Source organism: Castor canadensis, chromosome 8, assembly GCF_047511655.1.
Source record: "Castor canadensis chromosome 8, mCasCan1.hap1v2, whole genome shotgun sequence".
Lineage (NCBI taxonomy): Eukaryota > Metazoa > Chordata > Mammalia > Rodentia > Castoridae > Castor > Castor canadensis.
The window spans coordinates 74,571,386-74,643,474 of record NC_133393.1 but is presented as its reverse complement, the minus strand read 5'-3'; the positions used below and the strand labels follow the sequence as shown (position 1 = coordinate 74,643,474).

The 72,089-nt window shown below is 38.3% G+C and overlaps 1 pseudogene; it reads left to right on the top strand.

The window, feature by feature from the left end:
• The first annotated feature begins 17,281 nt into the window (after positions 1 to 17,281).
• Positions 17,282 to 51,409, top strand: LOC109675429 (regulator of nonsense transcripts 1-like; annotated as a pseudogene).
• Positions 51,410 to 72,089: the final 20,680 nt, after the last annotated feature.

The following is a 72,089-nucleotide window of genomic DNA, read 5'->3' as shown; positions in this document are numbered from 1 at the left end:
CAGTACAAGATGATCCCCACTTTGGAGTCCCTGTATGTGTCAGGGATTACCAGAGAATCGTTATGAAAATCTAAGGCATTTCCAATGTTAAAAATGCTGATTGCATTGCTGTATCCAAGACACACAACTGTCATCTTGTCTCCAAAGGAGGTGAAGGCCACAAGTATTCTTCAGCCCAGAAGTGTGGGGCCATCTGAGCACCATACCTATATGCTGCACCTTAAAAAGCACAGATTGATTTTCCACCTCTATTTTTCTTGGACAACTAATCTATGGATTATCTGCATCTTTTCTTTCTCCTAATTCATGTAGATCTTAGTTCCATGCCCTTAATAAGTTGTAAAATCAAATCTGGTACAATAAATCATAGAATATAAAATGATATTTATTTTTATTTTCCCTGGATAATTAACATTTTATTTTATAGAAAAATTTCAAATATCTCATAGATTAGTTAATGCAAACTCTAAACTCCAAGTCACTTCTGACTACAATAGACTTTTCTGAGTTATTTTTTCACAATTCTTATGGTTTCTCATCTTTCTCCTTAAATTTTTTTGGGTGGGGGGATGTGTTGATTAAACCCAGGACCTGCAAATGGTCTTCAGAGGTTATACCAGTGAACTTGATCCCCAGTCAGGATATCATATTATGATGCAAAATTAGGACATTCCAAACAAAACAAGATTCAAGCATCAGGACTTTCCAAATAAAACACCTAAATGAGTTACCTCAACAGAGCAGAATATTCAACAGAAAAAGAACAAAGTAACCAACAGCAACATCAACCATTCATGAAGTTCATTGCACATCTCAATTGATAGGAATTGCCAAGTACCAAGAAGAGTGTCATACTCCAGCAATCCAGATGTGCATGTTTTTCATTGAGTATATATTGTTGTGTACTGGGCACTGGTCATTTTATATCCTAAATACTTCTAGAAATGTTTGCTTAATTCAGGCCTGCATCACTTTCTATTACACTGATTCCTTCCACTAAATCATTTTATTTCAGTTACTCTTTTGTCCTTCTATCAACCTTCCCCTGACATCTAGACTCAACTATCTCCATTGCCTATGTCAACATGAACCACTGTCAAAACATAAATGTCTAAGCATTTACAACTATGTGTAAACATTTATAATGTGTCTTCATCCCAATAAAGATTAACTGCACAACAATCAGTTAAATGATACTCCCCTCCATTCCAGGAGCGAGGGGGTACACATATAAAGAAAAAATGCCCAGTTGCAGTGGTAGAGATGCAGTACAAGCATCAATAAAGTACTAAGGTAGCCCCAAAAAAGTCAGACTTGCTCATCTAGGAAAAGAAACCTATCATTAAGGAAAATTTCACATAGTAGACTGGGTCTTAAAAGAAGAAAATTACCAGAATAATGGATTTTATTTTATCATACTGGAGTTTGAACTCAGGGCCTCACCAGAATAATAATAAAAAAAAGTATTTCATATATAAGAAACCGGGTATTCACAGAAAAAGGTGTCAAAAGCAGCAATGATTTTGGAGAAGAAAATATGAACCCAGATGGTTAAAAGTTACTATTTTGAGATGCAGAATAGTGTGCAGTATGAATTTGTTCATTCCTATACAACTTCAAAGTTTTGTTTTAAATTGATAGTTCATTTATGTCAAGTGGATGAATAGGAGATGAATATTTGACATGTTTGTATATCTTCAACCTACTGGTGTGCAGAGTCTGTTCAAGTGATATATTAGAGATTTGCTTTTTGGGTTTTTTGGGTTTTTTTATTCATTTATTCACATGTTCATACATTGTTTGGGTCATTTCTCCCCCCCTGCCCCCTTACCCTACCCTCTTCCCCCTTACCCTCTCAGTTCCAAGCAGGTCCTGTTCTGCCTTTATCAAGTGATATATTAGAGATTTGGATAATTAGAAGAATTTCCTAAATGGGTCAGTAGAAATATTCAGCTGAAGACTAAGACTAATTGAAATGCTTAGTTCAGAAGATAAATAGGAAATTTTCATTACTGATTTTATTTTATAAAAAAGTCTCTATTTAAAGAAAGATTATCTGTTTATCTAAGTGTTGTTAGTAGTTTCTTTTAATAAGATACGGATTTCTCAGTAGAACAAGACTTAGAAGTAACAGCAGAGGAAAGGCAAGAAAGGCACCCATTAGTACACTAAATATTTAAATTTTAATCTCATTTAATATTATCTTATTTTGTCAGGTAATGAAGAAGAAACCAAATGAAATTAGTGTTCAGACTAACCTAATGCATCAATAATTTAAAATTATTTTAACTCAATATGAAACTTGGGACATTCTTAGAATATTTGGTAGCTTATAATTAATATTATACTTTGATTTGTGTCCAAAAATATTTCTGATTATTGTCCGTGCATGGTAAAAAGTTAAGATGAAATTTGAGGTTTATGACTAAGCACTGAACCTATCAGATGATTGCTTATGCTGTAGTGATAGTTCAGAAAAGCAATAAGCAGCAAACACTTCACAGTCACCAGAACTTCCTCATATGAAGAACACAGTGTATGCTAGGATAGAGAATATTGTGGGGGTTCCAGATAAGATGGGGTGGGAGTGTGAGTTGAGTTCTGCAGTCAGAGAAGGCTGACATTTAATCAGCCAACTAAAGGATGAGAAGGACACAGCCAAGTGAATATCGAGGACCAGGGCATGCTCTATAAAGGACAGTGCATCCTTTTGCTCATCATTTTACCCTTAAAATCATGGGATGGTCAGGAAGCAGGAGGATATCTTTATAATTATAATACATAGAAAAGAAAATGTGCACATAAGTGCCTGCACATTTCAGGCACCTTATAATAAATGCCCTTATGCTTCTCTTCTTATTAGAGCTTTCTCTTCTTTCTATATGTAGAAATAGTTATCCACTATATGTAGTAATTGCATGGTATTATTTAAACCCAACATAAAGAAAATTTTCTGTACTACTTTTTCATTAATTTTTCCAATTAAAATTTAACCCAAAATATTTAGGTTTATAAGCCCTTGTGTATTTAAATGCAAGAGCTTCTAAAATGTTCTGTCTATACTTATCATGGCATACCACTATGAAGTCTTTCATCATGACGCATATCTTCTTTTGACACTAAAGCAGTTTATGTCTTTGATCATATTCAAGATTTTTAATGCTGAATTAATGTTATATTAACTAATAATGTTACATATGAAAAATTTTTAAATATGTATTTGTTTAAATGTCCTTTAGATTTTCTGGAGAATACATGGCACATTCATGTATTCTGCAGCTAATTCTTTGATTCAATCTGCCCACCAGCTGTGATCTGTTCTTGACTATGATTCCACAGGATGTCCATGGCTGGTTTACATGGTCAATAGCTGCATGTTATTAAAAGTTAGACTTCATCTAGCGAGTGTATGTGACAGCCTTTATTCAAATGTTTCAGCGTGCAATAAATATTCCTCTTATTTTCAAGTCAAATTGTTTCTAAAATAGGAAATTCAGATATCTCATTAGAAAGCGATCAGGAGAACTTTGCTGACTCATTGCTTTTACTAATGTTAACAGATTATCTCTGAGCACATTCCAAAGAAGAGTGTTGCCCACTCCTCAGGGTCTGCAGCTCACAGAGGAAAACATGTAGCAAAAGGACTTGTGAAAATAAGAATCGCATTTTATTTTAAAAAGACTTATATGTCTTTAAAATAGACTTGTATTTTCTAATATCCTAAAATTTCCTACAAAATATATAGTAATGGAAAACAGAAGTTAAAGTTAGCTTGTCTGTGTGATCAGGTTTCAGCTGCAGCTGAATTGAGTGTCACTAACTGAGTACCATTATGAGCGGCAATCAATGTATTCTAACACCTGAAGAATGTTAAGCTCGAAGAAGATGAAGGAAAAGGGGGAATGAGGAATAAGAAAGGAAGAGATTACAGTGAGTAAATGAAGGAACTGAGGTTTCTGTTTATAGTGCAGAGTAGAAAAAGAAAGACATTGATTTGAAAAGGGAGGCACGCTATGACGATTGAGGGAAGAATAAAAAGTGGACTCCTATGTCCACATCCTGTCATACAAGTAGAACAACATATTCTCACATTTCTTCCTCACTGTTGGGAAGGAATTAAGGACCCCAGCACATTGTTCATTCAGAGCTATGTTTTATTTACCATAGATAAGTATAAAAATATGTGGTCAATCATACTGATATATAATTTCATGTGACATAAAGTGTGGCTGCTTTGCAGCATGGTATCCTATAGGCCAAATTAAAGAATTGTAGAGAAGAAATAAACATTGTTTATGTAGAGACCAGAAAGTCCCAGGCCAGATCAAAAGCCCAGTAGAAAATTTCTGACTTTTATGCTGCTTCAACTTGGGTGATGGGAGCTTGGGATGGTGGCATATGCCTGTAATCTCAGCTACATAGTAGTTGGAAATCAAGAGGATACTAGTTCCAGGCCATCATGAACAAAAACTTACAGAGATCCTATTTCAACATATAAGCCAGTAGTGGTAACTCATGAATGTCATTCTAGTTATGTGGGAGGAATAAGTAGGAGAATTACAGTACTAGGTAGCAGGCAAAAGCAGGAGACCCTATTTAAAAGTAACTAAAGCAAAAAGTGACTATGAGTTGTTTCAAATCGTAGAATATCTTTCTAGCAAGGACAAGACATTGAGTTCAAATTCCAGTACAACTAAAATACCTGGGTGATGCTAGAACTATGGACTAGTTTCCAAAGCCAGAAGTTAAGGTCAAGGAATTTGGAAGTGGACTCTGTATTGAACAGAAATTCTAAAACTTTGATGAACCACACATGAGGACCATGTTCAAATACATAGCATGATGTAGAATCTCTGAGATTCTGCATGACTAGTGAATTCTAAGGTCATGCAGATGCTGCTGGTCTTCCAGCCACACTCTGAGTAGCAAGAGATATATACAAAGACCCACCAGAGAGCAGTTCAAGGCAGAACAAGATTGGCATAAAGCATAATGTTTGCTTCTATTACTGAGCATGTTCCTATCTGGGGAGAAAAGAGCAAAGAGATGGAGAAGTAGAAATGATAATAAAATACTAATTCTATGTGGTTCTAAAACTCTGAGATTCTACCGCTATGTAAAGAGTAAGTGCCCAGAGCAATCATATAGGCATGGAATGTGCCTATCAAAATGACATCAAGATGACAGTTTCTAGGGATAATTTTGAAAAGAATAGGGCTTTTCTAGGACAGAGGGAGAAGGAAAGAAAGAAATTAGCAAGGTAAATTTTGAACTCATGAAGAAGAAACTAGAGAACTCATTTCAGATGGTTTCAGTAGATTTGTAGTGAAACCAAAGACTAGATGATTTCTTCTGCATTGATGATTGTAGTCAGGAGGGAGTACTAGAATGGGTATTAAGTGTAGACAGGTATTTCACCACTTCATACTTCTCAGGCATTGAAGATGTTCATTGTTTTGGTATTAGCTGTTCAGATGAGATTAATTGGAATAGAAAGCCATTGTGTTGATTTAAGGATAGTTAAGTTTTAATAAGATAGTTGTTTCATAAATGTACTTTGAGCGCTAATGTGATATACCAAACCAATGTAATTTTGCAAACAAAACACATTATTTGAGTATCCAAGTTTTTACTTACAATAAAAATTGCACTGATTTGGAATGTAGCACAGGCTGGGCACAAGCTACTTGGGAGGCAGAGATCTGGGGTGATTGGGGTTTGTTGCCACCCCAGGCAAAAATTAGCAAGATTTCACCTCAAATAATAAATTGGATGTGGTGTAGCAGGTGTGTAATCCCTGTTGCACAGGAGGCGTAGGTAGGAGGATTGTGGTTCTAGGCAAGGTCTAAGCAAAAGTGTGAGACCTTATCCAAAAAATAACGACAGCTAAGACAGCTAGGAGCATGTCTAAGTGGTAGGGCACTTACCATGCAAGTGTAAGTTCCAGAGTTCAAATTCCCAGGACCACCAAAACAGGGAACAAAGTAAGTGGTTTAATGCAATAGGTATCAGAAAATGCAGAATGTTTTTTGTGTTGATAATGATATTTCAATAGCAAAAGCTTGCTGCACATTATTTCATAGATATGGTTCATGTATCTTCTCACATTTGTGGACTAGGAACATTTAAGATGGCTAAATCAGAGAAAGAATGAAATGTACATGTACCAGTAACCCACATGGGTATTCCAAAGGGAAAATGCTTTACAAAGAAATGCATTGTACATTTCTCTGAACTGTTTTTTTTTTTAGCCATGTCTACTTTGTTTTTTTTTGTTGTTGTTGTTGTTGTTTTATTCATATGTGCATACAAGGCTTGGGTCATTTCTCCCCCCTGCCCCCACCCCCTCCATTACCACCCACTCCACCCCCTCCCTCTTCCCCCTACCCCTTCAATACCCAGCAGAAACTATTTTGCCCTTATTTATAATTTTGTTGTAGAGAGAGTATAAGCCATAATAGGAAGGAACAAGGGTTTTGGATAGCTATACAGGGAGTTGACTCACATTAATTTCCTGTGCATGTGTGTTACCTTCTAGGTTAATTCTTTTTCATCTAACCTTTTCTCTAGTTCCTGGTCTCCTTTTCCTATTGGCCTCAGTTGCTTTTAAGGTATCTGCTTTAGTTTCTCTGCATTAAGGGTAACAAATGCTAACTAATTTTTTAGGTGTCTTACCTATCCTCACCCCTCCCTTGTATGCTAAAGCTTTTATCATGTGCTCAAAGTCCAATCCCCTTGTTGTGTTTGCCCTTGATCTAATGTCCACAGATGAGGGAGAACATACAATTTTTGGTCTTTTGGGCCAGGCTAACCTCACTCAGAATGATGTTCTCCAATTCCATCCATTTACCAGCGAATGATAACATTTCGTTCTTCTTCATGGCTGCATAAAATTCCATTGTGTGTAGATACCACATTTTCTTAATCCATTTGTCAGTGGTGGGGCATCTTGGCTGTTTCCATAACTTGGCTATTGTGAATAGTGCTGCAATAAACATGGGTGTGCAGGTGCCTCTGGAGTAACCTGTGTCACAGTCTTTTGGGTGTATGCCCAAGAGTGGTACTGCTGGATCACATGGTAGATCAATGTCCAGATTTTTAAGTAGCCTCCAAATTTTTTTCCAGAGTGGTTGTACTAGTTTACATTCCCAACAAAAGTGTAAGAAGGTTCCTTTTTCCCCGCATCATCGCCAACACCTGTTGTTCGTGGTGTTGCTAATGATGGCTATTCTAACAGGGGTGAGGTGGAATCTTAGTGTGGTTTTAATTTGCATTTCCTTTATTGCTAGAGATGGTGAGCATTTTTTCATGTGTTTTTTGGCCATTTGAATTTCTTCTTTTGAGAACGTTCTGTTTAGTTCACTTGCCCATTTCTTTATCGGTTCATTAGATTTGGGAGAATTTAGTTTTTTAAGTTCCCTATATATTCTGGTTATCAGTCCTTTCTCTGATGTATAGCTGGCAAATATTTTCTCCCACTCTGTGGGTGTTCTCTTCAGTTTAGACACCATTTCTTTTGTTGAGCAGAAGCTTTTTAGTTTTATGAAGTCCCATTTATCTATGCTATCTCTTAGTTGCTGTGCTGCTGGGGTTCCATTGAGAAAGTTCTTACCTATACCTACTAACTCCAGAGTATTTCCTACTCTTTCTTGTATCAACTTAAGAGTTTGGGGTCTGATATTAAGATCCTTGATCCATTTTGAGTTAATCTTGGTATAGGGTGATATACATGGATCTAGTTTCAGTTTTTTGCAGACTGCTAACCAGTTTTCCCAGCAGTTTTTGTTGAAGAGGCTGCTAGTTCTCCATCATATATTTTTAGCTCCTTTGTCAAAGATAAGTTGCTCATAGTTGTGTGGCTTTATATCTGGATCCTCTATTCTGTTCCACTGGTCTTCATGTCTGTTTTTGTGCCAGTACCATGCTGTTTTTATTGTTATTGCTTTGTAATATAGTTTGAAGTCAGGTATTGTGATACCTCCTGCATTGTTCTTTTGACTGAGTATTGCCTTGGCTATTCGTGGCCTCTTGTGTTTCCATATAAATTTAACAGTAGATTTTTCAATCTCTTTAATGAATGTCATTGGAATTTTGATGGGAATTGCATTAAACATGTAGATTACTTTGGGGAGTATCGACATTTTTACTATGTTGATTCTACCAATCCATGAGCATGGGAGATCTCTCCACTTTCTATAGTCTTCCTCAATCTCTTTCTTCAGAAGTGTATAGTTTTCCTTGTAGAGGTCTTTCACATCTTTTGTTAGGTTTAGACCTAGGTATTTGATTTTGTTTGAGGCTATTGTAAATGGAATTGTTTTCATACATTCTTTTTCCATTTGCTCATTGTTAGTGTATAGAAATGCTAATGATTTTTCTATGTTGATTTTATATCCTGCTACCTTGCTATAGCTATTGATGATGTCTAGAAGCTTCTGAGTAGAGTTTTTTGGGTCTTTAAGGTATAGGATCATGTCGTCTGCAAATAGGGATATTTTGACAGTTTCTTTACCTATTTGTATTCCTTTTATTCCTTCCTCTTGCCTAATTGCTCTGGCTAGGAATTCCAGTACTATGTGGAATAGGAGTGGAGATAGTGGGCATCCTTGTCTGGTCCTGATTTTAGAGGGAATGGTTTTAATTTTTCTCCATTAAGTATAATGCTGGCTGTAGGTTTGTCATATATAGCTTTTATAATGTTGGGGAACTTTCCTTCTATTCCTAGTTTTCTTAGAGCTTTTATCACGAAATGATGTTGGATCTTATCAAAGGCTTTTTTTGCATCTATTGAGATGATCAAGTGGTTTTTGTCTTTGCTTCTGTTAATGTGGTTTATTACGTTTATTGATTTTCGTATGTTGAACCACCCCTGCATCCCTGGGATGAAGCCTACTTGGTCATGGTGAATAATCTTTTTGATGTGTTGCTGAATTCGGTTTGCCATTATTTTGTTGAGGATTTTTGCATCAATGTTCATTAAGGAGATTGGCCTATAGTTCTCCTTTTTGGAGGTGTCTTTGCCTGGTTTTGGGATAAGTGTAATACTGGCTTCATAAAATGTGTTTGGCAGTTTTCCTTCCCTTTCTATTTCGTGGAACAGTTTAAGGAGGGTTGGTATCAATTCTTCTTTAAAGGTCTGATAGAATTCAGCAGAGATCCATCAGGTCCTGGACTTTTCTTTTTGGGGAGACTCTTGATTGCTGCTTCAATTTCATTTTGTGTTATAGGTCTATTCAGGTGATCAATTTCCTCTTGCTTCAGTTTTGGATGATCATATGTATCTAGAAATCTGTCCATTTCTTTTAGATTTTCAAAGTTATTTGAATATAGGTTCTCAAAGTAGTCTCTGATGATTTCTTGGACTTCCGTGGTGTTTGCTGTTATCTCCCCTTTTGCATTCCTAATTCTACTAATTTGGGTTTTTTCTCTCCTCATTTTAGTCAGGTTTGCCAGGGGTCTATCGATCTTGTTTATTTTTTCAAAGAACCAACTTTTTGTTTCATTCTTTGTATGGTTTTTTTGGTTTCTATTTTGTTGATTTCAACTCTTATTTTTATTATTTCTCTCCTTCTATTTGTTTTGGGATTTGCTTGTTCTTGTTTTTCTAGGAGTTTGAGATGTATCATTAGGTCATTGACTTGGGATCTTTCAATCTTTTTAATATATGCACTCATGGCTATAAAATTTCCTCTCAAGACTGCCTTAGCTGTGTCCCATAGGTTCCGGTAGGTTGTGTTTTCATTTTCATTGACTTCCAGGAACTTTTTAATTTCCTCTTTTATTGCATCGATGATCCATTCTTCATTAAGTAATGAGTTATTTAGTTTCCAGCTGTTTGCATGTTTTTTGTCTTTACTTTTGTTGTTGAGTTCTACTTTTACTGCATTGTGGTCAGATAGTATGCACGGTATTATTTCTATTTTCTTATATTTGCTGAGGCTTGCTTTGTGCCCTAGGATATGATCTATTTTGGAGAAGGTTCCATGGGCTGCTGAGAAGAATGTATATTGTGTAGAGGTTGGATGAAATGTTCTGTAGACATCTACTAGGTCCACTTGATCTATTGCATATTTTAGATCTTGGATTTCTTTATTGAGTTTTTGTTTGGATGACCTATCTATTGATGATAATGGAGTGTTAGAGTCTCCCACAACCACTGTGTTGGCGTTTATATATGCTTTTAGGTCTCTCAGGGTATGTTTGATGAAATTGGGTGCGTTGACATTGGGTGCATACAGATTGATGATTATTATTTCCTTTTTGTCTATTTCCCCTTTTATTAGTATGGAATGTCCTTCTTTATCTCATTTGATCAATGTAGGTTTGAAGTCTACTTTGTCAGAGATAAGTATTGCTACTCCTGCTTGTTTTCGGGGGCCATTGGCTTGGTAAATCTTCTTCCAGCCTTTCATCCTAAGCATATGCTTATTTCTGTCAGTGAGATGAGTCTCCTGTAAGCAACAAATTGTTGGATCTTCTTTTTTAATCCATTTTGTCAAACAGTGTCTTTTGATGGGTGAATTAAGTCCATTAACATTAAGCGTTAGTACTGATAGGTATGTGGTGATTCCTGCCATTTAGTTATCTTAGTTGTTTGAAGGTTTGATTGTGTGTACCTAACTTGATGTTACTCTCTACTGTCTTGCTTTTTCTTTTCCTGTGGTTTGGTGCTGCCTGCCTTTTCATGGTTAAGTTGGGTGTCACTTTCTGTGTGCAGGATCCCTTGCAGAATCTTTTGTAATGGTGGCTTTGTGGTCACATATTGTTTTAGTTTCTGCTTATCATGGAAGACTTTTATTGCTCCATCTGTTTTGAATGATAGCTTTGCTGGGTAGAGTATCCTGGAGTTGAAGTTATTTTCATTCAGTGCCCGGAAGATCTCACCCCACGCTCTTCTTGCTTTTAATGTTTCTGTTGAGAAGTCTGCTGTGATTTTGATGGGTTTACCTTTGTATGTTACTTGTTTTTTCTCTCTTACAGCCTTCAATATTCTTTCCTTAGTTTCTGAACTTGTTGTTTTAATGATGATATGTCATGGGGTAGTTTTATTTTGATCTGGTCTGTTTGGTGTCCTGGAGGCCTCTTGCATTTGTATGGGAATATCTTTCTCTAGATTTGGGAAATTTTCCGTTATTATTTTGTTGAATATATTACGCATTCCCTTCATTTGCACCTCTTCTCCTTCTTCGATGCCCATGATTCTCAAGTTTGGTCTTTTGATGGAGTCAGTGAATTCTTGCATTTTCTTTTCACAGGTCTTGAGTTGTTTATTTAATAGTTCTTCAGTTTTTCCTTTAATTACCATTTCATCTTCAGGTTCTGAGATTCTGTCTTCTGTTTGTTCTATTCTGCTTGATTGGCCTTCTGTTTTGTTTTGCAGTTCTGTTTCGTTCTTTTTTCTGAGGTTTTCCATATCCTGGCAGTTTTCTTCTTTATTGTTGTCTATTTTTGTTCTGAGTTCATTTATCCATTTATTCATTGTGTTCTCTCTTTCACTTTGGTGTTTATACTGTGCTTCTATGGTTTCCTTTATTTCTTCTTTTGCTTTTTCAAATTCTCTATTTTTATTGTCTTGGAATTTCTTGAGTGTCTGCTGTACATTTTGTTTGACCCTATCCAGTATCATCTCTATAAAATTCTCATTGAGTACTTGTAGCATGTCTTCTTTTAAATTATTCTTGTGAGCTTCATTGGGTCCTTTGACATAGTTTATCTTCATTTTGTTGGAGTCTGGATCTGAGTTTCTGTTCTCTTCATTCCCCTCTGGTTCCTGTACTAATTTTTTGCTGTGGGGAAACTGGTTTCCCTGTTTTTTCTGTCTTCCCGTCATTGTCCTTGGTGTTGTTACTGTCCCTGTACTGTGTGTAATTAAGTTTTTTCTAGCTTGTAATAATAACAATGGTAATATTTAGAATGGAAGAGTGTGCTGAGATGGAAAGCAAGAAGTTAAAGAAAAGGGGAAAACAAATATACAGTCAAGGGGGAGAAAGCAGAACAAGGTATCAGACAAGAGAGTTTCAAAGGTATAAACAGGGAGTGTTAGTGTACTAATTGACAGTAAGCTGAACAGACATTAGAGAGACAGAGAGAGGATTGAAAATCAAAGATAAAAAAATAAAAAATAAGTAAATGAAAGTAATATCTATATTTAAAAATGAATTAAAATAAAATGGAAAATAGAAAATAAAAAAAAAAAAACCAAAGAACTTCCAAGTTTATATGCAATGCAGTTTCAGTCTTAATAATTTGGGTGTCCATCTCAGTCTCCAGTCCTGGAGTTGGTGCCTCAGATGTTGTTCTGTAGTTGTCTCATCAAAGGGGATGCATAAAGTAGAACAAAACTACACACTCACACACACACACACACACACACACACACACACACACACACACAAAAGCCCCACCAAGTGTCCCCAGTTCAAATGCAATACAGTTTCAGTAAGTTTTTTGGCTTGCAGGTGTAATTCGGTTGTTCTCTCATCAAAGGTAGGGAGAAAAAGAAAAAAAAGCGTCTGGAGACAGTTCTGAGAGTGGTATCTGCAACTGTGGCTTGCCTGCCTGCTGCTCTCAGCCTGTAGCTGGCGGCGTTATTTATGCAGATCTCTGGGGTGAACTTAGCACTCACCTGGTCCCACAGGCTTTGTTTGCTCAGAGTTCTCCTGTGCAGGAGCCTCTGCTACAGGCTTTCCCCTTTCCAAGCACTGGGAAAGGTGACACTGCCCCGTGTTGTCAGGCCTGCGTGTTTATTTACAGTTCATGTGGGAGGTGGGTCTTCCCCCCTCTCCTCTGAAGTTTTCCTCCCACTGCCACTTTCAGAAGCTTTCCTGCTCCTGCTTACTGCGCGGTGCTGCTGCTCCTGCCGGCCGCCATGTTTATTTACAGTTCACGTGGGAAGTGGGTCTTCCCTCTTCTCACAAGCTTCCCCGCTCCTGGTTGCTGGGCGTGTGTCCCGCTCCCGCCAGAGGCTCTCCGGCCCGCCTGGCTTGTTTATTTACAGTCCCGGGAAGGATTCCCTTCCCCCAATCTTCAGCGCTCAGGGCGCCCCACCCTCTTTCCAGTGTGTCTTAACTGTTCTTATTGCTTAGTACTCAGTTTCTCTTTTTTTCCCGGGTGGAGGTCAGTCTGTCCAGGGGGCTATGCTGCTCTGGCCCAGGCTTGTCTGTGGGGCTACCGCGGTACCGCGAAGCTCACATGGTCCGTGTCTTCCCAAGCCATATGGGCGCTTAATTATTCTTATTTTTGTTCATTCATTTATATTTTTCTTTTCCTTTTTTTGGGTGTAATTGAGGTTTGAACTGAGGGCCTGGGTCTTGAAAATCAGGCTCTCTTCCATTTGAGGCACATCTCCAATGCATTTTGTTCTCCTTATTTTGGAGATTGGGGTCTCAAAAATTATTTGCCCAAGGCTGGTCTTGAACCACAGTTCTCTCAAATTCAGTCTCACAAGTAGCTAGGATGACAGGCATGAGTCACCAGAGCCTGACTTCATTGGAATTCTTTCATAAAGCTGTCCTTATCATAAAACCAAACCAAACAGGATATCAAACTAAAAATACCCCCAAACCAAAACCTAGAGTAAACACTTTCAAAGCTATCCATGATAATTCATTTCCACACTCACTGTGCATGAATGTGTAGTTGGTTTTGTCTGTGTATGCACAATTGATTAAATGTCTCTCTTTGGCCTCTTGGAATCTCCTAAGAAACATCCTCATGTAAAGGTAATACCTTTAATATGTTTATCCCAGATCAGTAACATCATGTTGTATGAAATACACAATAATTATTAATTATTTTCTTTCAAATTCCATTCAGCCTACAATTGAAAGGGAAGGCCCTATTCCAGCTAAGGCATTAGCAAAGAAGGATGCATAAACATTCAAATCAGGTAAATTTTTCCATATGATTTACTCTGCTAAGCAGTACCTTAAATAACTGAAACGCTCATCATCTCTGATTCCTGTTGATACTGATATTTCACAGAATGTTATTTACAGGTTTACTGAAAAGATTTTAATGTAAGCATTAGCTCAGATGTTTCTGTCTTCATGACTAAATTCCCTAAGGTTCCAAGTTTGGAATCCCACACATGTTAGAGATTCCTGGAAGTTATTAATGAAATTCTAAAGTATTTTACATGTATAAAATTTATGTATCAGAGAGTTGAGCACAGTGATCCACACCTGTAGTCCCAGCTAATCAATTGATTTTGAGTTTTAATTTTGTACAAGTTAACTCAGTGCTATTAAGTACCAATGTAATTAGGTAGTAGCAATAAGCCAAATAATAAATGTTATAATATGATATAATGTAATACAATGCATTATGATATAACATGACATAGAAAACTATGTCATGCAGTTTATTACCTGCAGAATAAACATTGTATTTAATAGAATATTGTACATTATCTTTAAAATGATTCCATTATTTAGTAGACAGCAACTATGCAAAATTAAGATGATGGAGGCTTGAGTTGAGCAAACAATTAACTTTTTAACTACTATTTTTCTTTTTCATCTTTCTCTCTCTCTCTACCCCCCCTCTTCCTTCTTCTTCTCCTCCTCTTCTTCTTCCTCCTCTTCCTGATTCTCCTTCTTTTCCTTTTTGGGTGTGGGGATTACAGCCATCCTTGCACACACTAATCACATGCCCCACCACTGCATTGCACCCCTGCCCTGCTGTATTTCTTCATGAGCTTGGCACATGTGAGAAATGGTGCATTTCAAAGAAAACATCTAAATGGTTTTCTTGAGTTAGGAAGATGTGAAGCAGAGAACTGACAAAATAAATTCAAGGAACTTGAAACACACTGCATGTATTTCAACTCATATCTCGTTTTGTATCTTTTGTCACATGATCAGCATAGCCTAGTTCTGCAGGGTTCCAGATCTTTACAATTACTCATTTGAGAAAAAGTCTTTCTATAGTGAAAAGTTTATGTTCTAAACATTTCTTTAATCATTTGCTCACCTTAAGCCTCCATCATCTTTATTTTGCGTTGTTGCCGTCTACATTTATTCACATGCCCTCACATTCATCCTTGCACAAGCCGAGTGATCTACCTCTTTTGTAAACATGCACACGAGTCACTCTTTAAGGCATTTATGTTCAAGCACCTTACAATTGCATAGAAAACATTTACAATCTGACTTCCATCTTCAGCCCTTTCTTCTGTCTGCCCATTTCTCTGTCATTAATAAACTGCTGGTGATGTCCTCTTCATAATTCCCCATGTTTGTAGACTGATTCATACACCATCTAATGCTTTTCCCTCTATCTTACCCTACTTCCTTATGGTCTTTCACCCTTTCTACCCTAATCTGGCTAAACTTACTCCTCAAGTATCAACTTGGGCATCAGTTCTAGAAAAGCCATTCCTGACAAGTTTCATTGGCACTTTTTCAGTCCCACTGCCTAGCATTTAGCTGATTACTAAGTAAAATAAATAATAACTGATTAAATAAAAATGATTTAAAACATTGTCCCCTTCAGTCCAGGAGAATAATTAGACATATAATAAGAATACACAGCTCAAGTGTTAAAAGTTACCAAAGAAAAATTGTTAAGACTACTAAGATAGCACCAAAGAAAAAGACACTTGTTTCTCTAGAAAAGCAAATTCATAGGCAAGGGAAACCTCACACAACAAACTTAGTCTTAAAAGAAGAAAAGGACTTTGTCAGCGCAGTGGACAGGAACATTTCAGATTAAAGATACAGTGTTCAGAGGTAAAGATACAAAAGTAACCGTGATTTTGGAAATGTTAATGATGCACAATGAACTTGGTCGTTAAAACTTTATTATTAGGAGGATGAAAATATGAATTTCTATGATATTTCAGGATTTTGTTTCTGAAGGTCTGTTCATTTCTTTTCAGTGCATGATCTAGTGCATCAGCCTGTAGGTTCTTTGTTTACCTTGCACCTGGTGACATCTAGTGTCTTTCCAAGTGAGTTGCTGAAGTTTTGAGTTACTAAAAGTATTTTTTCAAGAAGTATACAGGGATCAAAAAACTAAATGAAATTTAAGTGCTTAATTCTGGTAATCAAAACAAATTATTTTCTCATTTTTATTGTTATCTATTTCTATAGAAACTATCACTTTTATAAAGACATTCCAAGTTGTATATTTTATATCAGGGAAAGATCAGAAAAGACCTGAAAATAACCAGCTGCAGTTATGTAAAACTTTAATGTAAATTTCTTCTGCTTTAACATTGTGTTCTTTGCTCTGATAACATTAGTAGGTCAAATCTTACCACCTTTCAGTCTAGCCCTTTGAGCCAATAGACCATAATTTAAATGTTTAGCTCTACATTTTTAAATGTAGACTACATAATTTAAACATATAAGTCTAAGTTTTAGCTAACTATAAAACAAAATATTTTATTTTTAGCAGTAACATACAGCTAAATTTTTCCATGGAATTGAGGCAATTTCTTTTCTGACTATTTCTTGTACTTCCCCTGGCATAGCCTCCTTACATGATAAAAAAGGTCAGTTCAAATATGTGTCTTATGGTTGAGTGACTGAAATTTGATTAATAAAACAGTGATGGCCACTGAGTTGTACTCTTGTTGAATAGTGATCATTCCTTGTGACTCAAATTTGTGTTTTCATATTACCATGCAGTGATGCCAATCTTAAAGGTTTAATTTTTTCCTCTGATCTCTCCTAACTTCCGTGTGTATGCTGAGGAAGAGAATAGTGTCACCAAACCAACTCTCTGGAAAGGGACTTTTATGTTAAGGAGCAATTATTTGGTCCATACATTTCAGTGAGCGCCTTCACTTTTCTGATAGCTCAGTATTCATATGAAAAATGATTAGAAAAGGCAGTAGCAGAAATAGCAGTGTGCAGAAAGGGGAACGCTTCCTATCCACAATATCACCTCTTCTAACTCTGGCTGTTCAGTGTAAAACCCAGTAGTAAAGACAGAAGAGGACATCTTTGTGTCTTTTTATTTTTGCTAGTCATACAGTGAGTGACAATGATAAGTAGTATGGAGTGAATGGAAAGAAAGGAGTAGAATGAAAAGTAATTTTTAGGAATTTTGAAAACCTGTTTCTTTCACTTGAACAATAATGAAGCACAATTTGCAAAAATTTCTTTGACCTGTTATGATTAAATTAAACTAAGCAAAAAATAGATATTGTGAACTAAAATCATGAAAGTAGAACTGAATTAAATGACAAAGTCAAAGAAAACCATAAAGTTTTTTTTATTGAAAAGTATCATTTATCTTTGGCATCAAAATTTTGTTACAGTTTTCAGAGAAAATGAGGCACAAAGGATATGGAATGGAAGTGGCAGAAAACCCACATGATGGTGCCACTGTTGCTGTTGCCGCCGAAGGTGGACTAACTGCACAAAGACAGAGCTGGGAAGCCCATAACCAGCAATCTCCTGTAAACAAGCGTGAAGAACATGACAGGTAAAACCATGGCGATCTCTAACAATAGATAATCGCTCTCATCCTGTGAAATAAGTTACAGTTTGCTCTAATATTGATGACTCACAATTTTTATGCTTGCATGGATATCAGCAAATGTAAATAAAGAGTAACATATCATCATTTGCAATTGTATTGATAATTTTTTTGAAAAATACTGAAGCGGGCTGGCGAATGTGAGGGAAAAGGACATTCTGTGCCCCATTAGTAAATAAAATTGGTAAATGCTTTTGAATGATAGTTCTATAGCCTGTATTAAAAAGTCAAATATATCATTCCCACCAGTGAGGCAGGACTGGATCATTCTGAGACAGGAAACCTGACTTTCACACACATATATACATGTCACATAGATTTATCATGATTGTGTAAAACATAAAATAGTTAATGTACATATTTACTATAAGAAAATATTTATAAATATACTTCAAGGTATATAAAATGTACCCAAGGATATGTAATATATGTTGAGGGTATTTATATAGATAATTTTGGCATGTACATATTTGCTGAGAATATTTATTATGGCATTATTGTATCATGAAGTTATATATAGTACAAGTAGTCATCAATAGCAAGTAGATACATTATTATATCCATAAAATAATGTAGTATGCAAACACTTCATCTGAAGTTGGGTCTACAATGTACTGATTTTCTCACTACTTAAAACTATTTAAGCATGAGGTTTGATGACACATCTTAAGCAAATTTTGTCCTAATATTTGTAACACCTGGTGAGATGTAACAGGAATCTACTTGCTCTAATACCTTGTTACTCATGACCAACGAAATTACTAGCACTTGGTTTTTGTGCCAAATGTATGACTGCAGAAATATTGGATCCCAAATTAATCAGGATATTGGTAAGTGATGGCACATGGGTAGCCATGTTCCATTTGTTTTGCAATATGTTGAGTAAACTCCATTAAAATTTCTTCACAGGATCTATGATATGCTAAACCAGTAATTAGCTAACTTTTCTTCAAAGGACCCAGAACAAATATTTGAGGCTTTGTGGACCAGAAAGTCTCTGGCTGTTGTAGTCCAAACATGCCTCAAACACTACAGTCGTTGTCTAGTGAGCAAGAAGGCCTGAGTTCAAAGTCCACTACTGCCCCAAACAATGTGAACCTGGTGTTATTCCTGTGTTCAGAACCTTCGATGGCCTCCTGTTTACTGAGTACATGCCAAAGTGTTTCCTAACACCTCTAGGCAATACACGATCTGACCCCTGTTATAACACAGAATTGGACTTGAGTTTTCCATCACATTTGCTGTACTGCAGCCATACAGAACCACTCACTTTTCCTTATGCTCTCCATGCACACTTCTGTACTTGCAGCTTTTCTATTAGACAGCTTCCTGGTTGCTCCTCCTATACCTACAGTTCTTTACTTAAAAGCTACTTTCTCAGCAATGCCTCTCCTGGTCATCCTAACTCAGATTTCCAGCACCCATTACCTGCAAGACATGAAAAATCTTCCACTTTTCTGCTTTGGCTTTCTTCCAGTACCTGGGCACTGGAGGCACATTTATTGGAATGCTTTTACCTCTGATGGGCTGTCTTTCAGGAAGCAAGTAGCTGTCATTGATTTGATTATATCATAGAATAGTTATCTACACACATTTTTCTTGTAAATAATTGTGAGTTTGTTTTTGCTTTTGATGCTTTTAGGTCCTCATAACATAAGTCTCCAGTGATGAAATTTCTAAAGAAAAATATTCAGTCTCTATAAACTTATGTAGTTACATGATAGTTGTAGCATGTTAATATTCTGTGTATTTGTCCCATGAAAAAGTCTGTTGGTAAATCCATTTCTTCTATATGAGGATTATATACTGTGCTAAAGGTATACAAAAATTACCATATCATTTTGTTTTCAAACAAAATAATGACATCAGACTATTGCTATTTTCCAACTATATGTAATGGCATATGGGTATTTTAAAAGTGAGGATTACACACAGATGTTTTCACAATTTCTCATTTAATGTTATGTACCTCTTGTGCTTTAGAAATTTTGTCTAAATTGAATGTTACTACATTTAAAAACAAAACCAACCACATGGCACAAATCTAATTATTACTCCCACAGCTAATTGTCCTTTCTTCTATGCAGTATGATCTAGTCTCCCAGTGTAGCATTCAAGTTTTATGTAGTATTCATCTCTTCTTACTTGTTCCTGTGTCTTTTATTCTCTTCCTTTCACATTGCCAGGAAACATCTATCTGCCATTTACCTACTCTTTGTGCTCACACTCTATTCTCTAACTAACATGTCTTCTCCCATCTCTTTGCCTGGTGAGCTCCTCTTTTATCTTTTACCTCTTCTGTAAAGGTTTTCTCATGCTAAGGTAAAACTTTTCACATGTCAACTTCTCTGTATCACATTGGCTCATAATTGCATATGACCTGTTTTGTGAGGAAAGGAATTCACATATCCTTGAATTAAGCAAGTAATTCCTATTTTTAAAAGTAATAAATTAAGATGGAAAAGAATTATAGCTATCAAAATTGCATGTTTATCTTTGTCACTGGAATTATTTTTAAAAAATTGTCTTTAAAGTGGATTTATTGGTTCTGCCTTGGATATAAAGTAAAGTAAGTGGAAAATGAAAAATAGAACACCAAGAAGTCTATAATTACACCAAAGTTTCAGAGGCTGATTTACTAATGCTGGCTGACTACAAGTACAGGATGGCTGTAGTGTGAGTGAAATAGCTCAGGATAAAGGCAAAATCTTTAAGTTTTTTTATTTCCCTATGAAAAAATGTTAGGCATGGTTACTTTTCTGGGAAATAGAACAGGATCTATAAACTACAGGTGAAGCAGGAGAGTACTCCACTCTCTCAATGGCATTGAAAGGAAAGATGAGAACAGGTGACAGGCACAGGGAGCAGTTTCAAGAAGTGGTCACTATGGAAGTCTAACTGGTGTGGGTAAGTGTGATCAACTCCTTAGAGAAGTTTTACTGTGAACAGCAATAGAGAAGAAGATAACGAAAGAGAAGGTGGGGCTTAAGAAAAGTTGGGTTTTTTTTAACAGAATCTTATAGAGTATGTTTATACACTGTTAGAAATAATCAAGTCAAGGACACATTTATTTTATTTTATTTTATTTTAGTTGTATGCCCAAGTATTAGAAAGCTTGGTATGTTATCTTTGAGAATTTATAAACTTAGAACTTATGTTCTTAGAACTTATGTTCTTAGAACTTATAAACTTATGTTCTTAGAACTTATAAACTTATGTTCTTAGAACTTATGTTCTTAGAACTTATAAACTTAGAACTTATGTTCTTAGAACTTCTATCATACTCATGGTTTAATGGCAAGCAATTGTTCATTCTGAATTGATTCAGAAATAGGATATTCTAATGGAATTGGATGTGCAAATGATCCCCTAAGAATTAGACTAACATGCATAGATTTTTGAAATTATGTAACAAAAATATACCAATAATTTGGAAATGCCAAATAAAATTTTGTCATTTCTTGTGCCTTTGACAATACAAAAGAAGCTATCAAATAAGTAGCTATCATTTTGTAGGGTATTGTAAAATATCAGGTGTATCAGTTTAACAGTTTATAGGTTCTGAGGAAAGAGGATGTTTGCTTACATATAACAGAAAAGTAAATTATCTATAACAAATTTTTACTTTTGGACTGATTACAAAGTAATCAAAACCTTATTTCCTTGACCACAAGTATCATTGAGATGTATTTATACTCCCTAAGAATTATTTGAATGTATGAAGAAACAGTAGAACAGATGAATGCTGGCTATTTAGGAATTTCTTTAGACAAATCAACCTTTAGTTTATTGAAAGTATATTTTCCCAGCTTATCTAAACTTATAGTCATTTATTTATAAAATATTTGTATTATGTGCAAATTATTTTCATAACTATACCTAGAATTGGAGTGATGATATGGAATCTTCTGCTATCATATTTCTTAAAAATACTTGCAGACCAATGTGGTGTTCACAGAACACTGTGAGACACACATTGTGCAGGCAGAATGCCTGGATTAAAATCTGGGTTGCCACTGATAACCCTTTCACACTTGGGCAACTTATTTGGTCTTTCTTCATCTTGATTCTTCCTTGATAAAATAGATAATCATTGCCTAACTCTAGAATTCCCACACACGCACAGTGCTTGGAATAATCCATAGCATTGCTCTGTAAAATGTAAACCCTGTCGTGATTATAGAAGGAGTTCCCTCATATAAGATCCCAAGTAATATTTTCCAAATTGGTTTTAGTGCCTGTAAAAGTTTATCTTTATTAAAATTGATAATAACACAACCTGCATAGTCATTTATGTCATATAGTGCAAGTAATGTTTTGTTCTGTTACTTTGACTCTCAGAAAGTTTGATCTGAATTTAATTCTTTGGTATGATATTGCTATTACTATTACTGCTAGTACTTGCAGTAGTAGTAGTCTTGGTGCATTAATGTTATTCTTTCTATTTATAACTAAATTTCCCTTGTAGAACATTATTGTATTTTAAGCACTCTGCAATCTTTGTGAATAGAAGAAATAAATGGCAAATGCTAAACTATTGAGAGACAATAGTTTAGATAAACTTTCTGTTTTACATATTAAATATTTACCTACATTTTTTGTGTTTTCCTATAGGTCCCAAAAGAAATCATCTAATGAAAGGAATAAGGTATTCCTTTCCTATAGAAAAAATGGTATTTTTTCTTAAAAGAAATACAAGAAAAGCAGAGATGAATTACATATATTTTCAGAATGTTTTGAAATACTATTGATTTTATAAGTCAAAAAACAAGTAACTGACATGGAAGACTCTAGTAACTTGTGATTGACCAGAGCCAAGTTTAGAACTTTCATCACCTTGAAAAGAAACCCTGGTTTCCTGGGCTTTCATAACCCATTCACTCCACCTTTCCCGGTATTTGAAAACTGCCAGTTGATTTTTGTTTAAATTATTTCCCTGTGCTTTCATGTGTATAGAATCATGGAATATTTAGTCTGTTTTGATTGGCTTCTTCAGAGTTCATCTGTGTTGGAGCAAGTATCATTACTTCATTTCTTTCCATTGTCCAGCAATCTCCCATGGTGTAGCTATGCCACTTCTGTGTTCATAAATTGATAAATCTGAGGTTGATTCTACTTCTTGCCTAATGTTAACAATGCTGCTGTGAATAGTGATTTAAGAGCTTTTGGTGAATATACTCCTTTCTCCTCGCCATTGCATTTTATCCTCTCAGCTGATTGGCTGTTTGCACAATCTCCCTGCCTACACTCACATTTTCCTTCCTGTCTTTTCAGCATTTATTCTGTTGCTTCACTTATTCAGAACCAGCTCACCACTTTCTTATCATCAATCTTTCTCTGACAGTTCTGACTCTCATTGAAATTAATATTTTGAGCACTTGTCCATGTAGAACAACTCAGCCCTTAATTTTTTGTATTTTCCATTTTTAGTTATAGTTTATTTTCTAAATAATACTGATTAAAATATTTATGTACCTACTTTTAAGTCCACAGTTTATCACTCCTATTTTTATGGCTTTAAAATTTATACTGCAGGATCTTTGCATCAAGGATTGAGAAAAATATTCTATTCAAAACAAATCCTGATATATTACATATATGTTTTCCTCTGTACTTTATTTTAAATACATTAATTTTTAAATGAGGCTTATCTTTTTTTGTTCATCTGATGGTAAAATACTAGTGCAACTTCTCATCAAAATAAAGTCTAGTATAGATGTAAGTGAATTTTCCCAATTGAAATTGATCCTTCAGTTACTATCACATGAAAATTTTCAAACTAAGTTAAAGGAAAAGAATTGCCAGTTGTCATTATTTACAAAAGTGTGAATTATTCAGGCGTTGTCTACATTGCTCCTTACAACACAAACCTCAAAAGAACCAGAGATAATTTACACAAGTTTAGTTAACCCTGAATTTTATATTACTCATTTTATGAGTGATAGTTTTGTAAAAGTGTAAATTTACCTATGGGGAAGAATACTACTCATTATGCATGTTACCTATTCTTGAGTATATTGAAAATATTTTTGCTTAACAGTTGTTAGTATATAATTAAGTACTTTATACCATACCAATAATGTCTTCTTTGAGACACTGACATAACAAGACTTTTATTCTGAATATAGCTAAGCAATTAAACAAAATTAAAACCATTTAAACTAACAGAAGAGAACTTTTATATCAAATGTTCATGTTTTTCTCTCTGTGAGAAAATGCAGATTTTGCTTCTTCTTTATGTAGGCAGAACTGGGTTTTATAAATTTATAGCACCTGACCAACAGGAAACCTCTGGCTATAGACTGACATGTCATGCCAGGTAAGCTTCACCTGTTCATGAGAGTGCTGGCTAATGCAGCTTGGCATGAACGCTTGCTGGGAATGAATTGCTTGGGAGCCTTGATTTCAGAATAGAGCAACATTTTCAGATGAGCGGTTCTGGCCTGCATCTGATTATCATGTCAGTATGTAGGACTTACTTCAGGTGTGCCATTTGCATGTGTGAAATACTCACTGCTCACTGAGTGGTACTGAGAGAAGAAATCTATAACTTACTTTAAGTGGATGAATGTGGAATTCATAAACCCTTCTTAAGTACTGGGGATGGATTCTGGGCCTATGTTCCCCATTAGCACCACTTCCAATGAGGTGAAGAATGATTCAGGAACTTTGTACAGAAGACCTCTTCCACTGGCATGCTACCTTCCTGAAAGATCAAATTTTATTAGAACATAAAATACAATCATTATAGTTAGCAGTAAATATAGATAGCTCACTATGTGCCACCCACTCTTTTGAGTACTTTATGAATATTTGCTAGCTTACTGATTTTCCCAACAATCCAGTGAAATATATACTGTTACTATTTTCATTGTACAGGTGGAGAAGCAAAGACACAGAAAGTTAACTTGCTCAGAAACACACAACTAGTAATAGGTGGAGCTGGAATTCACACTCATATACTCAAGCATCTGTGTAGATTGTATCTCTTCAATGTTCATGAAACATCTAGGGTTTACAGAAATAATTATGTTAATGTTTTTAATTGCTGGTATAGCTCTAGGCATTTGTATGTATGAACTTTTCAAATTATAGTCAATGAGGTAATCATTGAAATGCAAAAAATATAAATCCTTACCATATGTGCACTTCCTCTTTTTCTCCAATTTACCCATATGAATATCTGATAAAATAAACTTAGAAAATGAGAATAATGTGTTTTATATTGTAGCAGAGTCAATAAACTTTTCTGCAAAGAGCCAGGGAATGTTATTTTAGTTTGTCCATGTGATCCTTGTTGGAACAACTCAGTTAACTCTGCAGTAATAGCCCAAAAGTAACTATAAATAACATAGAGATGAAGGGATCTTGCTTTGTTCCAATAAAATGTAAGCACATAAACAGTTGTTGAACAGATTTGTACCAGAATATAAGTAAAGTTTTTCTGTTCTCTTTTAGTTGGAAGACGGAAAGGATTAACTCACAAAGGACAAACAAAATGCAGAGAAGATTCAAGAAATAATGCAAAAGTATAACTTAAAGCAGCATAAAAATAACTTGAGCATTCATAAAGCAAATAGTGTCATATAAGAACTGTATCAGTTCTGATAATAAGTACATCTATGTTAAGCAGGGAAATTTTTAGTTTAAAGTTACTTGAAATGCACAATTTAGATTCTGGGAAGTAGCTCAGTGGTATAATATGTTCTTTGCATAAGTGAGGCCTGCATTGGCTCCACAACAAAAGAGAAAGACAAAAATGAGTGCATAATTTTTCATATTATTACTAATTTTACACAATATCCATAGAGCACAGATGGAAAACTGTGATATAGCTACCAAATCCTTTTATTCTTCAGATATTTCAGAATTTATATATCAGTCTTGCAGAAGTTTTTTTTCAAAATTATGTGGTATTTTTAAACTTGCTATGTGAGAACAATTATCTTTAAATATACCTTTAGGAGTGAACAAAAATGATGCAAATTAGAATCTACAATGAGAAAGAATGCAGTGAAAAATCAAACAGCTTGAGAAAAAGGACAACAAAAAGGGCCAAACATGTAAGTCACTGCTACTAATTTCTGTCACACTGAAGAGGAATATTTGTTTCTCTGGTAGATGTATGCAGGAATATTTAAGGCAATATGACAAATTTCATTGATGAAAATATTCCCATCCATATGGATACTACTGGTTACTACTTTGGCTGGCCTCTTGATGTTATAGAAGTTTAATTCATAAAATTCATGATTTGGGTAGTAAAGTTTTAATAAGACTTTGAGATCATCTTGACCAAAGTTTTATCTGTGCTTCCTTCTGTTTAACTATTCATCCACTGATAAACATGTAGAATATTAGCACCTTTTAGCTTCTGTGAATAATGATGCTCTGGAAATTAGGGTATAGATATTTGTTTGAGGATCTGATAATATTTTTAAACAATTTTTGAACTTCTAAAAAATTTAAGTGATAATTTGATCTATAATCAAATTTATTTTATAACATTAGACTTTCAGTTGGTTTTTGAGAATGAATTTCTTGTAATCTGTATTCTTCCCACTACATGGGAAGCAGAAATGGAAGATTTAGAGTTTGAGGCCAGCCCTGGGAGGGGAAAAAGTACAAGACCCTAACTGAAAAACAAAGTAAAACAAAAAGGGCTGGAGGCATGATTCAAGTGGTAGATCACTTCCACAAGGCCTTAAATTCATAACACCATACTGCTTAAAAAAAAAAAAAAGAAGAAGAAGAAGAAGAAGGGGAGGGAGGGAGAGAAAGGAAAGAAAGAAAAAGGGAAGGAAGAAAGGATGGAAGGAGGGAAGGAGAGAGGGAAGGGATGGTAGGGAGGGGAGGGAGGAAAAGGGCAGAAAGAAAAGCAAAGAAAAGTCATGTCATTGAAAACATGATATAGCTGCTTGATCAAATAGGACTGTACTGATTCACCTAATGCTCCTAGCATTGCAAATCAAGAAATGATTTTATTCATCTGTGTTCACCAGCTTTTCAAGATTTAATGGTCCAATCTCAGAAAACCTAGATTTATATTTCAGAATCAAATTTATTGATGGAAGTAGATGTTATTTAACAATTCCCCAAGAAAACCAGAATTCTATTATTCATGCATCTCTTTGTAGGATCCAAGATGGCAGGATTGCTTTGTAAAAAGCAATTGAAACAATGAAGTAGTTATTAACAAGAACTAGTTTTCTGTAGGTCACAATAACTATATTCATACAGATCCATCATACAAACACATCTCACTGGAGGTAGAACTGGCCTTGCCCATGAGTGGAGATACAGGGAAAATATAAATTAGTCCCATTTTGCTAATACAATTTTCATACATGGCATGAAAATATTGATAAGGAGTTTTCTGTGGATGAGACTGTCAGGATACAGCTCATTCATAAATGTCATGAAGAAATGTATTAAGGTATCACAAATTTTCAAAATGTAATAGTACACAACCTATTAAACTTATTCAAAAATAATTAGGGATGTTTTTTGCAGATTCTCAAAAAAACTAATTAGGATTGTGTTTTTATTAGTCACTTTGAATTCTTCTCTCTCAATCAAATTTAATGTGAGACAGATTTCAGTCAACCCAACCTGTAGCCCACAAATTCTTCAGAAGGTGCTCATGTCATAGGTCCAGGTGTCAGAGATCCTAGTTAGTGTATTTGATACACATCACTCTGATATGAAGAGCATGGATCAGGAAGAAGTGAACTCTAACTGACTCCAGCCTCCAAATCATGTAGTTGATTGTACATCAAAAAGAAACTTTAGAACAAGTACTTGACAAAGTCATGTAAAAAGGAAATTCTTCATGAGTGCAACTCATGAATTTTTTTTCTTCCTTTGTTTTGTTAGTTTTACTATCATAAGTTAGCTACTACTAAATTACACACAAACCAGGAACAGAAATAGCACCAAGTGGAGCAATAGGAACATGAAAAAAGAATAGAAATCATTCTCCCCCCCAAAATAAATTAATATAAGATGCAGAGGGAAATGAAGAAAATGGAGACCCAGTTCCATACTCCAGCAAAACAAAGATAAACTATGATAAGGAACCCAACAAAACCCTCTGAAAGAAGAAATCCTTCAAGTAATCACAGAGAATTTCATAGAGATGTTACTAGACATAGTTAACCAAAACATACAGGAGGCAGTCAAGAAATTCCAAGACAACAAAAATAAAGAATATGAGAAGACATAAAAACAAATAAATGGACCCTAAATAAATACATAAGTGAAACAGAGAACACCATAAATTGAGAGATAAATGAATTAAGGATGAAAATTGACAATATTAAAAAGGAAGTGACCATGATATGGAAAACCTCAGAAAAAAGAATAAAACAGAAATACAAAACACAATGGAAGGCCACACCAGCAGACTAAAACAAGCAGAACACAGAATCTCACAACTTGAAGATGAAATGGAAATTAAAGGAAAAAATGGAGAACTATTAGTCAAACAACTCAAGACCTGTGAAAGGAGCATGCAAGAAATCACCAACTCCATCAAAGACCAAACCTGAGATTCATGGGCATTAAAGAAGGAGAAGAGGTGCAAGCAAAAGTAATTCATGATATATTCAATAAAATAAACAGAAAATTTCCCAAATCTAGTGAGAATCCTAATAGATTCTCTGCTGAATTCTATCAGACCTTTAAAGAACTAATACCAACCCTCCTTAAACTGTTCCATGAAACAGAAAGGGAAGGAACACTGTCTAACTCATTTTATGAAGCCAGTATTACACTCATCCCAAAACCTAACAAAGACACCTCCAAAAAGAAGAACCAAAGGCCAATCTCCTTAATGGACATCTATGCAAAAATACTCAATAAAATAATGGCAAACTGAATCCAACAACACATCAGAAAGATCATTCACCACGACCAGGTCAGCTTCATCCCAGGGATGCAGGGGTGGTTCAACATATGCAAATCTATAAATGTAATATAGCGCATTAATAGAAGCAAAGACAAAAACCACTTGATTATCTCAATAGATGCAGAAAGAGCCTTTAACAAGATACAACACCACTTCATGATAAAAGCTCTAAGAAAACTAGGAATAGAAAGAAAGTACCTCAACATTATAAAAGCTATATATGACAAACCTACAGCCAACATCATACTTAATAGTGAAAACCTGAAACCATTTCCCCTAAAATCAAGAATGAGACAAGGATGCCCACTATCCCCACTCCTATTCAACATAGTACTGCAATTCCTAACCAGAGCAATTAGGAAAGAAAAATAAATAAAAGGAATACAAATAGGTAAAGAAACTGTCAAAATATCCCTATTTGCAGTCAATATGATCCTATACCTTAAAGACCCAAAAAACTCTACTCAAAAGCTTCTAGATACCATCAACCACTATAGCAAGATAGCAGGATATAAAATCAACATAGAAAAAAATAAAATCAACATAGAAAAATCATTAGCTCTTCTATACACTAATAATGAACAAACTGAGAAAGAATATATGAAAACAATTCCATTTACAATAGCCCCCCAAAAAAATCAAATACCTAGGAGTACATTTAACAAAGGAGGTGAATGACCTGTACAGGAAACAGCAGGGAATACTCTGGAAGTAATAGGTATAGGCAAGGACTTCCTCAATATAACCCCAGCAGTTCAGCAACTAAGAGAAAGAATGGACAAATGGGACTTCATAAAACTAAAAAGCTTCTGCACAACAAAAGAAATTGTCTCTAAACTCAAGAGACTACCCACAGAGTGGGAGAAAATATTTGCCAGCTACACATCAGACAAAGGACTGAGAACCAGAACATACAGGGAACTTAAGAAACTAAACTCTCCTAAAATCAATGAACCAATTAAGAAATGGGCAATTGAACTAAACAGAACTTTCTCAAAAGAAGAAATTCAAATGGCCAAAAAACACATGAAAAATGCAAATCAAAACCACACTAAGATTCCACCTCACCCCTGTTAGAATAGCTGTCATCAAAAACACCACCAACAACAGGTGTTGGTGAGGAGGTAGGGGAAAAGGAACCCTCATACACTGCTGGTGGGAATGCAAGCTAGTGCAACAACTCTGAAAAAAAATATGGAGACTTCTTAAAAATCTAAACATAGATCTGCCATATGATCCAGCAATCCCACTCCTGGGGATATACCCAAAGGAATGTAACACAGGTTACTCCAGAGGCACCTGCATACCCATGTTTATTGCAGTGCTATTCACAATAGCTAAGTTATGGAAACAGCCAAGATGCCCCACTACAGACAAATGGATTAAGAAAATGTAGTACTTATACACAATGGAGCTTTACTCAGCCATGAAGAATGAAATCTTATCATTCTCAAGTAAATGGATGGAACTGGAGAACACCATTCTGAGCAAGGTTAGCCAGGCTCAGAAGACCAAAAATCATATGTTCTCCCTCATATGTGGACTTCAGATCTAGGGCAAATACAGCAATGTAGTTGGACTTGGGTCACATGTCCCAAGGGGACATGTACATATGGGAGGTATGAGGATAGGCAGGAAACCCAAAACATGAAAGTGTTTGATGTCCCCACTGCAAAGGAACTAATACAAAAACCTTAAGAGGTCAATATGGGAAGGGGATCAGGAACTTGTGAAAAGGTCAGTTAGAGATGAATCAACTTGAGTTGTAACACATTTGTACATGGAATCAATGTTAGGAATCTCCTTGTATAGCTATCCTTATTTCAACTAGCAAAAATACTTTTTCTTATTATTGCTTATGTCTTCTCTTCAACAAAACTATAGATAAGGGCAGAACAGTTTCTGCCTGGAAGCCGGTTGGAATGAGGGGAAGAGGGAGGGAGCAGGGGCAGGGAGGAGAAATGGCCCAAACAATGTATGCACATGTGAATAAATGAATAAAACATTTTTTTAAAAAATAAAAGGTTGAAGAATATAAGGAAGCAATATTTAAGTTTAGTGAGGCATTCAAGTTACTGGAGAAAGAAAAGGTGATAACTGAGTAAGATTTTAACATTTCAAATAATTTCCACCATTTATCAGTTTACTGAAGTAAACCAATTTTTCTAAAACCTAAATGCAAATTCTTGTATATCTGCATTTTTATAATTAAAAATTGTTTTCAAATTTTGTTGCTAAACTCACAATTGGAAACTTTTTTGAGTGCCAAATACTACATTTCCTCTAATGATTTCAAACACAACAGCATGCTTTTGAAATGTAATGGAACTGCAGTCTTCATCTATGAACATATTTTGTGCTATGTGTTTGTGAGAGTCCTGCAGTTTCATATGCCAGCATACTAATCCCTAAAGCTGTCTCTGCTGTTTTTGATCCAGGTTTAGATTACATTTTTTCCTACCTCTTTCTTTTTTCAGTTATAAAACAAATCCTGGAGATGTACTTATCTCCCATGGATATCCTCATGTGCACACCAGGTGTTCATATCATTAGATTTGTGTGTCTTTCTTTTGTTTTTTTAAAGAAAAAGACAAGTTTTCTCTTTTGTTACATTTTGATTAGCATATATTAGTGGTACAAAGAGCTTCATTGTGCTATTGTGCTGTTTCCACACATGCATACAAATTCATCCCCACTATTACTCATTATTGTCCCTTTCCCTCTTTCTATATTAATTTCTAATAGGTTCCATTACTCTATTTACATGCATTTGTATAAATAACTTCACCCCACATATTCAGCCCCTGCCACATCACCCTCTCGTCTTACCCTCCCCCTCCCAAACATTCTCTTTTTCCATTCCTGTAATTCGTTTTTAAGGATTAGATTCTGCATATGAGAGAACATGTGATATTTGTCTTTCTGAGTCTGGCTAACTACTTTGCTTAACATGATGATGTCTAGTTTTATCTGTTTTCCAGCACTTGACTTAGTTTCATTATACTTTTGGCTGGATGGTACTCCATTCTGTGTATAGACCACATTTTCTTTGTATATTCATCATTGCTGCTCATCTAGTCTGATTCCATAGTTTGGCTATGTGAGTAGTGCTGCAATGAAGAAGGGTGTACAAGTATCTTGATTGTATGTTGGCTTGCATTCCTTCGGACTTACGCCCAGGAGTGGTACAGCAGAATCACACGGTTAAACTTATGTTTCTTTTTAAATATGTATTATTCACACAAAAGCATACTTACTATACAGTTAACCCATGGTATCTGTAGTGTTTGGTTCTGGACACCTTGCATATTATAAAACCATTTATCTTTAAGTCTGTTATATACAATTGTGCAATATTTACACATAACTTTCTTGCATTCATCTGTATACTATAAATCATCTTTAGATTACTTATAATACCTAATAAAATGTGAATGTTATATAAACAGTGTTACATGGTCCTGTTTGGGACTAATGATGAACAATAAGGTCTGTGCAGGCCCAGTGCACATACAGTTGTTTTCTCCAAGTACTTTCCATCCACAGCTGGTTGATTCTTAGATGCAGAAGCCACAGATAAGGGGAGCATTTATATATGTTTCATACATATAAAAACGTGAATAAATTAAGGATGAAGATGGAAACCAACAGTCATGTTTCCACCATCTGGTAGAAAAGTGGAATGCTTTCCATAATATTTGTAATCCCAACTACATGCAACTGCTGAGTTCTTGTGTTTGCTCTCTGATTCACGTCAGTATGTTCTCTCATTTTACTGTCTTTCTTGCATTTTGTCAACATTATCCTAACAAAGACCTCTAGATTTCTTCTTCAAACAGTTTTTGTGTCTTTACCCATTATGACTCTGTTGATGTCCCTTCTTACAAAATTCAGCCTGTCTTCTGTCCCTCCCCTCAACACAGATTTCTAGGATATTTGCACCTGTCTCCTTCTCTAGTTTGAGTGAATTCCTTGATGTTTTGTTTTGTTACTTTGTGCTGGGATGGACACAGTCCCTCTGACATGCTAAGAATGCTCTCTACCACTAACTAACCCCCAGTCCTCCTTTTTATGTATTTTGTGAGTCCTTTCTTCTTCTGTCTACACATTGGTCAACAGGTACCAAAGTGTAGTTTCCTAATTTTTGTAAACATTCACATATAAGTAAATTTTTTCTTCACCTCAGTTTGGAACTCTGGATTATAGCTATATGTAATTAAATGTAATACTAAGTTTAAGATTATGTGTAATAATAATAAGTTAATATTTTACATAGAGATAGTCATAATAATGAATTATGTATTGTATAATTATGTATTACTCATTTGGTACATTCCTGCAGATTAAAGAAATCCTTTAAAGTTGAAGGAATTAATTTAAATGAATATGTAAATAAACTGGTTTGACTAGAGATCTACAAAACCACCAATTTCAAGCAGACATTGAGACTAATAGGCTAAGACAGAAGGTAATTTTTAATAAGTTTTGGGGTCATAAATCACTAATATTGGGAAATATAAATCTTTAAGTGCCTTGAGCAGTAAAATGAAGATTTTTATTAAATTTTATATACTTGATATCAATAAAAATGGCATTTTTTCTATTAAAAGGACAGAATATTGATTTGCTCATTGCTTAAACACTAACTGATGACATAAAGCCAGGAAGCACCCTCAGACATGACCCCTAATCATGAGTACCAAGTCACAATTTTGTAAAAGTTTTACTGAAATCTTGTTAACTGAAAAAGAGTCATTGAAAGGCTATGATTCAGTGGCTTTTAGTGTACTCACATAGTTATAGAATCATCATCACAATTTTAGGGAACTTTTATCACCCTAAAAAGAAATCCTGAGTGGGCACGGGGGTGCACACATGTAATAGCAGCACTTGGGAGACTGAGGCATGGGCGACTTGGTAAACCCAGTGAAGAGAAAAGTAAGAGTCTTCATACATTTTAACATCAGCCATCCACTTGCCTGCTCATCCTTAGGGAACCAGCAATCCACTTTGTCCCTATAGTTTTATCAGTTCTGGACATTTCATATGAATACAATCACACAATATGTGGTCTAGGTACTATTGTGACTGACTTTTCAAGGTTCATCCCTGTTGAGCAGGTGCCAGTACCTCTTTTTTTCTGACTAATGTCGTGTTGTATGGATGCACCACAAATTTTCTGTGTCCTTTCATCAGTGATGGACTTTTGGATTGTTTCCATTTTGGGATTTGGTTAATAATGCTGATATGAACAGGCACATATAATTTTTATGTTTGAAGTGATTTTATTCTCTTGGCTGTATACTTATGGGGGGGACTGTTGAGTCATATAGGAACTGTGTGCTGAACTTTTTGAAGAGCCTGTTGTATTCCAAAGTGGCTGCACCATTTCTCATTCCACCAGCCCTGTGTGAGGGTTATAATTTCTCCACATAATTTCCAACACTAGTTTTCCATCATGTAATTGAAAGAAGATTCTATCCTAGTGACATGAACTTGTACTTCATGCAGGTTTTCCTTTGCATTTGACTAGTTATTAATGGGATGACATTGAGCACATCTTTTCATGTCATTAGAGTATCTTTAGAGAAATGTCTATTTAAATTCTTTTGGCACATTTCAATTGGGTTACCTTTTTATTCTTAACTGTAAGAAGACTCTATATACCCTTGATATAAATCCTTTATCAGATACATGATTTTAAAGATTGTCTGCCATTCAATGACTTCCATTCTCATTTTCTTGGTGGTGTCTTTCCATGCACAGTAGTATTTAATTTTCATGAAGGCTACTTATCCATTGTTTTCATTTCACGTTTTACCTAAGACACATTTTCCAAGTCCAGTCATGAAGGTTTATGAACACATCTTCTAATAGTTTTATAGTTCATTTATTACATGTAATTATTATATTTTGACTTAATTTTTATATGATACTGTTCCAAATTTATTCACTTACATTATGCTGTTCTTTTGTATGTAGATATCCAGTTGTTCTGGCACTATTTTTTGTTGAGAAGAATATTTTCCAATTTAATTGTTCATCACATGTGTTTAACAACTGAACATAAGTACGTGGGGCCAGTTTTGGTTCCTCATTTCTCATAGGATGACCTAAATGTCAATCCCTATGCCAGTACCACATCAAGTAGAGATCTAAAATGAGAAGTCTTTTCCAATCACTTTTCAACATTGTCTTATGTAATAATAAAAAGTCAATGTAATCAAAGTCTTTAACTGCACTCTGTTGAGACATTTTGTTTCTTGATGGAACTCATGCATTCTTATGCCTTGGTGACTGCAAGACATGATGGGAGTTAAGTCTTATAAAGATGGACTTTATTACTTTACTTTTCTAATTGAAACCTGTAGTCTCTCTCCCATCACTTCCCTCTCCATCCTATTTCCATCATTATCGCAGCCACAGGATCTGCTGATTAATCTGCAGATTATTCCACAGTTAATCTACTATTAACTGAACTATGATTTATAAACTCATTGTAATTCATAGACAGATCTGTAGATTTTTAACAACCAGGAAGGGGAGAAGATTAAGACTGGCCATCAGGCCAGAAAGTAAGCCATCAGGCAAGGATAGGAGAATTATATTCAATTTTTTATACTTGAAGAACACTACAATTGTTTTACTGCTGCAAAAATTAAAAGTAATTTCATGATATTTCCTTTATTTTCTAACTAAGGAAAGGAAAATGATGTATACTACTTGATTACTTAATAAACACTCAAGATACCTTTCCTGTTTAGAATCAAGTATTTGATACCAGATAAAACATCTGAATTTGAATATTAGCCCAAATATTTTCCATTGTTTTTCAGATATTATGCTTCAAGCATACGTCTTCTCGGTTCTGATTTTTTCCTGCACCCTAATTTGAGGGAAAATTCTAAAGAGGCACACTTACCTGTTTAAAAACTTGCAATTGAAGGGAACTTTAGAAAAACTTCTCAATGCTTCTAATGCCTTTATTCTGGTTTTTGGGTACTTCTCATTAACATTGCCATTAATATTTGCTAGATCCTAATTTAAAATGAAAAACTTCTGAGTAAGTTATTCTTTGTCTTTTTAAAAACTCATTTTTTATGTTTATTGTTCCCTAATAAATTACCTGATGTTTAATGGCTTAAAACATTTATTTCCTTCTCTTATCTGTGTTTTGGGAAAATCATGTTGAGAACAGCTTGTCTCTGTCCCCCTCAGCCTCAGTTGGCACTGCTCACAGTCTGGGGCAGTGGGGAGAGTGTGGAGTCACATCTGAAGGTTTTTTCCAATGATATGTGTGGTTGCTATGGTTGTTGCTACTGGCCATTGGCTGAAATTTCATTAGCGACAGGCAGGTGGAACTCCTGCACTGGAACACAAAGTCTCTCTCTATAGCCTAAGATCCTCCTAACGTGGAGTTTGAGTCCAGGGGCAGGGAATCTGAGACAAAGACAAGTTCTGTGTTAGTGATGGAAGTCAGATAGCATCACTTTCATTGCACTCTATTCATTAGAACCAAGTCAATATTTGGCCAGTATGCTTCCTTGTTTATGTAATGAATGTTAAAGAATGACATGCTCTAAAACCAGCACAAGTGCCCTCTGGCCACAATGGTTTATATTATCTCCACTTGAAATGACAATTGTTTCCTTTCAATGCATCCTATAGTCTCAGTTACAGCTTCAGGCTTATGCTTAAAAGATCTTACCATGGTGATCATGCATGTCAAGAAAAGGATGAGGTACCCTGGTTGTGGCTATAAGAGGATAACCTCTTGAATACATCTCGTCCCCATAGACTTAGGAACTAAAGTGATAAATTATCTACAGCACACCTACCCAAAATTCTGCTAAACTGTTAGCCCAACCAATCCATGGAGGGAAGATAGGAGGTGCCCAAGAAGGCACTGATGAATGCTGTCACTTCTTTGATAAGGAATGACTCTTAAACACGAGACTGATTTCCAAAGCACTTTGCTATAGCCAGCGGACACATTTTCTTTTCTTTTCCTAAAAAATAGCTGGTGTTTGCAGCTGAATATGTTCCTCATCCCACTTCCTCTCTGTAGAATCTCCAATGTCCAATGGCCTCTTTCATTTTTACTGTCCTGGTCACTCTTAACCAAAACTACCAAGCATTATTTGTGCTACAATACTTCTCTTACAAGCTTTGCATCTCCTGTGAATTTCATTGTGATTCCTGTATTTACAAAAACCATTTCACAAATCATTTTAAGAAAAGCTCTTTACCTTGGGTTTCCTGTGAAGCTGCAGTAGGAAATTGCCTTTAAGGCTTTTGCATCCTTAGAATCCATCTGAGGACTTGAAGAAGCAACTTAAACCTTTCTGAAGTGTGAACAAAGGGTTCTATATAGATGCTCTTGGCTTCATCTGTAGACCATGTGCTCCCAGCACCATCTTGGATTATATATTTTCTACCATCGTATAAATTGGCATTATTTGGCAGTTTGACAAGTTTAAAGATACAAATGGAAACAGGTATTTAAAGCTTATAATTCCTGCTTCATTTTTACTGAAGAGTCTTTCTTTACCTTATCTCTCATGTCAATTTGCTTCCAGCTGCTGTGTCCAGGAGTCCCCTTTCCTACAGGCTTTGGGATCATTATCTTTACTGAATGCAAAGTCCTTCCTTTCAGTCATGTTAAGGGCCACCAGGCTCCCACAGAAGTCCTTTCAAGCCCTTATTTTTATTGTTGCTGTTGTTTTGGCTTTTAGGTCTAGAGTATATCACACTCTTAAATTATTCTTCTTACACTGTTCGGTAGTCTGATTTTATCCTATTACTCCTTAAATTAGCAGATTACAAAGGTACTAACATAAGAATAATCCAAAGATGATGCTAAAGCTTAATGACAGAGTGTTTTCCTAGCACATGAAAGGACCTGGTTTCAATCCCCAGTAGCCCCTGACGTGCAAAGAATGAATCCCAAGCTCTCTTAATTTGGATGGAATGCATTTCACTTTGATAAATATTTTTAATACAAAATCTTTTTCACACACCTAAAATTGCTCTCTGAACAGTGACTCAAAACTGTAGTAATCAAATACACAAAAATAATTGTCTTGATTATTTTTATGATTTCTTTTTGGTTGTACTGTGATTCAAAGTCAAGGATCCTACCACTTGAGCTATGCCCAAATCCTTGTGATTATTTTAAAATATATAGCTTAATTTAATTTAGACACAAGCCAAAGCTCAAGAAACTTTTGAGAATTCAAAAGAACATCACACAGAATTAAGACTTAGAAATCTGGAAATTGCACTGTCTAAAATAAGAAGGAAAGCAGATTTACAAAGTATACAACTTGACAAACACAAGGAGCTCCCCCTAGCGGCCTTATGTTATATAAACACACTAGAACACGAATCACAGGAGTAAGTCAAAGAATCATAGGAAATAAGTTAAGCTCAATAATTTGTCTGTAATGTATATCTCTTAGGGAAACATACTCTCAAGATTCGTAAGATGTGAGAGGTAACTGATAGAATAGCTCTTGAAAATGTTAGGAAATGAACATACATTTAAAATGTTATTTCAAGATGTATCAGAATATTAATTACCTTTTTATTTTCTTTTGGATTTATATAGAATTTTCTCACTTAATGTTTTCATATAATTAACCGCTATCTTAGACTTTCTGAAATACTCTGAATCATTCTAACTCAGATAGCTCTATTGTTAAAAATGTTTCTCATTTTGGAAGATTATTCACTAAATCCAAGGAACTGGTCCCCTGTGTCCAGTCTGGTACCTGGCATCTTTTTTTTTACTATGGTCATAATGTGACCAGTAGAGGGCGCATGGAGACAGTCTTCTACTCTCCATAAAGACATAGTCATGATACAGAGAAAGATTAACAAGAGGATGGAGTGAAGGTTATTTCACAAAGCGGTTTAAAAAAAAACCTCACTGTGACAGCGTGTGTGGAGGACAGAAAGGGCAACTCCAACCTCTGAGGACTTGGTGAGGATGGAAGGAGACAATTGTGTCAAGAGCTATTTCAGTGTTTTCTGATCAGCAACCCACCTGTCTCCTTCTGCCCAGAAACTGTTGCTCTGAGTTGTTCCTCAGTGCCAAAGCCTCAGTATCATTCTGGAATTTAGAGAGGATGAAAGCAAATGCTTGTGTGTGTCTTTGAGTGACTTTTTTTGGAATCCTTAAGCTCCTTTTCTAAGCAAGTATTCAAGCTATTTCCACTTTTGTGCAAATATGTATGGAAATATATATATACACATAGAGAATAGTACAGCATAATACATTAATAAATACACATATCACCAAATAGCTATTTCCCTCTCCTTCTTTGTTTGAAATATTTCTTAGTTTGTAATACCCCCAGAAATGTATGCATTTCATTAGCAATTAAATCTATAATTATAAGCAGTAGTCATGTTCTGACGTATATTTAGTGTTAGTACTCTGTTTAATTGGAAATTCCATTTGCTCTTATTGCAATTTTTAAAAAATGCAAGTCACTTGGAGTAATTTAGGAAAAATGGAATATCAGAATTTACCGTTTGCAATCTTCACGGGACTAGAAACAGGCGAGAGGAGGACAACAGCACATTTTTTGTGGAGACTCAGCAAAACAAATCCATTATAAACACTCTCAGAACACTGCCTGTTCCTGAATGTTCCTTGTGTTAGAAAACTGCTTAGTCCTTTGGGACTCAACCAAAGCTTGGTGGCTCCTACGTCAGGCCCAGGATCTTCTCGAGTGCACGGCAAACCATCTGAGCAGGGTTAGTTCTATTACGAGTTTTACTTTGAGTTTTGGTTCTCTGACATACGCCTTGTTTGTAGTTTGATTGACTGCTGAGTGTTAATTTGATTCATGTGTGTTAAGGTCACAATAATGTGTGTTAATAAAAAACAGAAATATTTTATTAAATTCCTTTAGGCTCTCATTTTCAGGAGATACTGTTTTCTTCCTGATATGATAAATGTAATTTTCTTTAAAAACCGCACTTTGTATTATGTTTTGGAAAATAAATAGGACTCTGTACATACACGTGTACTTTGAGAGGCTTTCACCTAGATTCTAAAGAGATTTTAGCTTGCTTGTGTTTCACAGTAATTTAAAAATTTTCCTGCAGGATTCCATGCTTGAGCCTCTAATCATATTTGAGTGGTTGACATCCAAACATGTATGCATGTATGAAAACTATTTTATAATTTAAAAGAATAGGAAATGGAAACATGCTATGCTTTAAATATATCTGTAAAACTGAAAAGATTAACTTCTGTTTTTATGATAAAATTTTTGCCATTTTCTTAAGTAATAGTAGATCTCTAATTGCTACTTGGTATATGACATTCATATCTCAAGTTTTGCAAACATTTATTGCTGTACATTGTTCATTGTAAATAACGTAGCTTAGAAATAGTTAAAATAAGCAAATATTTGAAATTTTAAGATGCAATTCACTTATGTCTAGTCTTGAATGATTGATGACTAAAAAATGGCTGTGATATGAAGAATATTCAGATAGCACTATGATAAAAAATCTGTCATGTTCTGCCTTCCATAATCTTGTGTAAAATAAACACTGTCCTCATGTCCCCTAGATACGTAACAGGAACATTCCCATGCAACCATGTCATTTCATTCATAGCAAGCATTCATTTCTGATCTGAAAATGGTTCCAGCAAGGACAAGATGTAATAATTGTAAAGTGGCTTAGAAAAAGAGTTCAACTGTGCTTGGCCCTTTATCAGATTTATATGTTTTAACATGTTTTGACCCAGGTAAAAATTACAAAAATGGAATATTTGCTTGAATCAAACATAAGTAAACAGCAGCTAGTTCTCACTGAATATCACTATTATCCAAATATCCATTTCAATCAGTGCACATTGGATTACAGCTTTGAAGGTGTTTCCATGCTCTTCTTAATGCATGGAAGAGTGCCTAATCAAGCATCAACCTTGTTTCTCTCAAGACTTCCAATAGTAAATCTAAAATTTCATAGGCAGGTTGGAAATCAAAGAGCTTAAAAGAGGACACATTAAGGGCTGACAGGGTGGCTCAAGCAGTAAGAGTGCCTGTCTAGCCAATGGGAGGCCCTGAGTTAAAACCGCAGTGCCACCAAAAAAAAAAAAAAAGAGTGAAATTGCCGGTGCTAATGGCTCACACTTATAATCCTAGCTACTCAGGAGGCAGAGATCAGGAGGATCATGGTTCAAAGCCAGCCTAGGCAAATAGTTCCACGAGACCCTATCTCAAAAAAACCTTCACAAAAAAAGGCTGGCAGAGTGGCTCAAGGTGTAGGCCCTGAGTTTAAGCCCCAGTACCTCAAAAAAAAAAAAAAAAAGGACACATTAAATGACTCTTATAATAGATTATAAAATAACTGCTAAATTTTATTTGTTCATAATTCTCATGTTTGTTTTCTATTTCTCTTAAAAATATGAGGATTAGGCTCTGAATACTGCAGTCATCTAATTGGGCTAATCTATGCAAAGGTGGTGACAAACTTCAAATACTTGTTTAAATTGCTAAGCATGGCACAAGTACAAAATGTCCTCCTTAGATCTTCCCAGAAAAATCAGGGACTGTTTCATTTTTCAAGAGAGTGACAATTGTATGCTTAAATGCAGAGATGACACAAAGGAAAGTTGGGGAGAACTGACCTTAGGGTTCTTTTTTCTTGATACTATATAACTTAGAAGACTGTTCATTTTATACTTTGTATAGTAGATTCAGCTATGTGTGGTTTCCCTGTAGAAAATCATTTTCTGAATGAAATTTAATTTTGAATGGATTTGACTTAACAAAATTATTTTTCTTAGAAATACAAAATTACATGAGTGCTAACTCAACAATTGAATGCTTGCCTCCCACGTGGCAGGACCTGGTTTCTGATCCTAGCACCCACCACACACACAACTGAATGAGTCAATTGTTCTCAAATATCAGTTAATAATGTGGATGGTGATGATCAATGTTTTGAACTGCAAAATTGTTTTCATATACCTCAAACTATTCTCTGATCAGTGATTAAAAAGTAATGTATTCAATGCAAAATAATACTTGAATCATGGTTTTTTTTTAAATCCTCTTAATTTTTCTAGACACAAGCAGGAGCTCAAGAAAATTTTGAGAATTTAAAAAAATCTCAAGTTGTTGCAGTACTAAATGAGTTGGAAAGTCGAGTGAAAAATTCAGAAATTGAAGCCTATAAATTCCAAGGTGAAGTACATTCAAACAAAACAGAAACAGGAAAATATAAGGAGCCCCATGAAGAAAAGCCACAGGTAAAAGTGCATGCCAACATACAGTAAACAAGTAAGAGAAAAAGGAAATCATGAAAAATGACTTATGGTCAATAATTTGTCTATTAGCATACCGTTTAGTGAAACAGGTTCAAGAGGTTTTTAGGATGTGAAATCTAATTAAATAATGTAATTTTGGAAAATAGTGTAAGTAAGTGAATTTTCTTTTAAAAAGTTAGCCAGAGAGCGTTTATATTATGCATTCTTTTTTGTTTTATAGGGCATTTTCTCAATTAATGTCTCCTAATTAAGCAGATCTCTCAGCTTTTCTCCTAAGTATTTTAAATCTCCCTAATTACCATAGTAATACTGCTTCTCAATATTCCCACAAATAGAAATATTATAGAAAACTATTCTTTGAAGATTCTGCCCTAACCCCAATGTGTCAAACACTGCTAATATTAGACCAGTGGGGACATTCTGACACTTGGTAACTTCTCTTGGCTGTGGTCATTGGTGTGACCACCAGAGAGTGGTGGGAGTCAATCTGTCTTCAGACATAGAGGTGGAGAGGAATGATGAATTTGGGATGAAGATTAATTCACAAAGTGGTTGAAAACATTTCCTTGGTCACTTGGATGGGGTATGAGCAAAACAGAAAGAGCAGAGCCCACCTTTGTTGCTTTGCAGATCACCAGCTCAACTCTCTTGTTCTTCCCACAGATGGTGCTCTGACGTCTTCCTCAGTTGACAAATGCTTAACCTCACCATGGAATATAGAGACAGTGAACACATGTTTGCAATCCCTAAGCTGGTTTTCTAAATTCAAGTATTCCCAGCTGTTTTCCAATTTTGTTTTGTGAATGGTTTTATATTTAAGGAGTACAACATGCCATTTTACGTAGTCCATATATCATCAAATAGCTACCATTTCTCTTTCTCGTTCTTTTTTTGAATTACATCTACTTCACCATACAGTTAGAAATGTATTTACTCCTAAAGAGCAATTTAAAACCTAAAATTGTATACAACTGCAATGCTCTGACACATTTTAGTGTTAATATTCTGCTCAATCGGTTGTTTTATTCATCCTTTGGACATGCTATTTTAAAATGCAAGTCACAAAGAAATACTTTAGTGACAAATGAAATGTTAAATATTTGCCTTTGCAACAATCACAGGACAGAATTAAGGAGTGCCTAGAGAAAAGCTAAGAAGTTTGTCTAGAGGACTGAGAACAACAGGCCTATACTTAATACTGTGTGCCTTTCTGATGAAAACCTTCATTGTAATTTGGGATTGAATGGAAGTTTCATCCCAAGAAAGATGACAAGCTGTACTAATTATAGAGGGGAAAGCTTGAGTATATATAGGTAGCTTGAGAAACTTAACTAACATTTGATTATTTTGTAGACCAACTTTGAAAATTACATAAACAAAATTTTGGTACAAAATATGAAAACTAGACAGCAGCTAGTTTACATTGCATATCATTATGACTGAAATATCTGTTCAATCAGCATGCATTGGCTCATAGTTTGATGGTGTCTTGTATTCTTCTTAATGTACAGAAAAGTAGCATTGATCTGTTAAGCTTGGCACAAGCACAAAATGTACTAGTTAGTTCTTACCAGAATAAACAGGGAATGTTTATTTTTCAAGAGAGTGATAGCGGAGTTCACTCAGCTATCGTAACGCAAAAGAATATCTGGGGGAATTATTTTCCCTTAAAGTTCAATTTTTTGTCTATAAAGCCTGTCTTTTAGTGAAAGAGTCTCATGAGATTGGTTTAATGTGAAATCTAAGAAAATATTGTAACTTTGGAAAATAATGTCAGCAAAGGAACTTCTAAAATGTTAGTGCAAGATGGTTTATTTTACATCCCCTTTTTTGGTTTTATATGGCGTTCTCCCACTTAAAATTTTCATATAATTAACCTGATCTCTCAGGTTTTCTGTCAAGTTATTTTGAATCATTCTAATTAAGACAGTCGTGTTGTTATAAAATTACTCATCAGCATTCCCATAAATAGAAATATTACAGTATAACTATGCATGGAGGATTATGTGCTCACCCAAAGAGGTCAACTACTATTAATCCTAGTCCATGGACAGTCTGGCATTGGCAAATTTCCTTGACTATCATCTTTGAGGTGATCGTGAGAGGGTTCCAGGAGACAAACTCTCAGCATTTCTCTACTCGACATGAAGTCATCTTGTAGACAGAAAGATTAAAAAGAGGACAAAGTGAAGATTAATTTACATAATGGTTAAAATATTTCCTTGGTCAGTGTGAAGAGGTGTGTAGAAAACAGAAAGGGAAGGTCCCACCTCAGATGCCATGGTGAGAATGGAAAGAGATAATTGCCTCAAGATCTAGCTAGTTATTTCCCATCACCAACTCAGTTGTCTCATTCTGCCCAGAGGCCCTTGATCTGATTATTCCTCAATTCCAAAGGCATCATTTCACCATAGAATGTAAAGATGGTGAAAGCAAAATCTTGCAAATGTATTTGAGGGATTTTTTTTTTTGGTAATTCTTTAGATGGTTTACTGAACACAAGTATTCCCAGGTTCCCCCCAGTTTTAGTTTGTAAATTATATTTATTTACATAGTACAACATGACATTTTACTAAATACACACATATTCAAATGGCTGCCATTTCTCTATCCTTTGAATTACTTCTCAGTTAGTAAACCCCTTAGAAACCTATGTACTTCCTTAAAACAAATTTAAACCTAAAATTGTATAAAGCTGCTATGTTGTGACGTTTTCCATTTTTATATTCTGTTTAATAGGAAATTTTAATTACTTTTATCACACTTCTTTGGGAAAGGCACGTCACTTAAGAGTCCTTCAGGAAAAAAGGAAATGTCCATTACTTTCCTTTCATAACCTTCGTGGATCTCATGAGATGCCAGAGGAGGCCACCCTGAAATTTCCAGTTAATTCAGCTGGACAGATCTACACTAAACACTTATTCCAAATCTTGTCTCCAATTGCACTTCTCTTTAAAAATCTTCATATTTTGGGACTCCACAGAATTTTCATTCTAAGAAGAAATTTGGTAGCTCCTTCCTCAACCCATCAGTTGGGAGCCTAGAGCACTACCTGAGCAGGGTTAGTATTTTCTTTTTTCCATTGGGTTTCAGATTCCTGACATAATGTCACTGAAATACAAAATTAAAAATGATTCAGACAAGCAGAAAGCAAAGAAAAAAGATTCAGTGACTGAAATTTTTTTGAGAGTGTTGACTCTGTAGCCCAGGCTGGCCTAGAACTCCTCATATTGCTACTCAGCTTCCCCAGTGCTGGGATTAAAGTCATTCAACAGCATGCCCAGTTAGATGGTGAATTTTGTTATTGTATTTTATCACATTTCTTAAAAAAGAGATCAGGATTCAAGGAGGTAATTGTGATCATGTTACAGTACTGTTATCATTTCATTAAAATTCAGAAGTTCAGGCTGGGTGTGGCTCAGCAGTAGAGCACTTTCCTAACACTCGCAAGGTTCAGAGCTCCATTCCAGCACTGCCAAAAGCAAAAAACATCCAAAAGTTGACTTAGGTCTTCCCTAGTTGAAAAAAAAAAACTGTTTTTTTCAAAGATAGCAAATTATGCAATTAACCCAGTGGTTGCCTTCCTAAAAATGTATATTAAAGGGATGCTAGTGAGAAGGATTTGCAGCCAGGCACATTACTGACACATGTTCGTAATAATCCAGACTCCCCTGGCAATATGCAGAATGCTTACTGTGATCACCTTCTCTCCGTGGGCACTCCTGTCCTTAGGTTCTTACAAGTGACTGGTGAGGAGAACTGGACAACCCAGGTGCTGTGTATGCCCTGCACAGCCTCCACAGGGTCAGGCCTTGGTTCTGACAAGTGTCACAGTTCCTGAGGTGGGAACTTCTGCTGGGGGTGGGGGTGAAGTGAGGAATTGGGAAATACTGGATGAGGTCCCCCTCACTCACTTAACTGGCTTTGGTCCCTGCAGTGGGTGGGAGGGCTTTTCCCAGGACAGGTGATGTCCTCTCCATCTTACAGCTCAGAGACCTGGTGCCTTGTCTGGAAGCCTTGTCACTCTTCCCTGGTCCTGTGTTTTGCACCAAGACTGTGTTCCATATCAACACGAGCCACTCCAGCTGCCTGGCCCAGTCTCCTGTGTGGGCCGTGGGTCTAGGGCATGGTGGTCTGGCTCCCTGGGTGGCGTAAGGAATTTCTGCCCTGGAGTTAGCTGTTTCAGCATGGTCCTGAATGGCAGGCACACTGTCAGGGTGGCATCCCATCAGTTCATGGCTTAGTCACCAGCCCTCTGTGTTGACATTTGCTGCTGTAACATCAGGTAAGGTCATGGCCTGGAGGAAGCAAGACTTTGATATGTAGTCAGGAAGCCTGTCTTTTGTGGAGGGCACAGAACCTTCCTACCTCTCCAGGTGGCAACCACATTCCTGGTGCTTTGAAGAGCCTCCACTGGGGTGGGACTCAGATATTCTTAGGGCAGCTATTAAGCTATCTCCTTGCCTGTAGCTAATGAATTGTGGCTGTTGCCCCTGAATGTAGACACAGGAGCCAGAGCAGTGACTGAACCAAAGCCACTGTGAGGCTGGAGAAAGGAGGCCTTTGGCAGGGACTGTTCTCTGTCCCCATAGCAGCCTTGGCCCAGGCCTAGGTGAAATTAGGGTGGAGAGGTTGGACTTAGGAAAGCAGGAACTATGTGAACCATAAGGTTGCCTTAAAAGTGGTTGGAGTTGGGGGTTGACTGTGCTCAGTGGGGCACCAGTTTAGGCAGGACTGCTCCACTGAGGACACAGAATATGAGGAGTAACTGCCAATGCTAATTGGATATGAGCAATACCAGAACTTTCAACCAGGGCCAAAAAGTGGTGGTGATAAAAAGCCTAACTTGGGATGTTAACTATTTAGCATTTCCTGGTTGTCAGCAACGTGGGTCACCTCATGAGAACAAAATGCAAAGAGGTGACACTGCACAAGGACGGGTTGCTGGTGGAGATGGTGGTGGAATGCTACACCTGTGTGGCTACCACAATGTCTTCATCTTAGGCTTCACTGTCACCAACTGAGGAGATGGCGGCACTGCTCTGCGGGTGTTGGACCTCTCCACTAGGCTGTGCAGATGGGTGAGAGCATCTGGGGGCTGTGACTGGGGGAGCTGGGGAACGCTTAGGGTGTGGTATGTTCACATTATAAACATGATTCCATGAAATAAAGTCTGCTCTGACTTTATTTAGAGCCCAAATGTGTGCAGAGATAAGATTTATTACTAGCAATCTAAAGGAAACATGATTGTGCAGTAAATGGTGGGGCCACCTCTGTCTGGGTGGTGGGTGGTCCTGATGTGGACTCTCCTGTCCTCCACCCTCAGGCTTGTGCATGTAGCCCAATGCCAGCCAGAGCAGAACTCAAGAATATTACCTGGGACAGCTCACAGTGACAGCCTCTGATCTAGGCCTGTCATGGCCGATCAAGGTCCCCTGCAGTCAGAAGCAGTTGCAAACACAGCAGATCACTGCCTACCAGATTAATAAACTGAAGGAGCTTGGAAGGTGAACCTGCCTCTGCCAGTTAGACCAGAAGGATGGGGTGGGCAGATGGAGTGTCTTCACCAGCATCCTGACCTACAAAGAAAGTTGGCTATACCTGTGGAAGATGGAGGCAGTAGGTTCATGAGTTCCAGGCCAGCCTAGGCTCAAACAACAACAAAAGACACACTGGGTCCAAATAGGACCACTAGCAAGCATGGAAAGAATGGGGGTGAGCTAGAGTGGCCTGAGGATACAGTGGCACCTGCTGGTTAGGTGAGTTCCCCAAGTGCCTCATGAAGGACACCCCATGGCAGCACTCCTGAATGCTTTGTACAGGACAGCCTGGACTGGAAGAGAAGCTCTTGTTGGTAGATTCTCCATTTCTTTTCTGAGCACATGGGGTAAGATGTTTGGGGAATGGCAAGGCAGCAGTAGGCTCATCAGACCCATCCCCAGGAGCCTGCACCTGAGCGATCAAGTTAGTCTGTGTGTAGGGGACTTAAAACCCAGGGAGTCCCTGCCCTCAGGAACTCATCCAGGGAACACCCAGGAGAGTGTCCCCAGGTGAAGTAGTGCAGTTCCTGCCCTGACCACAACCCACAGTGATCCCTACCCCTTACCTATAACAGTCCTTCTTTGGTCCTGGATGTTTAAGACTTGGTGATAATATTATTTCTAATGACAAGGTCAGAGGTTTTGGCAGCACCCATTCAACAAGAAGTCTTACATAGGCTCTTGCCTTTACTGTAAACACAAGTCAAAATGCTATTTAAAGCATTGCTAGCCTCATCCTTTTTCATTGGGTTTGCAACTTACCAGTAACCTCTTCGTTTCCAGGTACTGACTATACTGCCCAAAAGCCCCAAGTCCACTGAGGGGACTGAGCACCTGGGGAGGGCTGTGTGGTGATGTCAGTCCAGCTCAGGGGGACCAGGATATAGGAAATGAGCCTCTCCAGCCATGGCTCCCAGGGAGAAGCCTGTGTTTTTCATGGCAGCCTGGGAGAGGGTTTGGGTGTTCCTTGCTTCATGTAGTCTCAGAGAAGTAGCCAGCCAGAAGGAGACTTTGTGGTGGATCCATTTGTCATGATGGGTTCCTGGGGCTCTGCAGGCAGATTTGCAGGAACTAGAGCAGTAAGAGTGCAGTTCAGGTTTAGGCACACAAAAGGCTTTCAGGGAACAGCAGGAGTTGATCTCCAACCAGCATCTGGCTCTCTATGCAGCAGGGTGGACACTTATCTCTGCCTGGAATGGAACTGGGCACCTCCATCTAAAATGCACATGGGCTTGCCCTGTTGTGGGGTACTATGTCTCTTGGGGCCTTCTGTGGGGTTCCTCGTTTGCATATTAGAAAACTGGGCAAGCACAGTGTTGTTCTTGCTTTGTTGAGAAATGCCCGGCCACCTTGGAGCACCTGGAGTAGACAGGGATGGATGAGAAGCAGCAACACGCACTGTGCTGCTGCAGTATGAGGATGCCTACCAATCCAGAACATCTTCAGCCCCTGGTCAAGCCGGAGGAGGACCACAAAAAGAAGCTGAAGGAATTGCAGGTGATGTGGTGTGCAGGCCTCAAGGTGTAGCCTTAAACAAGTCTCTCGTAGGTGGCGACGTCTCCATCCGAGGCCCCAACTGGATGGAATGTGGGCATCAGCCTGGCACAGCAGGTACCAGCCAGCGTGTTTCCTGTTCTTAAAACCAACTGCAATCCCTCACGATCTGGTTCACAGCTTTGTCCACAGCTACAAGACCTTGTGCCTAGTCCCTACAATGACCAGTGAAAGGTAGCCCCAGAGCCATCAACTTCCTTCTCTTCCTCTGCACCAGGTTCTTGCTCATGACCAGGAAGAAGCTGCCTCCAGAGGGTGTCATGTTGGGGTATGGCATTGTTTGCTGTGAAGTCTGCTGATGGGGACACCTGCATAGCTTCTCTCCCAGTTGTGCGCAGGCTGTCAGTGCTGCTCACTTCATCCCAAAGCCAGAGTGCAGAGCTGCTGTGTGGCCTTCTTGCAATTCACAGCCAGCGGCAAGCTGGACACATGGAGTCCAGGCCCATGTCTGTGTCGAGGGCTGAACAGGGCTCTTTTTTCATGTGTTCAGACAAGTAACATTATGTTCAGGTGGGGCCTCGCTCTTAACAAGAAGAGAATCGCCTACTTCACTTTGCCCAAGACTGACTCTGAAATGAGGATTTAGTCATAATTAGATAAAGAGGTGATTTCAAGCTTTAAATTATTTGTGACCAATAAGTTTATTTCCACCTTTGATTTGAACTCTTCATGGTAGAAAGCACAACACATTAAAAGTGCTGACTTTCTTGCTTCCACCCTAAGACTTGCAGCTCGTGCAGGGGGCTGAGGTTTGCCTGAGGTACAAAGGGGACCCGGCACCCCTGTGGAAAAGGTATCAGCCACATCATCAAGGACCCAAATAGTATCTTTCATGTGTGCAGGGCTGGGCCAGTGGGGGGAAAGTCATAGGACCATGGGTGCTGAGTGTGGTGTGAGGTCATGGGTGGTGGTTAATTTGACTTTTAGCTGCACTGAGGAAAACCCCAGACCCTTCTTAACCTTGGCTGAGAAAGGCAAGCGTGTGCATGTGTCCTCTCTGCCCATGTGGAGCTCCAAATTGATGACCCCTTATAAACCTAGGTCAGAAGACAGTCCCACTCCATTCCTCTTCGTGTGATTGAGTGTGTGTGCAAGACTGAGAGTGGGAAGTGACTGGGCTCACTGTGATGGCAGAAGCTGTCAGCTGGTCTACCACTCTCTGGCTGTGCTTTGGCTTTGTTCACTGTCAGTACTGCAGGGGAGGGTCTTGTAAACCACCAAGTAAAGACTGCAAACCAAGGCTCCTGAGAGAGGTGGCTTTAGACAAGAAAGTAGGCTTAACACAGCAGCCAGATTACAGTGATGGGATCACCATTGAGCTCTGCAGCAGCATGGGCTCACCCAGGGAGGTCACCCACAACTTCCAGGTAGATTTCCTGTAGAAGTTGACCTTGTTCAACAGGTACATCTGCTCTCTTTACTCAGGCAGTCCTGCCCTCTGATTTACAGTCACTTGCTGTGGTCAAGGCCACTGTCTTCCACGCCCAGGATGTATGATCACTGTCTTGTTATGGTAGTCAGAGATACACCTCATAGCAGTGCATGTCACCAACCCAGTGCTCACCTCACAGGATGCAGTGTGTTGAAATGAAAACATTTGCTGTGGACAATTCTGTTTCAGGCTACAAGATACTTGGCTATGAGTTGGAGGACATTTTAATCAAAATCAGCTGCTGACAGGAGCAATGACTCCCCAACCTCAACCACTGTTATGTTCACAACAAGGCCTCCCTATGTGGCCATGTGGCCTTCAGGGAGGGCTCCTAGCAACTGCTTCCCTAACTGTCATGTGGCCTTGCAGGTGTACATCGTGAAGACTGTGATGCAGAGACCATGATGCCTAATCCAAGCCCACCGGGCACTGGCAAGATGAGGACATCAGCCACTGTCATCTACCAGCTGGCTCAGCAGGGCAATGGGTAGGATGTGCATCCCTGGGGGTGAGACCCAGTGTCAGGGTGGTGAGACAGTGAGGGTGTTCCATAGGCCTGACACTCTGCATTTTCCATTACTGATATTAGATCCCACCTTTGTGGGCCTGCTTCTGTCATAATTCAATAATGGCCCATGTGTCATGAGTGCCATTGTGCTTGTGCCTCTCAGAAGCCTGAAGGTCCTGCATAGTGTGGATAGGCAGGAGCAGACGTGGAATGTAGCTGCTAGCAGCTCTTCTCATGACTCAGAACTGTTAGGGCTGGGCAGAGAGACAGGAAGCTCAGACTTCCGTCAGGGCTTCTGCTCCTTGGACATCACGATGCTCCCACCTGTGGTCACTGTCCCAAGGTGGCCCCACTGCCTGTGAGAGAAAAGTGGCAGTCTTGGGTCATTAGCATGAATGGAATTTCCTCTGGGGAAGTGCTGAGATGTTTGCATCTCATACCAGACCTGTGTTGATATGTACTTTAAATAATGAAGCTGTGGATCAACTGACCAAAGGTCCACCAGATGGGACTGAAGGGCTTCAACCTGTGTGCCAAGAGCCATGAGGCCATCAACTCCATGATGTTCTTCCTGGCCCTGCACAACCAGATCAGGAATTTGGGCAGGTGAGTGAGCCTGGGGCTCAGGCACAGCCTGGTGCATACTGAACGCCACCTGCCAACCCACCATTTCTTGCAGAATGCCAGAGCAGCAGCTTCTGCAGCAGCTGAGGAGGTGTTGGTGGAGCTGTCATCTGTGCATGAGAAGTGGTACCACATCCTCTAGCACCCAGCTGAAAGACAGCTGCTGAAGGTTAGCCCGTACCTGGACCTGTTCCTCTGGTCCAAGCAGGTGCAGGTCCACCTCTGCTGCAGACTTACCAAGGAGCCATCATGAATGGTCCTGCACCTCCCTGCTATGTGGGGTGATGCTCGCAGGGAGGCAAGAATGACTGAGGCCCTTGAAGGGAACTCATGGGCCCACTTGCCTGTGCTGCACACTCAAAGCTTGGCCCTGCTGGGTCCTGAATGCAGATGCAGTTTTGTGGCCTGGTGCTACTCATGTCACAGTATGTGTGGATCAGGTTTCTTGTCCATGTTTACTGCTTACAATCGAATGCCTTGGTTGTGGGATGTAGATCCAGGGCCCCTCATCCCTGCTAGGGCCATTTAGGCCATTTCATACCTGACAGTTTCTGTTTGTGTGGACCTCTTGCACCACAGCTGATCCTCATGGTGACCACTGCCAGCTGAACCCAGTGATGATGTGCAAGAAGGCAGCCAAGGCTGGGCCACTGCAGTCACAGTCCCTCTGAACTCCCAGAGGTGCTTGGCATCTGGTCCAACTGCCTGCAGGTTCAGTACGGGATGCACTCCAACCTCAGTGCTTCCCATCCAATCTCAATATCATCTATGAGAGCTGCTGAATGGTTTCACTACAGGTAATGGACTGGGCAAAGGCAGGGTCTTCTGGCAAAAGGAGATACAAAGGACACATGGTCAGTTAGGAAGAAACTGCCAAGACATTGCACCTTAAGAAGTTTCAATAGTAGCTGCTGTGGGGAGGAGTGTTGGGTGTGAGGTCTCGGCGGGATACATAAGGAGAACCCCTATATGTGGCTGTGGGACTCCAATGTCCTCCATGAAACTCAGTCACTACCTGGGAATTCCAATCAGTGACCACATGTCTCAACCACAGCAGCAGGGCAGGAGTCACAGCACTAACTTCCAAGACCAGGCTGTGTGCTGGGTGGTGAGTTTACTGCTTTATGAAGCTGAGTGGCTCCCAAACTATGAAACCCCAGAAGAGACCCAAGGTCCTCTGTGGGTTTCCCTGTATCAACTGCTCAACTGTGCCATGTCACTGACGGGAACTGGCCAGATATGTGGCAAAACTGTGTCAGACCTTGATGTTACAGTACTGCACTCTCAGAAACACCTTGATGATGGGAATAGTGTTTCTCACTAAATCCAGAGTGACTGCACTTACAACCTTCAATGTCTCAAGACGGAAGTGCTGTGAGACACCTGGGGTGTATAAGATCCTTGACAGAGGGACTCAGATACGCTGCTTATTCACACTGCAGTACTGCACAAACATCTTCCAGAAAATGACTAAAGCATACTTGTCACTTCAAGTACAACAGCTGGCAGTGCTTGTCACCAACAATAAAATCTGAGGTCTGTTCTGAAAGAGAAAAGTATCTTTTTAGTGCCTATTGACTCCTAGTGGTGGCATGTGGAATGTCTTTACCATAATCTGAGATGTGTCTACTTTGGAGGATCCACTTGATGGATCCAAGGAGTGTTACATAGCCACATGGGACCCAAGGACCCACCCACTATGTGGGTGTGAATAAGTAGGGTGGACTCAGCCTGCAGGAACAGCCACTTTGAGCCATGTTGCAGCATTGGGAAGAGACACTGTCATCCAGGAAGGTTTGAAACCACTTGCTATCTTCTAACCTCACATATCCATCTCAGTGCCCCAGCTTGCCTCCAGTGCTTGAATGCATCACAGGATGCCACACAGAAGCCCATCCTGGCCCAGCTATCTTTCATTCAGCCAAACAGTAAAGCAACTTGTAAATATGGAGAACAAGGCTAGCCTTCTCACTAAAGTCAGTTTTTGGAGCATTAGTTATTTTTTATAAAAAATTTTTATCTCACATGTATAGGTTTATCGTCTAGTGAGTATGTACTTTAAACATTTAAGTTGGAAAGTGTCATCATTTGTACAAATAGAAGCTCCTCAGAGCATAAAGAGATCCTGCTGGGACCAGCCTTCAAGAGCCTCTTCAGTCTGTGATGTGAATGTACTGAGTCCCACTTCTAGATGAGGAAACAGAGTCTCCAAGCTTGTATCATCCAGGGCTATGGTGCTGCCAAAAGGTTTGGGTCCTGGCTAGTACAGTGCCGTCCCTGTGGCCTGACTAGGAAGGAAGATGTGGCTTCCTCAAGACCCAACCTCTTAGTTAGCTCTCTTTGTTGTCCTTTGTTGCACATGGTTAACACCCACTCATCACATTTCCAAAAGTTCTCTATGAAGTATAAGCAAAACCACAGCTATGGCCACACTTGGTGTGGACTCACAGTGTACATACACCTGTGTGACCAGCACCTAAACCTTCAAACAGATCCTGACCTGCTCCCAGAAGCAACCTTATCCCTGCAGTGACCACCATCTAGGGCCATGCTGAAATCAGTGACCACCATCCCGGGCCAGAGTGGAGCCAGTGAATACCATCCAGAAACATGCCAAAGCCAGTAACCACTGGAACATGCTGGAGCCATCCAAGGTCAGGCTGGTGCCAGTGACCACCATCCAGGGTCAGAGTGGAGCCAGTGAATACCATCCAGAAACATGCTGAAGCCAGTGACCACAATTCAGAACATGCTGGAGTCAGTGACTACCATCCAGGGTCAGGCTGGTACCAGTTCAGGCTGAAACCCATGACCACCATCTAGAAATATGCTGGAGCCAATGGCCATTATCTAGGATAGTGATGGAGGTAGTGACCAACATCTAAGGCCATGCTGAAGCCAATAAACATTATCCAGAAGTGTACTGGAATCATGAACCTCTGTCCAGGTCCATACTAGACCCTGTGACCACCATCCAGGACCACAATTAAGGTAGTGACAAATAACCAAGGCCATGTTGGGGCCTATAACCATCACCTATGAACATGCTTGAGCCAGTGACCCCTATCCAGGGACATGCTGGAGCATGTCCCACCTAGGCTGCCTGGAGCCTAAGCCATGTGTAAGACTCAGAGCAGATGCTGGAGCTGAGAGACCAGTAGAAGCTCTGGGCTACAGCTGGAACTCACCCAGCTTGCTCCACTTGCTTCATATACTCAACATAAAGCCTCCTACAGGGTGTCTTGCATGTCCATCTGTGTCAGCATTAGGCTACTTCTGCCCATGGCTGGAAAATGCCAGTGGAGCAGGCAGATGCCTATGAATGGACCAGGTCATGCTAAAAAATGTGAGGGCACGCACATGGCCAGGTATGGCCACATCAGCCTGCAGGGCCCAAGGACAATGGTGGCTCATTCATGCCATGTCACGGCACAGCAGCTAGAGGAGCCAGCTTGGTGGGGCCCAGAGCCCAAGACAGAGCATGGAGGTGAGAATGACTGTCTGTGGGCCCTCACTGGTGACAAGTGAGGTTCAGTGGGAGCACAAAAGTCAGTCATAAGATCATATAGCTCCTCTAAGCTATGACAGTCAAGTTTCTGGAAGGAAACAGAATATCTTATGGTACAAGGTTAGGCAGAAGATGTCTTAAATAGGCCTCAAGAAAGTGCTAACAACTCAGCCAGTGCCAGCTCAACCCCTGTGTGGCTTTGCTCAGTCCTGGTCATCTTGATCTAGATACTGGCCCAGGGCTCAGTCAATGTGGCTGTGACTAAAATTATGTCTCTGATATGACATACTGTCTCTTTCTCTCCCTTTCTGTCAATGGACCATGTGAAGAAAGGGTGTGACTTCGAGTGTCCCCAGCCTGTTAAGCCCATGTTCTTCTATGTGACCAGGCCAGAAGGGCATGGCCAGCTCAGCAGATCTTACCTAGACAGGTGAGCAGTACACATTGTCAGCATCTGCAGGCTTCGGGGGCCAACTATGATGGGCACTGAAACTGTTTCAGATGCTTAACTCACAGCACTTTGTTTCTGTGTTTATCCAGTGTATTTATTTTTACTTGGTCCATTTCCAAACCCCAACTGTGTCTTTTCCATTTTCCCTGACCATCATGCTAAAGGATGAGGAAGCCCAACCATAGGCAATAGGGTTTAGAGTGGGCAATGGGCAATGCCACTGGAACCTTTATGGTGCCACTGTGCCTCCCTTGGTCCCCTGGGTAGCCATTGGAAAATGTCGGGCTGAATTTGGAGCACCCCTGCCCTACACAGCATCTACTGGGACAGGGGAGCCCTTCTCTGAAAACTGGGTATCATCTGGACAGAAGCTGCCAACGTGGAAGGATCACCAGGAATTTGCTGAAGGCGTGTGCCATACCCAACAAGATTGGCATCCTCACACCCTGTGAGGGCCAGTGCTCTTCCCTGGTGTAGTTCATGTGGTTCAGTGACTCTCTGCCCACCAAGATCTACTATGCATGTCCACTACAAGTAGCCTGCCACCAATGCCTGTGTGCCGCATACTCACCGGATCACATAATGGACATTGACCTTGAAGTTGGCCTACACGACGAGTGCCCAGACTGGCTCAGCTCAGAACATGGGCAGAATCATGAGTCAGCCAGCAGCTTGGGAGGCCACATGATAGCACATTACAGTGTCCCTGCTAGAGTCTTACTCAGTCAGGCATGAAGAAATTGTTCCAAGTGTCAGAACCATGGGCCAAAATGTGTGTGTGTGAAATTTCAAAGTGTTATTCTTGAGCACTTTTTGGAGCAAACATAGTAACCACTTCAAGGTTAGACAGGGAAGGGCCAGGTGGAGCTGACCACAGAGGACACAACATTTGTACCTTCATAAACACCTCACAGGATGCCCTCAAGTGTGGTGAAAGTACAGAGTGCTAGCTCCTCCTCCAGGCGGAAATGAACCCACATGCAGGGCCTGAGGGGCATTGTGATTGCCTGCTATTCTACGTTGTCTGTGATTATATACTTTTACCATTGAACAATAAGAAAACAGGTTGAGGGGTGGTGCTGTGGCAGAGAGCTTGCCTAGTGTATGCCAGACATTGGGTTCAAGCCCAAGCACTGCAAAAAGCAAGAAAGAAAAGTTAAGGAAATGAGGAAAGGCAGGAGAATATAGACAGGGTAGCCGAAAGTACCAGGTTCTTTGCAGGCACAGCAAGCAGATGGGAGACCCCCCACTTGCTAGTGGCACTCAATGGCATGTCTTGGGTCCTGGGGGCACCTGCCTACCTTTCAGTAGGGGTAGCCTGTTGTCTGAAAGCCTGCTGTGCATTTGTTGCCCTCAACGCAGAGAAACTAAAGCAGATACTTTAAAGCAACTGAGGCCAATAGGAGAAGGGGACCAGGAACTAGAGAAAAGGTTAGACCAAGAAGAATTAACCTAGAAGGTAAAACACACGCACAGGAAATTAATGTGAGTCAACTCCCTGTATAGTTATCCTTATCTCAACTAGCAAAAACCCTGTTCCTTCTTATTATTGCTTATACTCTCTCTTCAACAAAATTAGAGATAAGAGCAAAAAAGTTTCTGCTGGGTATTGAGGGGGTGGAGGGGACAGGGAGAGGGTGGAGGGGACAGGGAGGGGGTAGGGGAAGGGGGAAGAAATGACCCAAACATTGTATGCACATATGAATAAAAAAAAGAAAGAAGGAAACCCTGCTGTGCTGTCCCATTTAAAAGGTGATGATCACCAGCATGGATGCCTTCCAGGGGTGAGAGAAGGATTTTATTATGCTCTTCTGCATGTGGACAAATGAGCACCAAGGATTAAGGTTCTCAAATCACCCCAGAAGTTAAGATGGCCCTGACCAGAGCATGGCGCACTCACTGCCTCTGGCCTTGTCGTCTTTCTCACCTTCCTGCCCAGTGCCAGAGTCCACAAGGCTCTGTGCCCACTTGAGACTCATCTTTGTCTCCTGTTTTGGCAGTTGTCTGTGCTCAGGTGCCTCAGTCCAATCAGAAGTATCTGTATGAACCCATCTATGCTGAGTGTCAAACCCTGGGGCCCAAGGTATTTGTAGATGTCTCCACTGGACCCTTCAATCCATGAGTCTGACATTTTGGACCTGCACAACTTGTTTACTTGTTTCAAAATAGAGGTTCTGAGTAAATAGTAAAGGAGACACAAAGGAGGCCAGGGTGTCTTTCCCAGGAAACCAACTGTCCACTCACCAGCTGGAAATCTTGGTGCTAATCCAGTGCTGACAGGAGTGAGCTGGTCACACTTCTGGCTCGCATTCTCACTTAAGTCACAGCTGGGTTTAGTGTGTCACCCCTCTTTCTCAAGTGTCACCTTGCTTGAAATGGATCAAGTTGTTAGTATTTAACAATTCTGTGAAATTCAGATTCTTTGCTTTTTTAATAGCCATATTTCAATACTGAAAGTTTATTACACATTTTCCTACATGTGGTTCATATACCTTCTCACCTCAGTGAAGCAAAAAATTTAAGATGTGTGAACTAGAGGAACAAAGAAAAATACTTATACCATTAGCCCACATGTATATTGAGACAAAGGTATGGTTTCATGAACTGCCCTTCTACAAGTGTGTGTTCAAGCTGATTTGTATATAGAACCATAAGCTGTTCCTTTAAGATAGCTAATTCTCAATAAGCTGTTTGTTTCATAAAAAATATCTGAGGATGAACAAGATATACAAAAAAATCTAGAAACTTTCTTTGATGAGTGCTGGAACATTGAGAAACACTAAAACATTCCAAACATGGCTACCTTCAATAAAAGAGCCAAAGAAAAGCAACACGTATGGCTGGCTGTGCAGCCCCAATGACCTTCCTGATAATGTCCATCACCTTCCCCCATTCCCCTACGCAGTCATTTTTTCTAATGCCAACCCCCCTCCAACCTCCCTCTTCCCACCACAGGATGCTTAAAAACCCCAGCCTGTAAGAGAGGCATCCTCTCACCCCTCTCAGTGTTACTCTGATGGCCGAGGGTCCCTCTCAGGTCTCCTCTCCCTAATAAAGACCTGCTGCTTGCAAAGGTTGTAGATTCTTTCTCAGTCTCTCTCTCTCTCTCTCTCTCTCTCTCTCTCTCTCTCTCTCTCTCTCTCTCTTGCTTTCTCATTTTCCTTTCAATGAGAACTAAAAAGGCCTGGCTTTCCCTGGAGCTAATTGCACAATTTATTGTTCTACTCTTTCCACTTGAACTGAAAGTTATTTATTTAAAGGTCTGTCCCTTTTGCTCCCAGAGTGGATGGAACAATCTTTTAAATCATCTTTGTATAATCAGTCTTTATTTTACTGAATAACTCATTATATTGTGTTTCAGATTTTAGACTGTAAACAAAAAGCGTCAGGATGACTTTTCTCTTTCCAATGCCTGATCCAACACTGAAAGTGTGAGGTTAGGCAAATGGGGGCAGGAATGTGTGACAGCTTAGAAGGCAGTAGTAAAAGAGGAAGAGAAGTGTTACATGGTGTGTTTGTGTAAAAGTACATTCATTGGTGAGGAGGGCCTCACCAGCACTTTCGCAGTGCCAGAGAAAAGGGCAGTCAGAGGAAAGAACTGAAGATGAACAGTTGGAAAGATTCACATTATAAAATGTTATGTACATCAGTAAGATGCACTAATGTTTTAAACAATAGCTCACATTCATAAAGCATTCACTCTACATGTGGTGGAAAAATATGGCAAAATAAAGATGCCATAAGCCTGAACTGAATGTTTCCAGAAATATGATCAGATAAAGTGATCAGTGCCCAATAGAGAATGAATTTGTATTAAATGAATAAGTGAACAAAACTGGACTCCTGCAGAATAGATTCTGGCTATCAGTGACAAACGGTGTCAAATGAGGGGTGGAAGGAATTGCACAAACTGTTTTGAGGCTTGCGTTTGTAGATTTTTTGTTCCACATCCTCTATGTTTAGGAAACCCATTTAGATGTTTTTTAAATGCTGTGCTCTAAATGCTCATGAGGAAATAAGAGCAGGACTAGGGAGTATCTCAAGGATAGCCAGTGTGATTTTCAAATGGGAAATCTTGGGTGTGAAACTAGCATGAAGAAATAAAGAGAGAAAAAAGAATGAAAAACAAAAGAAAGAAAGGAAGAGAGGGAAGGAAGGAAGGAAAAGAGAGATGAAGGGAAAGAAAGGTCAGAGTGGAGGGAAAAAAGGAAAGAAGGAGGGAGGGGGAGGAGGAAGGAAGGAAAGAGGAGAGGGAAGAAAGGAATGAAGGCAGGGAAGGAGGGAGGGAGAGAGGGAAAGGAAAGAGGAAAGAAAGAAAAAAAGAAAATAACTGAATATAAAAAGAGAACAGCAAGCAAGGTAGTTGTATGGGCAGGTACCTTCTGCTTTACAGCTTAAAGTCAATTCTATAATATATTCTGTGATTTCTGGTTACAGATCACATACATAACTGATAAACACTACTCAATTATTTGGTACATTAAGGTTCTTACGATGTATCAAATATATATGAATTCACCTCCTCAATCATTCTCCTTCCTCCTCCTTATTCCTGGAATAGTTTCAGCAGGTATCATTTTTGTATTTACATACATGTGTACACATTTTATTGCACTGTATTCACCCTCCTATCCCCTTTTCCACACTTCCCCTTCCCACTAGTGCCATCACTCCCCCTGGGCAGGACTTGTTCCACCTTTCTGATCTCCAACTTTGTAGGAGAAAAAAGAAAAAAGATAAACATGACATGTCAGCTTGAGATAAAGATAGCTAAATAGGGAGTTTTTTGTGATATTTCCATATATGTATGCATTATAACCCCAATTGGTTTATCTCCTCTAAATTTCTTCATCCCACTTTGGTCCCTTTCTTATGGTAGTTTCAGTCACTTTAAGATTTCTATTTTCACTTTTGTATAGTGAGTATATCAACCCTATTCAAGTGCTGAGTTTCCCTACCCCTCTCATGCGTGACTGCCCCATTAGTGTGACCAGTGTTTCATAATATTGTTACATTTGTATTAGGTCTATATTTCACAAGTGAGAGAGAACATGTGGCTTTTAGCTTTCTGAGCCTGACTAACTTCACTTAAGATGATGTTCTCCAGTTCCATCTGCAAATGAGATAGAATGAGTTCCATCTCCAGTTCCATCTCCAGTTCACCTGCGAATGAGAAAATTTAATTCTTCTTTGTGGCTGAGTAAAATTCCATTGTATATAAATGCCACATTTTCTTAACCCATTCATCAGTATTGGGCCCTCTTGGCTGATTCCACAGCTTGGCTATTGTGAATAGTGCTGCAATAAATATGGATGGGCAGGTGCTTTTGTTGTAAGCTGACTCACAGTCCATCAGGTATATCTCTGGAGTAGTACTGCTAGATCGTATGGCTAGTCTATTTTTAGCTTTTTAAGAAGCCTCCATACTGTTTTCCATAGTGGTTGTACTAGCTTACATTCCCACCAGCAGTGTATGAAGGTTCCTTCTTCCCCTCATCCTTTCCAACATTTGCTGTCATTTGTGCTCCTGATGGAAGCTATTCTAGTAGGAGTAAGGTGGAATCTTTTTAAATTTTATTTATGTAATCTTTATTACTTAACAGGGTGGAACACGATTATTCTAGCTATCTTGCATATTATAGAATACATTGATTAAATGAGAGTTTCCAAAAAGAAAACACAGGGGCAGGAATTATGATTAGTTTCTTTGTATGAAGTTGTGAAAGGAAATTTTTAATTAACAAGTAAACTTCTATGTCTTCATAAAATTATTAAACTAAATGATCTGAGGCTCACATCACTGGTTTCTATTACCAAACTCTCCAATTTGGAAGACCAGGAATTCTACTTTTCAAATAAACACATTTTTCTTTTTTTTTTTTATCATTGTGCTTGGTGGGGGTACATTGTGGCATTTACAAAAGTTTTACAATGTATCAAATATATCATACTTGAATTCACCCCCTCCACTGATCTCCTTCATCCCCTCTCCTCCGATTCCTGGAAGTTTCAACAAGTATCATCTTTGCATTTACAAACATGTACATACATTATTTGCACTGTATTAATCCTCCTACCCTTTTTGCCACCTCCCTCTCCCACCAGTGCCAACACCCACCCAATCCCTTGCCAGGGAAGAACCTGCTTCACCTTCCTGTTCTCCAGTTTTGTAGAAGAAAAAACATAAAAGATGATAAGAGAAGCATGGCATTTTGCTAGTTTGAAATAAAGATAGCTACACAGCACAGAATTTCCTTGTGTTGTTTCCATGCATATATATGTTACAACTCTAACTGGTTCATCTTTTCTAGTGCTCTTCACTCCTTCCTAGTCCCCTTCCATGGTGGCCCTGGCCAGCTTCATTCCTGTACAGTAAGTGCATCAGCCACATTCAAGTTTTTAGCTTCCTTCCCTTGCACTATTCCTTCCTTGCATGGCCTCCCCATAGTGTGACCCATGTCCCATAATACTGCTGTATTTGTTTTAGGTCTATAATTGACATACGAGGGAGAACATGTGGCTTTTGCCCTTCTGCGCCTGACTAACTTCACATAAGATGATGTTCTCCAGTTCCATTCACTTACCTGTGAGTGACAAAATTTCATTCTTCTTTGTGGCTGAGTAAAATTCTATTGTATAAAAATACAACACATTCTTAATCCATTCATCAGTAGTGGGGCAGCTTGGCTATATCCATAGCTTAGCTATTGTGAATAGTGTTGCAATAAACATGGGTGTGCAGGTGCCTTTGTTGTAACCTGTCTCACATTTCTTCGGGTATATTCCTAAGAGTGGTATTGCTGGATCATATGGCAGATCTATTTCTACTTTTTTAAGAAGCCTCCATACTGTTTTCCATAGTAGTTGTACTAGCTTATATTCCTACCAGCAGTGTATGAGAGTATCTTTTTCCCTGCATCCTCTCCAGCATTTGTTGTTGGTGGTATTCTTGATGGTAGCAATTCTAACAGGAGTGAGGTAAAATCTTAGTGTGGTTTTCATTTGCATTTATGGCCAAGGATGGTGAGCATATTTCCATGTGGGTTTTTTTGGCCATTTGGACTGCTTCCTTTGAAAAAGTTCTGTTTAGTTCAGTTTCCCACTTCTTTATTGGACATTGATTTTTGAGGAGTTTAGTTTTATGAGATCCCTGTATATTCTGGTTATCAGTTCCTTGTCTGATGTATAGATAGCAAAGATTTTCTCCCAATTTAGAGACCACTTTTTTTGGTGGGGGCAGAAGATTTTTAATTTCATGTGGTTCCATTTGTCCATCCTTTCTCTTAGTTGCTGATTTGCTTGTGTTCTACTGAAGAAGTCCTGGCCTATGCCTATTGCTGCTAGTGTATTTCCAGCTCTTTCCTGTACTGGCTTCAAGGTTTCAGCTCTGATATTAAGGTCCTTGACCACTTCAAGTTGATACTAGTACAGGGTGACAGGCACGAATCTAGTTTCAGTTTTCTGCAAGCAAATATCTAGTTTCCCAAAAAACATTTGTTGAAAAAGCTGTCTTTTCTCCATCATATGTTTTTGGTACCTTTGTCAAAATTAGGTGGCATAGTTGTGTGGATTCATATCTGGGTCCTCTATTGTATTCCACTGATCTTCATATCTGTTTCTGTGCCAGTACCAAGCTGTTTTTCTTGCTATGGCTCTGTAGTATAGTTCAAAGTCAGGTATTGTGATATCTCCAGCATTGCTTTTTTTGCTGAGTATTGCCTTGGCTTTTCACAGCCTTTTGTGTTTCCAAATGAACTTTAGGGTAGAGTTTTCAATCTTTGTGATGATTTTGATGGGAATTGCATTAAACATGTAGATTGCTTTTGGTAGTACAGTCATATTTGCTATGTTGGTTCTGCCAATCTATGAGCATGGGAGATCATTCCATCTTCTATAGTCTTCTATTTCTTTCTTCAGTGGTTTGTAGTTCTCCTTGTACAAGTAATTCATATCCTTTTTTAAGTTTATTCTTATGTATTTGATATTTTTGAGGCTATTGTAAATGGAATTGTTTTCCTATATACTTTCTCAATTTGTTCATTGTTATTGAATAGAAAGGCTACTGATTTTTATAAGTTGATTTTGTATCCTGCTACATTGCTGAAACAGTTTATGGTGTCTAGGAGTTTTGGGGTAGAATTTTTTGGGTATTTTAGGTATAACATCATGTCATTTGTGAATAGGGATAGTTTGACTTCTTCACCTATTTGTATTTCTTTTATTTCTTCTTCCTTCCTATTGCTCTGACTAGGAATTCCAAGACTGTGATGAGTAAGAGTGGAGAAAGGGGGCACCTTTGATTGTTCCTGACTTTAAGGGAAATGGATTCAAATTTTCCCCATTAAATAAGATATTGGCAATAGGTCCGTCATATATAGCCTTTATAATGTTGAAGTACATTCCTTCTATTCCTAGTTTCATCAGGGCTTTTATCATGAAATGGTGTTGAGTTTTATCAAAGGCTTCTTATGCATCTTTTGAGATGATCAACTGTCTTTGCTTCAGTTAATATGCTCTATTGCATGTAATGATTTGTGTATACTGAACCATCTCTGCATCCCTGGGCTGAAGCCGACTTGGTCATGGTGTATGATCTTTCTGATATATTGTTGGATTCAATTTGCCATTGTTTTATTGAGGATTTTTGCATCTATTTTCATTAAGGAGATTGGCCTATAGTTCTTTTCTTGGATGTGTCCTTGTCTTGTTTTGAGATGAGTGTAATATTGGCTTCATAAAATGAATTAGGCAGTGTTCCTTCCCTTTATATTTTATGGAAAAGTTTAAGGAGTCTTGGATTAGTTCTTCTTTAAAGATCTGGTAGAATGTTTAATGCAATTCCCATCAAAATCCCAATGACTTTTATCACAGAAATTGAAAAATCTACCCTAAAATTCATTTGGAAACACAAGAGACCACCAATAGCCAAGGCAATACTCAGCAAAAAGAGAAATTCTGGAAGTATCACAATACCTGACATCAAACTATACTATAAAGCAATAGCAATAAAAACAGCATGTTACTGGCACAAAAACAGACATGAAGACCAGTGGAACAGAATAGAGGACCTGGATATGGATCCACACAACTATACCCAACTCAGTTTTAACAAAGATGCCAAAAATGTACAATGGAGAAAAGACAGCCTCTTCAGCAAATGTTTCTAGGAAAAGTGGTTATCCATCTGCAAGAAACTGAAACTAGATCCATGTCTATCACCCGGCACTAGTATCAACTTAAAATGGAACAAGGACCTTAGTATCAGACCCGAAACTCTGAAGTTACTACAGAAAGGAGCAGGATACACTCTGGAACTAATAGGTATAGGCAAGGACTTCCTCAATAGAACCCCAGTAGCTCAGCAACTAAGAGAAAGAATGGACAAATGGTACTTCATAAAACTAAAAAGCTTCTGCACAACAAAAGAAATTGTCTCTAAACTCAAGAGACTACCCACAGAGTGGGAGAAAATATTTGCCAGCTACACATCAAAGGAATGATAACTAGAATATACAGGGAACTTAAGAAACTAAACTCTCCTAAAATCAATGAACCAATTAAGAAATGGGTAACTGAAATAAACAGAACTTTCTCAAAAGAAGAAATTCAAATGGCCAAAAAATATATGAAAAAAATGCTCACCTTCTCTAGCCATAAAGAAATGCAAATCAAAACCACACTAAGATTCCACCTCACCCTTGTTAGAATAGCCACCATCAAAAACACCACCAACAACAGGTGTTGGTGAGGATGTGGGAAAAAAGGAACCCTTGTACACTGCTGGTGGGAATGCAAGCTGGTGCAACCACTCTGGAAAAAAATTTGGAGGCTTCTTAAAAATCTAAACATAGATCTGCTGTATGATCCAGCAATACCACTCCTGGGGATATACCCAAAGGAATGCAACACAGGTTACTTCAGAGGCACCTGCACACCCATGTTTATTGCAGCATTATTCACAATAGCCAAGTTATGGAAACAGCCAAGATGCCCCACTACTGATGAATGGATTAAGAAAATGTGATATTTATACACAATGGAATTCTACTCAGCCAGGAAGAGGTATGAAATCTTATCATTGACAAGTAAATGGATGGAACTGGAGAACATCATTCTGAGAGGTTAGCTAAGCTCAAAAGTCCAAAAATCATATGTTCTCCCTCATATGTGGACTTTAGATCTAGGGCAAACGCAGCAATGTGGTTGGACTTGGATCACATGACAAGGGCAGAGCACATATGGGAGGTATGGGGTTAGGTAGAAAACCCAAAACATGAAAGTGTTTGATGTCCCCACTCCAGAGGAACTAATACAGAAACCTTAAAGCAATAGAGGTTAATATGAGAAGGGGAACAGGAACCAGTGTAAAGATCAGTTAGAGATGAATCAACACATTTGTACATGAAAGCAATGCTAGAAATCTTTCTGTATAGCTATCCTCAACTCAACTAGCAAAAACACTTTGTCTTCTTTATTATGCTTATGTCTTCTCTTCAACAAAATTACAAATAAGGGCAGAACACATTCTACCTGGAAGCAAGGGGAGGAAGGGGGAGAGGATGGGGGAGGGGACAGGGGAGAGAAATGACCCAAACAATGTATGCACGTGAATAAATGAATAATAAAAAATAAATAAAATAAAAATAAAGAGTTCAAGAAAAAATAAAGATCTGGTAGAATTCAGTGTAGAATCTGTCAGGTCCTGGACTTTTCTTTTTTTGGGAGACTACTGCTGCTTCAATTTCATTTCATGTTATAGATCTGCTTAGAAGATTAATATCCTCTAGGTTCAGTTTTAGATGGTCATATGTATCTAGAAATTTGTCCATTTCTTCGAGATTTTCCAACTTATTAGAATATAGTTTCTCAAAGTAGTCCCTGATGACTCCCTGGATTTCCTTGGTGTTTGTTGTTATCTCTCCCTTTTTTGTCTCTGGTTTTATTTATTTGGGTCTTTTCCCTTCTCATTTTAGTTAGATTTGCCAGGAGTTTGTCAATCTTTTTATTTTTTTCGAAGAATCCACTTTTTGTTTGGCTGAGTTTTTTTTTTTTTTTCCATGTTTATCTATCTTAAAGTATTTTCTTTTTTTTTTTTTTTCATTTTTCTTTTATTATTCATATGTGCATACAAGGCTTGGTTTATTTCTCCCCCCTGCCCCCACCCCCTCCCTTACCACCCACTCCACTCCCTCCCGCTCCCCCCCTCAATACCCAGCAGAAACTATTTTGCCCTTATCTCTAATTTTGTTGTAGAGAGAGTATAAGCAATAATAGGAAGGAACAAGGGGTTTTGCTGGTTGAGATAAGGATAGCTATACAGGGCATTGACTCACATTGATTTCCTGTGTGTGGGTGTTACCTTCTAGGTTAATTCTTTTTAATCTAACCTTTTCTCTAGTTCCTGGTCCCCTTTTCCTATTGGCCTCAGTTGCTTTAAGGTATCTGCTTTAGTTTCTCTGCATTAAGGGCAACAAATGCTAGCTAGTTTTTTAGGTGTCTTACCTATCCTCACCCCTCCCTTGTGTGCTCTCGCTTTTATCATGTGCTCATAGTCCAATCCCCTTGTTGTGTTTGCCCTTGATCTAATGTCCACATATGAGGGAGAACATACGATTTTTGGTCTTTTGAGCCAGGCTAACCTCACTCAGAATGATGTTCTCCAATTCCATCCATTTACCAGCGAATGATAACATTTCGTTCTTCTTCATGGCTGCATAAAATTCCATTGTGTATAGATACCACATTTTCTTAATCCATTCGTCAGTGCTGGGGCATCTTGGCTGTTTCCATAACTTGGCTATTGTGAATAGTGCCGCAATAAACATGGATGTGCAGGTGCCTCTGGAGTAACAGTCTTTTGGGTATATCCCCAAGAGTGGTATTGCTGGATCAAATGGTAGATCGATGTCCAGCTTTTTAAGTAGCCTCCAAATTTTTTTCCAGAGTGGTTGTACTAGTCTACATTCCCACCAACAGTGTAAGAGGGTTCCTTTTTCCCCGCATCCTCGCCAACACCTGTTGTTGGTGGTGTTGCTGATGATGGCTATTCTAACAGGGGTGAGGTGGAATCTTAGTGTGGTTTTAATTTGCATTTCCTTTATTGCTAGAGATGGTGAGCATTTTTTCATGTGTTTTCTGGCCATTTGAATTTCTTCTTTTGAGAAAGTTCTGTTTAGTTCACATGCCCATTTCTTTATTGGTTCATTAGTTTTGGGAGAATTTAGTTTTTTAAGTTCCCTGTATATTCTGGTTATCAGTCCTTTGTCTGATGTATAATTGGCAAATATTTTCTCCCACTCTGTGGGTGTTCTCTTCAGTTTAGAGACCATTTCTTTTGATGAACAGAAGCTTTTTAGTTTTATGAGGTCCCATTTATCTATGCTATCTCTTAGTTGCTGTGCTGCTGGGGTTTCATTGAGAAAGTTCTTACCTATACTTACTAACTCCAGAGTATTTCCTACTCTTTCTTGTATCAACTTAAGAGTTTGGGGTCTGATATTAAGATCCTTGATCCATTTTGAGTTAATCTTGGTATAGGGTGATATACATGGATCTAGTTTCAGTTTTTTGCAGACTGCTAACCAGTTTTCCCAGCAGTTTTTGTTGAAGAGGCTGCTATTTCTCCATCGTATATTTTTAGCTCCTTTGTCAAAGATAAGTTGCTTATAGTTGTGTGGCTTCATATCTGGATCCTCTATTCTGTTCCACTGGTCTTCATGTCTGTTTTTGTGCCAGTACCATGCTGTTTTTATTATTATTGCTTTGTAATATAGTTTGAAGTCAGGTATTGTGATACCTCCTGCATTGTTCTTTTGACTGAGTATTGCCTTGGCTATTCGTGGCCTCTTGTGTTTCCATATAAATTTAACGGTAGATTTTTCAATCTCTTTGATGAATGTCATTGGAATTTTGATGGGAATTGCATTAAACATGTAGATTACTTTTGGGAGTATAGACATTTTTACTATGTTGATTCTACCAATCCATGAGCATGGGAGATCTCTCCACTTTCTATAGTCTTCCTCAATCTCTTTCTTCAGAAGTGTATAGTTTTCCTTGTAGAGGTCTTTCACATCTTTTGTTAGGTTTACACCTAGGTATTTGATTTTTTTTGAGGCTATTGTAAATGGAATTGTTTCCATACATTCTTTTTCCATTTGCTCATTGTTAGTGTATAGACATGCTAATGATTTTTCTATGTTGATTTTATATCCTGCTACCTTGCTATAGCTATTGATGATGTCTAGAAGCTTCTGAGTAGAGTTTTTTGGGTCTTTAAGGTATAGGATCATGTCGTCTGCAAATAGGGATATTTTGACAGTTTCTTTACCTATTTGTATTCCTTTTATTCCTTCTTCTTGCCTAATTGCTCTGGCTAGGAATTCCAGTACTATGTTGAATAGGAGTGGAGATAGTGGGCATCCTTGTCTGGTTCCTGATTTTAGAGGGAATGGTTTTAATTTTTCTCCGTTAAGTATAATGCTGGCTGTAGGTTTGTCATGGCTGAGTTTTTTTATGTTTTTTTGTTGTTGTTGTTCTCTATTTTGTTGATTTGGGTCCTTATTGTTATTATTTCTCTCCTTCTTATTTTGGGTTCTGCTTGTTCTTGTTTTTCTAGGAGTTTGAGATGTAGCATTAGGTTGCTTATTTGAGATCTTTCTGTGTTTTTAGTACATGCTCTTATAACTTACTATAGAGCATAATTTATGCACTATAAACTTTCCTTGTAAGATTGCCTTTGCTGTGTCCTATAGGTTCTGACAGGTTGTTTTCAGTTTTTTTAAATTCCAGGAACTTTATGATTTCCTCCCTTATTTCCTGTATGAACCACTGATCATTGAGCAATGTGTTGTTCAACCTCCAATTATTTATGTATTTTCTGCTGCTGCTTTTGTTGATGAGCTCTAGTTTTATCGCATTGTGATAGATAGTATGCAGGGGTTATTTCTTATATTGTTGAGACTTGCTTTGTGCTCTAAGATATAGTCTATTTTGGAGAAAGGTCCATAGGGTGCTGAGAGAAATGTATATTGTGCTATGGCAGGATGGAACTCTCTATAGACATCTGAAACTTCCATTAGATCTATGGTGTCATTTAGTTCTAGGATTCCTTTGTTGATTTTTTTGTCTGGACCACCTATCTATTGGTGATAGGGGGCTATTAAAGACTCTCCCACTACCACTAGTTGGGTCTATATGTGATTTTTTTATATATATTTTTTATTCATATGTGCATACAATGTTTGGGTCATTTCTCCCCCCTTACCTCTACCCCCTACCTTCACCCCGCCCCCCTCTGTCCCTCCTTACCCCCGCTTCCAGGAAGAAACTGTTTTGCCCTTACCTCTACTTTTGTCGAAGAGAGAGTATAAGCAATAATAAGAAAGACAAAGGGTTTTTGCTAGTTTAGATAAGGATAGCTATACAGGGAGATTCCTAGAATTGCTTTCATGAACATATGTGTTACATTTTAAGTTGATTCTACTTGAACTGACCTTTCTCTAGTTCCTGATCCCCTTCTCCTACTGCCTTCTGTTGCTTTAAAGATTCTGCATTAGTTCCTTTGCATTGAGAACATCAAACGCTATCATGTTTTCTTGGGTTTCTTACCTATTCTCTTACCTCCCTTGCGTGCTCTTGCCTTATCATGTGACCAAAGTCCAATCCCTTGATGTGTTTGCCCTTGATCCAAAGTCCACATATGAGGGAGGACATATGATTTTTGGTCTTCTGAGCCTGGCTAACCTCGCTCAGGATGATGTTCTCCAATTCCATCCATTTACTTGTCAATGATAAGATTTCATACCTCTTCATGGCTGAGTAGAATTCCATTGTGTATAAATACATTTTCTTAATCCATTCATCAATAGTGGAGCATCTTGGCTGTTTCCATAACTTGGCTATTGTGAATAGCACTGCAATAAACATGGGTGTGCAGGTGCCTCTGAAGTAACCAGTGTCACATTCCTTTGGGTATATCCCCAGAACTGGTATTGCTGGATCATACAGCAGAACTATGTTTAGATTTTTAAGAAGCCTCCAAATTTTTTTCCAGAGTGGTTGCACCAGCAGTGTACAAGGGTTCCTTTTTCCCACATCCTCACCAACACATGTTGGTGGTGGTATTTTTGATGGTGGCTATTCTAACAAGGGTGAGGTGGAATCTTAGTGTGGTTTTGATTTGCATTTCCTTTATGGCTAGAGATGGTGAGCATTTTTTTCATATGTTTTTTGGCCATTTGAATTTCTTCTTTTGAGAAAGTTCTGTTTACTTCAGTTGCCCATTTCTTAATTGGTTCATTAATTTTGGGAGATTTTAGTTTTTTGAGTTCCCTGTATGTTCTGGTTATCAGTCCTTTTTCTGATGTGTAGCTGGCAAATATTTTCTCCCACTCTGTGAGTGGTCTCTTCAGTTTAGAGACAATTTCTTTTGTTGTGCAGAAGCTTTTTAGTTTTATGAAGTCCCATTTGTCTATACTTTCTCTTAGTTGCTGAGTTCCTGGGGTTCTATTGAGGAAGTCCTTGCCTATACCTATGAGTCCCAAAGTATTTCCTACTCTTTCCTGTACCAACATTAGACTTTGGGGTGTGATATTAAAATCCTTGATCCATTTTGAGTTAATATTGGTATAGGATGATAAACATGGATCTAGTTTCAGTTTTTTGCAGACTGCTAACCAGTTTTCCCAGCAGTTTTTGTTGAAGAGGCTGTGTTTTCTCTATCATATATTTTTAGCACCTTTGTCAAAGATAACTTGGTTATAGTTGTGTGGCTTCATATCCAGGTCCTCTGTTCCACTGGTCTTCATGTCCATTTTTGTGCCAGTATCATGCTGTTTTTATTGCTATTGCTTTGTAATATAGTTTGAAGTCAGGTATTGTGATATCACCAGCATATTCTTTTTACTGAGTATTGACTTGGCTATTCATGGACTCTTGTGTTTCCATATAAATTTAACAGTTGATTTTTCAATCTCTTTGATGAATGTCATTGGGATTTTGATGGGAATTGGATTAAACATGTAGACTGTTTTTGGTAGTATAGCCATTTTTAATATGTTGATTCTACCAATCCATGAGCATGGGAGATCTCTCCATTTTCTATAGTCTTCCTCAGTCCCTTTCTTCAGGGGTTTATAGTTTTCCTTGTAGAGGTCATTCACATCCTTTGTTAGGTTTATACCTAGGTATTTGATTTTTTTTGAGGCTATTTTAAATGGGATTGTTTTCATATATTCTTCTCATTTGTTCATTATTAGTGTATAGAAATGCAAATGATTTTTCTATGTTGATTTTATATCCTGCTACCTTGCTATAGCTATTGATGGTGTCTAGGAGCTTTTGCGTAGAGTTTTTTGGGTCTTTAAGGTATAGGATCATATTGTCTGCAAATAGGGATATTTTGACAGTTTCTTTACCTATTTGTATTCCTTTTATTCCTTCTTCTTCCCTAATTGCTCTGGCTAGGAATTCCAGTACTATATTGAATAGGAGTGGAGATAGTGGGCATTCTTGTCTCATTCCTGATTTTAGAGGGAATGGTTTCAGTTTTTCTCAGTTAAGTATAATGCTGGCTATAGGTTTGTCATATACAGCTTTTATAATGTCAAGGTACTTTCCTTCTATTCCTAGTTTTCTTAGAGCTTTTATCCTGAAATGGTGTTGGACCTTATCAAAGGCTTTTTCTGCATCTATTGAGATGATCAAGTGGTTTTTGTCTTTGCTTCTGTTAATGTGGTTTATTATGTTTATTGATTTTCATATGTTGAACCACCC